General features: G+C 43.3%; 2 protein-coding genes across 2 annotated transcripts; both read right to left on the bottom strand.

Annotated features, from left to right (window-relative positions):
* Positions 1–7,676: 7,676 nt before the first annotated feature.
* On the bottom strand, positions 7,677–8,636 carry LOC115091619 (olfactory receptor 52K1-like). The gene has a single exon (XM_029601788.1). It carries the CDS (start codon positions 8,634–8,636, stop codon positions 7,677–7,679), a length of 960 nt encoding a protein of 319 aa, XP_029457648.1.
* A 35,958-nt stretch (positions 8,637–44,594) lies between these two features.
* LOC115091460 (olfactory receptor 51G2-like) lies at positions 44,595–45,530 on the bottom strand. The gene has a single exon (XM_029601681.1). The coding sequence runs from the start codon at positions 45,528–45,530 to the stop codon at positions 44,595–44,597; it is 936 nt and encodes a 311-aa protein (XP_029457541.1).
* Positions 45,531–72,089: the final 26,559 nt, after the last annotated feature.

Below are 72,089 nucleotides of genomic sequence, written 5' to 3'. Positions count from 1 at the left end.
TATGGCCTTGCATACTGTTTTCCGATCTTCAGATCACTAGACACCATGACCCCAAGCTCCCTCTCTTGCTCCGTACACATCAGCCCTTCCCCCTCCAGCACATACACTTCCTTTGGGTTGCTGCACCCCAGAGGCATGACTCTGCACTTTTTGGCATCGAATCTCAGCTGCCAAGTTTTGGACCACTCCATGAGCATTCTTAAATCTCATCTCATTCTCATAGAAACATAGAAATGACGGCAGAAGAAGACCAAATGGCCCATCCAGTCTGCCCAGCAAGCTACGCACTTTATCCATTTTTATTTCCCTTTTTCTCTCTCCCACCTGTTACTATTGGCTTCCAGTACCCTCCAGCCCTAATTCCCCTCCACCCCACCACCAATTTAGAGAGCAGCGCCGTATCTGCATCCAAGTGAACGTCCAGCTCAATTAGGGGTAGCAACTGCTGTAACAAGCAGGCCACACCCTTGCCCCATACTCTTACCCACCACTGTTATTATTTTTTGTTTGTTTTTTTAATTTTTTTTTGGAGATAGCAGCCCTCCATCCTTCCGCTCCGTGAAGGTGGAACAATAACTACTGGCCACTGGCATCCCGCTCTGTGAATGCCTCTGTGGCTACTGCCGCTCAGTGCAGTGTTTTGCTGCCTCCACTTTATTCACGCCCTCTAGACTTGATGGATCCACAGTGTTTATCCCACGCCCCTTTGAAGTCCTTCACAGTTTTGGACTTCACCACTTCCTCCGGAAGGGCGTTCCAAGCATCCACCACCCTTTCCGTGAAGAAATACTTCCTGACATTGGTTCTTAGTCTTCCTCCCTGGAGCCTCAGCTCGTGACCCCTGGTTCTGCTGATTTTTTTCTGGCGGAAAAGGTTTGTCGTTGTCTTTGGATCGTTAAAGTTTTTCAAGTATCTGAAGGTCTGAATCATATCACCCCTGCTCCTCCTTTCCTCCAGGGTGTACATATTCAGATTCTTCAATCTCTTCTCATATGACATCCGATGAAGACCCTCCACCTTTCTGGTCGCCCTTCTCTGTACCGCTACCATCTTGTCTCTGTCTCTTTGTAGATACAGTCTCCAGAACTGAACACAGTACTCCAGGTGAGGCCTCACCAAGGACCTGTACAAGGGGATAATCACTTCCCTTTTCTTACTCGATATTCCTCTCTCTATGCAGCCCAGCATTCTTCTGGCTTTTGCTATCGCCTTGTCGCATTGTTTCGCAGACTTCATATCATTAGACACTATAACCCCTAGGTCTCTCTCCTGCTCCGTGCACATCAGCTTTCCCCCCCCCCCATCGAATACAGTTCATTCGGATTTCCATTCCCCATATGCATTCTCCATCCCTTCCGGAGTGTCTACCCTGTTGCAGATTTTATTATCATCTGCGAATAGACAGACCTTACCCTCCATCTCTTCCACTATATCGCTCACAAAGTTATTGAACAGCGCCAGTCCCAGCACCAATCCCTGTGGCACACCACTTAACACCTCTCTCTTCAGAGTAGATTCCATTACCATCACACTCTGTCTTCTACCTATCAGCCAGTTTGCAATCCATGTCACCATTTTGTCACTCAGCCCTAATCTTCTCATTTTGTTTACAAGTCTTCTGTGTGGGACCAATACACTATGTCTTTTTTGGATATTTGGATTAAACGAGAAGGACGTAATATTATGACCACATTGTTCAGAAAGGAAACCGATCGGAACCATTCCCCACGCTATTCAAGTTATCATTCTAAGAAGTTGAAAGATGGACTTCCAATCTCTCAATTTTTACGGTTAAGAAGGATATGTTCGAGTAGAGAGGAATTTCAAAAACAAGTGGGGAGTTAAGTGAACGTTCTCCCAAAAGGGGTACCCCAAATCTGTGATCAAAAAATCAAACGTGCCTTATTTGCAAACAGAGACTTATTACTACAATATAAGCAGAAACCTTATACTCAAAATTTGACGTGTGTGTTGAAATACTCTGCATACATTAATGATGTGGTCAATATTGTGAAATATCACTGGCAAGTGCTATCATTGAATAAAATATTTCAGATTGTCCCCAGATTTGCATTTTCAAGGGCACGGAACATCAGAGATTTGGTGGTTAGATCTGCATTCGACTCTAAATGGGGCAATTTAAAGACTGGAGATCATCATAAATGTGAGATGTGCGCACAGGCCTTGATAGGTAATCAATGGCAATCCCCAAATTCAGTTATCGTGGTGGACTTAGTGGCAGTTACTACGTGTGAGTCAGAATGTGTTGTATATGTTATACAATGCCCTTTTGACCTGGTATACGTGGGGAGGACCAAGAGAAAAATTCACACCAGACTGATTGAACACAGAAGCTGCATTAAGACTTCTAAACTCACAGCCCCTCTGGTACAACATTGTTTGCAGGCTAAACATAGCTTTTCTGATCTACAATGGTCAATTCTTGAACAATTACAGAAGGGCACTCGAGGAGGGGATATACAAGCTCGCCTCAATAGACGTGAACATTTTTGGATTTTCAAATTACTTTCAGTCCATCCTCAAGGTCTGAATGAGAGAATAAATTGGTACTCGTTGATTTAGAACATCATATCTTTTGAATTAAACTGTGATGAACTTTTTTTGGTCAAAAGAGGACCTGGTTGAGAACTTCTTTGAGCAACAAGGAAGTAGTATCTTAGGTTAATATGAGGTGAAGTGGACCTGGTTGAAACCTGTTTTGTATTCACAAAGGATTTTGAGGCTATTTAGATAAGGATGTTACTGATTTACTGCTTTCGTATGTTTCAATAAGAAAACATCCATCGTGCAAAATATATGTATTGTTTTTGAGTAGCTATGGAGGAATTCTTCCGCTTTCGAGAGGACGACCTGTTTGAAGACTGTATGTGACATAGGAATTTCCGGTTGAAGGATAAAAGGCTCGAAGGATCCGCCATGTTCTGTTAAGTTGCGGATCTGAATTCAGACTGTGGGAAGAAGATGTATATTTAGCCATGAAAAAGAATTTGTGCTGATGGAACGGCGAGAAAAATTGGAGTCATTTATGAAATGGAGTATAGGTTTTGAAAACTCTTTCCCCTGAAGCAGGATTGGTTGGTCCGAAACGCGATCGTGTCGGGACGTTTTAGAACATATTCAGATGAGTATTGCTCCATTGGATTATGGACTTTTGAGTGTGATGATTTATCGTGACTATTGCAATATGAACTTTAATGGAATGCTCATCCTATAAGAGATATTTGGGACTTTTTAGAACATATTCAGATGAGTATTGCTCCGTTGGATTATGGACTTTTGAGTGTGATGATTTATCGTGACTATTGCAATATGAACTTTAATGGAATGCTCATCCTATGATCGATATTTCAGTTCGTCAGCATTCATGAAGATTTTACATTCCAATATATAAACAAGAAAATACAAAAAGAGTTATAAATAAAATAAAGTGACCCATCACCAAATTACGAGTCTGATTGATATACAAAGTCTGTGAGTGTGGGTCCTACAAAATTACATTATTGTACAATATAGGTGTTTGATTTCACATGTCGCTATATTATTATAAAAAAGAAAAATAGACCAGTGAAACCTATTCAGTTTTGTTAGTGTTGTTCACCCTAAAAATCGCCAGGTTTTAAAATAATAAAATTGCCCAAAACTTTTTATTTTAATATAAAAACAGGCTACAGCCATCAGCAGGCCCTTTACCCCAACGGTGTACTGGAGCATCCTCAGTGCTCCCCACATGCAATTCCACCCCCTATATCGCTGCAATGGCAGCTTCCCTAATGCTGCCGCTTCCTATCTGGGACCAGCCACGCGTTTGCGGCACTTTTATTTATTTTAAGAAACGCCGGCTCCCACGGCCTTGCTAGGGGACTCCCCGAGAACATGGCCTCGCTTTCCAGGGCCAGCGGGAGTTCCCCAGGCTCCCGCTGCACTCAGGGCCATGCAGGTAGTAGCATCGGGGATTTCCCCGGGCGGCCGGGGCTCTCGCACGCCACCCACTCCGGGTCCCCCGCCTCTCTCCCAGCCTTCCCTTCTTCACTGGCACCCGCCGGCAGTGCTCCCGCAAATGCAGCAGCTGCCGCTTTCATTCTCAAAGATGCGACTCGATCCGCTGGAGCCTCTCTCCCCCACTCGGGCAAAGAAGAAAAAAGTAGGCGACCAGACTCCTGGGCCGGCCTATCCTAGCCCTCTCCCTCACTTAGTGGCCACCTCTCTTCTGGGTACAAGTGCCCCAGCACTGTTCCAGGGACCGCCGCAGGCATCAGATAAGCAATTTATTTTTATTATTATTTTTTATCACATTCACATAAACTCATCTAGTCAGCAGGCACTCTCAGGGTTAGGCACGAGACTACTTTGAACCATTGTCCACTCTTCCTTTCAATAATTTCCTAATGCATTCCCTGATCTCTTTAAACCTTACACCGTATATTATGGGATCAACAGTAGCTGGGAGTATTAAGTAGACTGCTGAGAAAAGGTTGTGGATGTCCTGCGAGACAGACTTCCCAGCTCTGTACATGGCTGATGATAACAGGTTAGAAATGTAACCCAGTGCAATGATTATCAGCTGAGTTCCACAGGTTTGCAGAGCCTTGTGACGAATGGACCCTGGGGCGATCCTCATTGCTGCATGGAGAATCTTCACATAGGAAAATAAAATGCCTCCGGGAGGCGTAAATCCCCCGACAAAGGTAAGGGGGGGTTTTAGACAGGGCCGGGCGGGTGGGTTAGGTAGGGGAAGGGAGGGGAAGGTGAGGGGAGGGCAAAGGAAAGTTCCCTCCGAGGCCGCTCCGATTTCGGAGCGGCCTCGGAGGGAACGGGGGTAGGCTGCGCGGCTTGGCGCGCGCCGGCTATACAAAATCCATAGCCTTGTGCGCGCCGATCCAGGTTTTTAGCAGATACGCGCGGCTCCGCGCGTATCTACTAAAATCCAGCGTACTTTTGTTTGCGCCTGGAGCGCAAACAAAAGTAAGCTATTCGCGCGCCTTTTAAAATCCGCCCCTTAATCTCTGCCACAACTCTGCTTCTAATGTTAATGATTCAGCAAACACCTGCTTTTCACCCCTCTCCTTCCTCCAGGAAATGAATCCATACATAATAATAGAGATGTGCAATCATTTTTCCCAAATTAGGCATTTTTGTTGAAATTGCCTAATTTGGAATTATTTATTTATTTATTAATTAATTTTTTATTTAAAATCTTTTCTATACCGTCGTTAAGCTAGTTGCCATCACAACAGTTCACAATAAGGCACATAATTTCAAACTTAGATGTGTTGAGTTATATTAAACAGGTGCCATCAAATACTGTAACATAGTTTCATATTAAATACAGTATTCAGTGGTTGTGATAAGTCATGTCTACTTTAAGTATATCAGCTGTAAGATAAATTAACACTTAAGTCTGGTCCTCTGTTGTTGCAATCTAATAGAGGTAAAGTAAAATAAAATATACACACACACACACACCATTCGAGTAAGCTGATGTGTGTGTGTGGGAGTTCTTCGGACTGCATCATACAATTCCCTGGATTCTACTCTTCATTCCCTTTGTGGTTTGCTTGCTTAAATAGCCAGGTTTTTAAACCTTTTTTGGAATGCTTTGATGTCTCTTTGTGTTCTGATTTCTAAAGGCATTGTGTTCCATATTATAGGTCCTGCCAGGGATAGGGCCCTATCCCTTACTTGCGTTAGTCTGGCTGTTTTTACTGAGGGAATAGTTAGTAGGGCTTTGTTTGCTGATCTCAGGTTTCTATTAGGGACGTGTACGTGAAGGGCTGTGTTCAGCCATTCTGCCTTTTCGTCGTGTATTAATTTATGTATGGTGCATAGAGTCTTGTATTGAATTCTTTGTTCAATGGGTAGCCAGTGTAGTTCAATTAGGGTATCGGTGATATGGTCTCTTTTACTTTTACCAGTTAAAATTCTTGCAGCTGTGTTTTGTAATACCTGTAGAGGTCTTATCGTGGTGTGGGGTAATCCTAGTAGAAGGGCATTACAGTAATCAGTGCTTGAAAAAATTAATGCTTGTAGTACTGACCGGAAGTCATTTGGTGTTAGTAGTGGTTTAAGTCTTCTGAGAGTCATAAGTTTGGCGTAACCTTCTCTTACTTTTAGAGATATATGTTGTTTCATACTTAGTTCCGTATCGATAATCACTCCAAGGTTTCGTACTTTCTCTGCTAGTTGTATTTTTTGGTTGTTATTGATTGTGATTGGGTTTTGAATGATTGTGATGTTTTTTCGTTCAAGATGTAGGAATTCTGTTTTCTCTATGTTAATAACTAATTCCATCTGGTTTAAGAGCTGTTTTATTATATCTAGATACATGTTGGCTAAGGTTAATGTTTCCTCAATTGAGTCATTAATTGGAAGTATTAATTGAATATCGTCAGCATATATGTAGTGTGAGATGCCCAGACCAGCTAGCAGGTGGCATAACGGCAGCATGTATATGTTGAATAGTGTGGCAGATAGGGCTGATCCCTGCGGAACTCCTGTTTGAAGGTTTATTCTTTCTGACATTGCTTTTTTGATTTGCACTTGGAAATATCTGTTATTTAGGTATGATTTAAACCATTTGATTGTTGTGTTGCATAGTCCTATTTCTTCTAATCTATTTAATGGTTCGGGAGAACTGAAAAAGATTGAATTTTTCCCCAAAATTCGGAAAAACTTCATTTCGGGTTAGTGCGTGCTAACTCCCTGTTAGTGCGCACTAACTCTGCCATGTTAGTGCACACTAACGGGAGTTAGAACGCAATAACTCCTGTTAGTGCGTACTAACCCGAGAATAGGGGCCTCCGAAAAAAAAAACCCTGAACTTTGGGAAAAATGAAATTCCTGTGTGTGTGTGGGGGGGGGGGGGGACCCGACACGAAGCCCGACACGAAGCCCGACACAAAATTCCAACCCGAAGCCCATCCCTACATAATAAGCCTCAAGTCTTTCAGTTGAGTAAAGGCCTCAGAGTATATGTCCTGTGACAGATAAGGCCCAGCCTATAACTCCTAAGATAGAAACATCCTGGGACCAACCCAAGCCATGGGGGGGGGGAGACCATTGATTGGAGCTTATTATCATGAAAATGATGAAAAGGGGGGATGGTTGCGCTTATAAGCTCCCATTACAGACATGAAAATGGTGAAGAAGCAGTAAAACACTTTTTGATTTGTCACACATGAAATCATTCTTGTTCTTCAAAGTTTTTGATTTTTGATTATAAGCAGTTTTGTAAGTACTAATAATATTATAATCTCAGCCTTGTACTTGTTTTCCTAGAAAAAAAGACTCTATAAGTTGGATAAAAGAGTTAAACTACAAGGTTATAGAACATTTTTGAACACATCCCAGGCAAGGATAATTAGCATGGAAGCCAAGAGTAAAGTTCTATATGTCCATTCTTATTATTTGTTTATAATAGAAAACCAATCATAGAAATTCTGGCAATTATGCAATTTAGCTTAGGAGCGGATGAAACAAGTATACAAATCCTTTAAATAGCTTTCCTATCATTAAAATCACTCGAGAGAGAGAGTATTATATTGGTTATTGGCGTAGCATGCTGCCTCTCTCTCCAGGATACACCTTATATTATTTTTGTAGCATTTTAATAAAAGAAGTTTGTTTTCTCTACAGCTGTTGGCTTTAAGCATTTATTTTCAGAGAAACACAACATTTACTTTCAATAATTTCCTAATGCATTCCCTGATCTCTTTAACTCTTACACCATATATTATGGGGTCTGCTGTAGCTGGGAGTATTACGTAGGCTACTGAGAAAAGGTTTTGGATGTCCTGCGAGACAGACTTCCCAGCTCTGTACATGGCTGATGATAACAGGTTAGAAATGTAAGTCAGTGCAATGATTATCAGCTGAGTTCCACAGGTTTGCAGAGCCTTGTGACGAATGGACCCTGGGGCGATCTTCAGTGCTGCATGGAGAATCTTCACATAGGAAAATAAAATGAAACTAATGTTGATACACACAAACATGGTTGATAATGTCATTCCTACTAAATTGTTTTTGGATATGCCACTACAAGCCAGGAGCATGAGTGCCATGTTTTCACAGACATAATGATGAATGATATTGGACCCACAGAACTGCGCCTGCGAATTTCTGAGCACTGTATAGGAAGCAATACACACACTGAGTACTACCACAGCTACAGCTAACTGAACCAACAAAGTCTTGTTCATAATATCTGCATAACGTAATGGTTTGCAAATGGCAACGTATCTGTCTATTGCCATTACTACGAGTATACTGGACTCCAGGATAACCCCACAGTAATTAATGAACATCTGGATCAGGCAAGCAGGTAAAGAAATCAGGTTCAGATTGAATATGAGCCCCAGTAGCATTCTGGGAATGATATTAGTCAGGTTGCATATGTGAACGGTAGAGAGCGCAGACATGAGTACAAACATAGGGAAGTGCAGACTCTCTTCTCGCCATATGACATAGATCAGCAGGCTGTTCCCCAGCATGCTCACCAAATAGAGGCTTAGAAAGGGAATTGACAGGAGCTGTCTGTACTCTGAGACCCCAGGAAACCCCAGCAGGATGAACTCTGTGTGGGAGAAGTTGATGGTCTGATTCCATTTCTCTGCTGTCATTCTTCGATTGGTCTGAAAATCCTGTTTAAAAGCTCCCAAGAGTTCTGCGGAACCTGGAAAAGAGGAAAACATGGAGTTTAATTCTCCTCTGACATCAGTGACATAGGGTAAGTTTCAAAATAGAGGATTCATTAAGGGGCCGATTTTAAAATATAAGCATGCGGGGTACATCTGTGCGCTCTACTCTGCGCACACAAATGTACACCCGATTTTATAACATATCCGTGCTGCCGCGTGCATGTTATAAAATCCAGGGCAATGTTCTCTCCACCTAGCTTGATGTTACCCAGGTAGAGAGTCCATCAAGCTAGGTTGAGAGAACCTTGCCCAAATCTCATCTTAGAGTGAGTTTCCTCACTCCGAAGGCCAAGAAATCTTCACGGGAGCACTGTTCTGTTCGTAGGTGAAACGTAGAATGTCAAAGTGGCCCCTAACCCCCTACACTGTTACCTAAACCCCACTTCGAGTTACTAGGTGGGCCTACCATAGGGATACAAATACCTACCTATGGGCTATGACATTATGGCTAGTCTATCTCTCTCTCTCTCTCAATTCAGCTGAAATTGGACTTACAGGAGACATCACAAATGGTGATGAAACCTTACCACACAGTCACGGCAGCTATCACACAGCCTAATGTAATCCAAAGAGGTGTTGTTAAAATCAGTGTTATGGCTGTGCGATAGCTCTTTGCAAACAGGCTAACCCAGCCCACTCTCCACCCCTAACTCCTTCTATTTTTGGAATTTGCATCGCACCATACGATATGGTGCGATCGCATGTGGTAAACACATTTTCGCATGCGGTAAGGGCCTATCGCATGCGTTAACGAAGCTTTTCGCCATGCGATAAGCCCTTAACGTATGCGAAAATGCCTTATCGCATTTTGATAAAGGACTCCCTTAGTTGGAGCATTAGATGAAAAGAACATAAGAAGTTGCCGTACTGGGTCAGACCAAGTGTCCATCAAGCCCAGCATCCTGTTTCCAACAGTGGCCAATCCAGGCCATAAGAACCTGGCAAGTACCCAAACATTAAGTAGATCTCATGCTACTAATGCCAGTAATAGTAGTGGCTATTCCCTAAGTCAATTTTATTAATAGCAGTTAATGGACTTCTCCTCCAAGAACTTGTCCAAACCCTTTTAAAACCCAGCTACACTAACTGCACTAACCACATCCTCTGGCAACAATTCCAGAGTGTAATTGTGCATTGAGTGAAAAAGAATGTTCTCAGATTTGTTTTAAATATGCTACTTGGTAATTTCATGGAGTGCCCGCTAATCCTTATATTCCTCCCTCTTCCCTGTCCCCCACCCTACCTCCCTCTTCCCTGTCCCCCACCCTACTCATAACCAAGTCATATTGTACATATTGTATATAGACTATATGCCATTTCTATATACCCACATCTAATATTTAATTTTTAATTTTATTCATATGTTACAATGTTCCTTATATTTATTGTTTAATCAACTGTTCTCTTGTTACAATGTAAAATAGGGCAGTTCCGGCTCTATTCAACCTGTTTTCTGGAAACCGATGTGATATCTCGATCGAATGTCGGTATACAAAAGAAATAAATAAATAAATAAATAAATATTATCCAAAAGAGTAAATAACCAATTCATATTTGCAAGTTCTAGACCTTTCTTGATTTTATACATCTCTATTATATTCTCCCTCAGCTGTCTCTTCTCCAAGCTGAACAGCCCTAACCTCTTTAGCCTTTCCTCAAAGGGGTGCCATGCCATCCTCTTTATCATTTCGGTCACCCTTCTCTGTACCTTCTCCAGTGCAACTATATCTTTTTTGAGATGCGGCGACCAGAATTGTACACAGTACTCAAGGTGTAGTCTCATCATGGAGCAATACAGAGGCATTATGAGATTTTCCATTTTATTCACCATTCCCTTTCTAATAATTCCTAACATTCAATTTGTTTTTTGATCACCACAGCACACTGAGCTGATGATTTCAATCTACTATGAATCCTAGATTTTTTTTCCTGGGTGGTAATTCCTAATATGGAATCTAATATCATGATGATCGAGGTGTAAAAGAGACACTAAGGGAGGACAAGGCTGTGGTGGAGAGACTAAATGAAGATATAAGGGAGATACCCATGCCAGAAGTGATATTTAAAGGTGATGATTCAGAGGAACTGAAACAAATATCAGTGATTCTGGAAGATGTAATGAGGCAAATTGAGAAACTAAGAAGAAGCAAATTACCTGGACTAGATGATATAAATCTCAGAGTGTTTAAGGAACTGAAAACTGAAAAATTGCAGACATGCTATTATTTATTTATATATTATCTTTAGAATAATCTATGGTACCTAATGATTGGAGGGTTGCCAATATGATGCCAATTTTTAAAAAGGATTCCAAGAGTGAGCCAGGAAATTACAGACCAGTGAGCCCAAGGCTACTGCTGGGCAAAATGGAAGAAACTATAATAAAGAACAAAATTAGTGAACATGTAGATATATAGTCACAATTTATTGGAACTAAGCCAACATGGATTTAGCCAAGGAAAGTCTTGCCTTACCATTCTGCTACAGTTTTTTGAAGGTGTAAATAAACATGAGCCAGCCGATATAGTGTATCTGGATTTTCAGATAGCTTTTGACAAAGTCCCACATGAGAGACTTCTGAGGACATTAAAAGGTCATGGGATAGAAGGCAATGTCCAATTGTGAATTTGGAACTGGTTAAAAGCAGGGGATAAAATAGTTGAGGGGAAATATGATAGAGGTATAAAATACCTCTATCATATTTTTTTTTTCTGCCGCGACCCAGCGATTCTACCAGACCGGCAGAGGATGCCCGCAGCAAGAGCAGGAGCTGGGAGAAGGGGCCGCGTGGTTGGCGCTTGAGCCCGTCGGGGTAAGGCCCATTCATTTCTCGCTCTTACCTCTGAGGGCCCCCTCACCAACTCTGGGTCTTCTGGCAGCTCGTCTGCCCCTCCAAGCTCCGCACTCCGCCGCGATCCAACTCCAGGCACTGCTCACCGCCGTGATCGGACTTCTCCTCCTCACAGGGCACACTGGTGACATCATCCCCCCGCAACCAAAGGGGATTTAAATGTAGGAGCCACCTCCAGGCGCCCTTTCTGCTGCGACCCAGCGATTCTCCAAGACCGGCGGAGGACGCCTGCAGCAAGAGCAGGAGCTGGGAGAAGGGGCCGTGCGGTCGGTGCTTGAGCCCGTCGGGGTAAGGCCCATTAATTTCTCGCTCTTACCTCCGAGGGCCCCCGCACCGACCCCGGGTCTTCTGGCAGCTCGTCTGCCCCTCCAAGCTCCGCACGCCGCCGTGATCCGACTCCAGGCACCGCTCACCGCCGTGATCGGACTCCTCCTCCTCACAGGGCACGCCAGTGACATCATCCCCCCAAGACCAAAGGAGATTTAAACGTAGGAGCCACCTCCAGGTGCCACGCACCAGGCGTCGCACGCCAAAGGTGCGCGACAAAGGGGCAGGCCCCTTTATGCGCCCCTTCGTGCACCCCTGAAGTGCAGCGCCTTATCAAAGAAAGAAAAAACCCTTTCGCCTCCCTCTCAAGTCCCGGTACCAACCTAGCAATCGGCCGGGGCCCTCGCGATTCTTTCGAAGTCAGCTGTGGAAACCTGCACTACCTGGGCTGAAGTTGAATCTTTTCAGGATAAGGCCCAAATCTTCGTCTCTCCATTTAACATCTTACACTCAAGAGCTCCCACTTCACCATAAGCCTTTGCGGTCTTCTCCCCGCCCCCCCTTTTTTTTGTCGTTCGCTATTCTCATCTCCATCCACTCCCTTATTCAGCATGCCCTCACTTGCTATCCAGATCATCTACAACCAGCGGAGAGACTTCTCAAAAATCCACACCACACCCAACATTCTACATAAAAGACTTATCCCAATCATGACCTCACCACTAAACCAACTTTTGGGCCTCACGCTATTCTCTTTAACCCTTCTTAATGCACAATCCCTGTCAAAAAAAACTCACCTCCTCTATGATTATCTAATGGAAGCAAAACCAGACCTCTACGCTATTACCGAAACCTGGCTGAAATCTGAAGACACAGCTTTAATCAACCAACTCCCTACATATTCCTATGACGTCTTCTCTATCCCCAGAATTAAAAAAAGAGGCGGCGGTCTACTACTAGCTGCAAAAAAAGAACTATGTCTATCTCTACAGCTCGCAAACTCTTCAACCTCTCTTGAATTTGCGGTTTTCAAATCCAAACACCTTCAAATCAGCCTTACTTATGCCCCTCCAGGAAGTCTGGAATCTGACCCGTCTCCTTTAATTGAACTCATAGCTAAACACATCAACTCAGACTCCCTGGCTATAATAATGGGAGATTTCAACCTACACGTGGATACAACTCCTCAATCCTCCAGTTGTGAAACATTTCTCACCACGCTTAAATATATGGGATTTAAACAAATCATTAAAGGTCCGACACACAAAGCAGGACACACATTGGATTTAATCTTCATAAATGAAAGCCTCTCCCCCACCTCAGCTACGACATGCGCTCCTGTCCCGTGGTCAGATCACTGGTTGATTTCTACAGCTCTGAAGAACTTCCAACCCATTCTTCAACCGAGGCAAAAAACCACAGTCCAATTCAGGAAATTATGCAACCCTGACATCCTTAGCTCGCACCTATCCGCAGCATTGGACCAACTGGACCTCTCGGATGCAGAGTCAGCTTCATCCTCCTGGATCAAGATCACCAAAGAAGTGGCAGACTTAACCTGCCCTTCACTCTAACACCGACAACAGGAAACCTTGGTACACCCCTCAACTAAAAACCCTCAACAAGAGCTCAGAAGTGTTGAACACCTATGGAGAAAAAATCCATCAACATCAAACCAGGAGGCGTATAAATCTCTCATGCACCGATACAGGATATCCATCCTCCAAACAAAAAGAGATTTCTTCTCACGGAAAATCCACCACTTCATTTTAGACCCGAAAGTGCTATTCTCACTCATCGCGTCCCTCACCAAAGCTGCCCTCATGACCATTCCGGACGATCAAGCAGCCAGCAAAGCTTCAGAGCTTGCCACATTCTTCAAGAAAAAAATCACTGATCTCATCACACCGGTCAAAGCCAAAAACAGTCTTCTTCCTCAGCCCCATTACTCCGCATACAATCAACAGACCACAAGTCTGGCAAACTTCGAGCTGACTTCCTCCTTAGAGATTGAAACAATCCTAAAGAAGCTCAAACTGGCCTCGCACCCCACGGATGCTATCCCTTCTAACCTACTCATATCCATCCCAAAAATTGTCGCCAAACCAATTGCAGAGATCATTTATTGCTCTTTAACGCAAGGCCTAGTTCTGGACCCCTTGAAACTTGCCATTCTAAAACCACTGCTGAAAAAACCCAACCTGTTGCCAGACAACCCGGCCAACTTCCGCCCTATAGCTAACCTCCCCTTCATCTCCAAAATCCTAGAAAAAATTGTCAACAAGCAACTTTCAGATTACCTGGACGAAAACAAAATCCTAGCCCCCTCTCAGTACGGCTTCTGTAAAGCGAGAAACACTGAAGCTCTCTTAATCTCATTAACAGACACCATACTTTTGAATCTTGATAAAAAACGACCCTGCCTGCTCATTCTCCTAGATTTATCAGCCGCCTTCGACACGGTGAACCACTCAATTCTCTTGGATCGGCTAACTGACATCGGTATCAAAGGCTCCGCTCTAAGCTGGTTCAAGCCTTTCCTCCAAAACAGATTTTATAAGGTCAGAACCAACAACAAAGAATCGCTCCCCGTCGGTTCCTCCCTGGGAGTTCCTCAAGGCTCATCCTTATCCCCTACCCTCTTCAACATCTACCTTTTACCCCTATGCCAGCTCCTCTCCAAACTAAAACTAACGCATTACATTTACGCAGACGACGTCTAAATACTCAGCCCGATTACGGAATCACTACAAAAAACTCTAGACTTCTGGAACAACTGCCTGCTAGCTATCAACAACCTTCTCACGAGTCTTAACCTAATCCTTAATACTAATAAAACTGAACTACTCCTCGTTTCACAGGACAGCAACTACTCAGTTTCCAACTCGCTCCCTGCAAGTCAACCAGCCTTCTCCCCTCAAGTTAGAAACCTCGGAGTCATCATGCACGACCAACTTAACCTAAAAAGATTTATCAATAATACCACAAAAGAAGGCTTTTTCAAATTACAAGTTCTAAAACGGCTGAAACCTCTCCTCCACTTTCAAGACTACCGTTCAGTTCTTCAAGCAATCATTTTTTCAAAAATTGACTATTGCAATTCACTCCTTCTTGGCCTTCCAGCGAGCACCATTAAACCCTTACAGATGTTGCAAAACGCCGCAGCCAGGATTTTGATAAGACCAACAAAAGAGATCATATTACTCCCATCCTGAGGAACCTGCACTGGCTCCCAATTCAGTTCAGAATCATCTACAAAGTTCTAACGATCACACACAAAGCTATTCACAAGCTCATACCACTGGAGCTCAATATCCCATTTCAGCCACATGTACCATCCAGATCGGTGAGATACACTTATAGAATCACTCTCGTTGCCCCATCCATAAAAACCTCTTTAAGGAAACGAGCTCTGTCCACTTCAGGCCCTGTACAATGGAACTCTCTTCCACCAGAACTCCAGCTTCAACAATGCCCGATTACTTTTAAAAAGAGACTCAAAACTTGGCTGTTCGACCAAGCTTTTCACCTAAGCAGATGATCTTTCCAGTACCTCACCCTACATACTTATAGACTAGCTCTCAGGTTTAGCATTCCAACCTCTGCAGACGATCAATTGAAATTAACATTTTACCTCAACCCTAAGTGAACTCAATAGGCACTTAGATCTTTAGCCTTTTAATCGCTGACTCCACGAAAGATCCTGTTATTTATTCAGTTCTTTGATCCCAGTTCCATTACTCCTAGTTTTTTATCCCTTGCTTAATGTAAAGGTATTCTTACATGCCTGTTTTTGTTATACTGTAAACCGAAATGATATGTAATTTGTTACATGAATATCGGTATATAAAAAGTGCTAAATAAATAAATAAATAAATAAATAAATAAATGATAGAGGTATAAAATAAGCAAAACATGTAAATGCAAATCAGTTGTTTACTCTTTCAAAAATCACAGACTAGGGACACGCAATGAAGCTCACTGCTTCAATGGCAGGGGGAATAAAGAAAAGAGGATTTATATTCAGACAATAACCAATAAGGACTGAATTGCACAGGCTGGATGGAATAAATGTTAGCTTTACGGAGCAATTGGTTCAGGAACCGATGAGAGAGGGAGCAATTTTAGATCTAATTCTCAGTGGAGCACAGGACTTGGTGAGAGAGGTAATGGTGGTGGGGCCGCTTGGCAATAGTGATCATAATATGATCAAATTTGATTTAATGACTGGAAAAGGAACAGTGTGCAAATACAAGGCTCTCGTGCTAAACTTTCAAAAGGGAAACTTTGATAAAATGAGAAAAATTGTTAGAAAAAAACTGAAAGGAGCAGCTACAAAAGTAAACAATGTCCAAGAGGCATGGTCATTGTTAAAAAATACCATTCTAGAAGCACAGTCCAGATGTATTCCACACATTAAGAAAGGTGGAAAGAAGGCAAAACGATTACCGGCATGGTTAAAAGGGGAGGTGAAAGAAGCTATTTTAGCCAAAAGATCTTCATTCAAAAATTGGAAGAAGGATCCAACAGAAGAAAATAGGATAAAGCATAAACATTGGCAAGTTAAATGTAAGACATTGATAAGACAGGCTAAGAGAGAATTTGAAAAGAAGTTGGCTGTAGAGGCAAATACTCACAGTAAAAACTTTAAAAAATATATCCAAAGCAGAAAGCCTGTGAGGGAGTCAGTTGGACCGTTAGATGATCGAGGGGTTAAAGGGGCACTTAGTTCTCTAAGTGCCCCTTTAACCCCTCAATTTGCCTCATTACATCTTCCAGAATCACTGATATTTGTTTCAGTTCCTCTGAATCATCACCTTTAAATATCACTTCTGGCATGGGTATCTCCCTTATATCTTCATTTAGTCTCTCCACTACAGCCTTGTCCTCCCTTAGTGTCTCTTTTACACCTCGATCATCATGATATTAGATTCCATATTAGGAATTACCACCCAGGAAAAAAGGCCATCGCGGAAAGATTAAATGATTTCTTTGCTTCGGTGTTTACTGAAGAGGATTTTGGGGAGGTACCCATAATGGAGAAGGTTTTCATGGGTAATGATTCAGATGGACTGAATCAAATCACAGTGAACCTAGAAGATGTGGTAGGACTGATTGACAAACTGCAGAGTAGTAAATCACCTGGACCAGATGGTATACACCCCAGAGTTCTGAAGGAACTAAAAAATGAAATTTCAGACCTATTAGTAAAAATTTGTAACTTATCATTAAAATCATCCATTGTACCTGAAGACTGGAGGATAGCAAATGTAACCCCAATATTTAAAAAGGGCTCCAGGGGCGATCCGGGAAACTACAGCCCCGGTTAGCCTGACTTCAGTGCCAGGAAAAATAGTGGAAAGTGTTCTAAACATCAAAATCACAGAACATATAGAAAGACATGGTTTAATGGAACAAAGTCAGCATGGCTTTACCCAGGGCAAGTCTTGCCTCACATATCTGCTTCACTTTTTTGAAGGAGTTAATAAACATGTGGATAAAGGTGAACCGGTAGATATAGTATACTTGGATTTTCAGAAGGCGTTTGACAAAGTTCCTCATGAGAGGCTTCTAGGAAAAGTAAAAAGTCATGGGATAGGTGGCGATGTCCTTTCGTGGATTGCAAACTGGCTAAAAGACAGGAAACAGAGAGTAGGATTAAATGGGCAATTTTTTCAGTGGAAGGGAGTGGACAGTGGAGTGCCTCAGGGATCTGTATTGGGACCCTTACTTTTCAATATATTTATAAATGATCTGGAAAGAAATACGACGAGTAAGATAATCAAATTTGCAGATGACACAAAATTGTTCAGAGTAGTTAAATCACAAGCAGATTGTGATAAATTGCAGGAAGACCTTGTGAGACTGGAAAATTGTGCATCCAAATGGCAGATGAAATTTAATGTGGATAAGTGCAAGGTGATGCATATAGGGAAAAATAACCCATGCTATAATTACACAATGTTGGGTTCCATATTAGGTGCTACTACCCAAGAAAGAGATCTAGGCCTCATAGTGGATAACACATTGAAATCGTCGGTTCAGTGTGCTGCGGCAGTCAAAAAAGCAAACAGAATGTTGGGAATTATTAGAAAAGGAATGATGAATAAAACGGAAAATGTCATAATGCCTCTGTATCGCTCCATGGTGAGACCGCACCTTGAATACTGTGTACAATTCTGGTCACCGCATCTCAAAAAAGATATAATTGCGATGGAGAAGGTACAGAGAAGGGCTACCAAAATGATAAGGGGAATGGAAAAACACCCCTATGAGGAAAGACTAAAGAGGTTAGGACTTTTCAGCTTGGAGAAGAGACGACTGAGGAGGGATATGATAGAGGTGTTTAAAATCATGAGAGGTCTAGAATGGGTAGATGTGAATCGGTTATTTACTCTTTCGGATAGTAGAAAGACTAGGGGGCACTCCATGAAGTTAGCATGGGGCACATTTAAAACTAATCGGAGAAAGTTCTTTTTTACTCAACGCACAATTATTTGTTGCCAGAGGATGTGGTTAGTGCAGTTAGTGTAGCTGGGTTCAAAAAAGGTTTGGATAAGTTCTTGGAGGAGAAGTCCATTAACGGCTATTAATCAAGTTTACTTAGGAAATAGACACTGCTATTAATTGCATCAGTGGGTCACACTAAAATCTGCAACCCGCAGGCTATAAAGAGAATAGAGACTGTCCATGGAAGGGCTACCAAAAAGGTGAGAAAGACATTCAAATAGCTCAAATGTATAAACAATGTACAAGACCAAGAAGGGAGGGGATGGGGGCAGAGTCAAGGGTCACACGACACAGAAAGGGTTGTGGGTGCATGGAATGGCGTCCATGAGAAGTGGTGGTGGTGACGAAAACGTAGCAGAACAAGAACCAAAGGGAAAGCCAGAGATAACTGGGGTCGATGCCATTCGAAGAGGAAGTACCATTTCCAGACTAGCTGAACCATAGGGACTGTCACTTTTCTGTATTCAATGGAGAAGAGACGGCTGAGGGGGGATATGATAGAGGTCTTTAAAATCATGAGAGGTCTAGAACGAGTAGATGTGAATCAGTTATTTACACTTTCGGATAATAGAAAGACTAGGGGGCACTCCATGAAGTTAGCATGGGGCACATTTAAAACTAATCGGAGAAAGTTCTTTTTCACTCAATGCACAATTAAACTCTGGAATTTGTTGCCAGAGGATGTGGTTAGTGCAGTTAGTATAGCTGTGTTTAAAAAAGGATTGGATAAGTTCTTGGAGGAGAAGTCCATTACCTGCTATTAATTAAGTTGACTTAGAGAATAGCCACTGCCATTAGCAATGGTAACATGGAATGGACTTAGTGTTTGGGTACTTGCCAGGTTCTTATGGCCTGGATTGGCCACTGTTGGAAACAGGATGCTGGGCTTGATGGACCCTTGGTCTGACCCAGTATGGCATTTTCTTATGTTCTTATGACAAGCTTGGGAGTAGCTTGCTTATTACGGCAGTACTACCCCTAAATAGTTAGCAAGATACTTCACTTAGATGCAGCACCAGCACTGCTATCTATATTGATGGCGGGGATAGAAGGGAAATAGAACCAAAAAGTAACAGCTAAGTATGAAAAAAATAAGTGTGAAAGCTTGCTGGGCAGACTGGCTGGGCCGTTTGGTCTTCTTCTGCAGTCATTTCTATGTTTTTGTTTAAAACAAATAGGAGAAAATATTTCTTTACTCAAGGCATAATTAAACTCTGTAATTTGTTGCCAGAGGACATGGTGAAAGCTGTTAGTGTAGCTGGCTTTTTTTTTTTAATCCTTTATTTATCAATTTTTCAAATAAATCACAAATAAAATGATTTACAGAAACACCAAAAATATGGTTGGTAGAAACAGAAATTATAACATACCAAAAATAATAATAAACTCAATAATTCCCACTCTAAACCATTCTCTTTTCAAATCAATCTTGAGAGAAATGTGGGATATTGGAAATTTAGGGAGATTATTACATTTAGCTTTCTTAAGAACAAATAGGGCTAATACAGAAACTGGATACTCTTACTTATTTTTAGACACTGGGGATGAAGTTGTTAAATTCCGTTGTTCTAAAAATTTTTTCAAGTGCTCAGGTATAAAGAAAATTAAAACTTCATCATGTTTTGAAATTATGCATTTACAGGGGAATCTCAAAACAAAAGAAAACCCCAAAGCAATAACCTCATGGCGAAAGCCCAAAAAGGATTTCCGCCTCTGCTGTGTTGATGCAGCTAAGTCTGGAAAGACTTTCATATCTTTCCCCAGGTAATTAATGGGGAACTTGGCAAAATATTTTTTCATAACCAGATTTATATCATTAATTGATGAAAACGTTGCCAGCAAAGTGCCCCTATCAATGACCTGTGCTAAAGAATCCTCTAGGAAATTAGTTAAATCTCCTTGAAACATTTGATCAGCTACTTGTGGTAACTCATTCCTAGATTTAGGTAAAAAATAGCAGTTAATTACTACAGGAGAGTCCTCTATTGCAAAACCAAGACATTCAATAAGGAACTTTTTAAAGGAAATTAAAGGAACTTCCCGAATTATCCTGGGGAAGTTTAGAAACCTTAGATTTAGATGCTTGGAATTGTTTTCAAGGTTTTCAATTCTCTTTACGATATTTTCTCTGTCTTTCACAACTTGAAAATCTAGATTTCTCTTCTCATTCAATTCTAATGATTTAATCTTTTCAGTTGAATCTTTGATTTGTTTTTGAATTTGAAAAAAGTCTCTTTGGTGCCCAGTACTCAATGCATCAACTTTATTCTCCAACCCTTTAATATTATTAAGCATTCCAGCCATCATATCCCATAGAGTGTCTAAAGTAACCACCGCAGGGCGGTTTAATGGGATAGGGGGTGTCCCGTTGGTCAGCTAAGTCTCCAGCCCATTATGGGGGGACAACAATTCCAATCCTCCTACTGCTCCTTCAACACCCAGAGCTTCTTGAGAGTCCAGATCTTTCAGTCGGATATCATGAGTTTCAGCTACAGAGCTAGAAACACTGATCTCTACAGAAGCTTCTCCAAACATCCCATTTCCATTCCTCTGTGCAGGTGGCAGCCGGTCTTAGGACTAAGGGAGGCCTCCTCTGCAGGCACTGCCAGTCCTTCCTGACTGGCAGGCACACCAGGCTCTTCGGTTCCTGCCTTGTTTAATCCAGGTGAGATCATGAAGCGGCTTATGTCTGGTTGAATAGGGGAAGGTAAAGGGAGAGAAGGAAATACCCTCACCTTTCCCTTCCTCTTCGGAGGCATTACTAAAGGAAAACTTTCACCAGAAATATTAGCAGCTTCCTCAACTGTATTGCCAAAAATGTCCCACAAGTTGATCCAGAGATAGAATCAAAAAAGAGAGAGGAAAACTTTTACCTTGGTAATCCATCAGAGTTGATCCCAGGCGGCTCTACGCAGAATCCAGGTGAAGCCAGGCAAAGCCTGACATGCCGCGAGCCCCTTAGGCGTGCCGGCGTTGACTGTGCGCCGCACACAGCCTGATTTTATAGGGCTTCCTGCTTCCTCTCGCCGGGTCCGCCCCCCTGACATCAGCAATTCAGCTGTTGGTTCGCCGTCGGGTTGCAGGAAGCTGCCGCACGCCTCGGGTCCCTTCAGCTGTAGACGGTAAGATGGACTCTCTTTCGCCTCTTTCTGCTCTCTCTGTAGCTAGCTTTAATAAAGATTTGGAAACATTTTTGGAGGAAAGGTCCATAAATCATTATTAAGGTTGGCTTGGGGGATGTCACTGTTTATCCCTGGGATAAGCAACATAGAATGTATTGACCTTTTGGTATCTTGCAGGTACTTGTGACCTGATTGGCTACTGTTGGAAACAGGATAATAGGCTTGATAAACCTTTGGACTGACCTAGCATGGCAAATGTTATGGTCTTATGTGCTAACAGAAAGCCTTTATAAAGTCAATGATAAAAGGAATACATTTGTTTTTTTTAGACCCTTTATTTTATTTATTAATTTTAACATCTTATATTCTGTGAATCCAGTCTGTTCAGTGCAGATCACAAATGAGCATCCATATAATAAAAGTTACCACATACAAAAACAATAAAAATAAAATATATAAACAAATTCAAAAAACAATAAAAACATAGTAAAAATTGCTTTGACTGCTGCCTCCCCACCCATATATGCCTATAAAAATAGTTCTGCCTTGATCATTTTTCTAAACCTTAAATAGTCCTGCTCAGGTGAAGAATAGATGGTAAATGCATTCCATATTGTAGGTACAATATTCGAAAATGCCTTTGATCTTTTTCTATGGAGCTAAAGCTCCTGAACTGGTGGAATCTCTAACAATCTTTGAGAAGGCCAATGTAAAGTTTGAGTACGCACTTAACCCCTAATTTTATCGGCTAAACTATTTGATTCAGTACAAATAGCCTTATGAATGATAGTACATATCTTAAATCGGATTATGTATGTGACTGGCAACCAACGCAGGTTTTGCATATGCGGTCGGAGAGAAACTATCAAGGTAAATGAAAAATTACCTTTTCTGCAGCTTTTTGAACAAGCTGGAGTACTTTTAGCAATTTGGCTGACAATTCCAAATAGAATTACTGTAATCCAAATGACTAAGTACAAGGGCCTGCACTACCACTCTGAAATCTTCTATGGATAAGACTTTCTTCAAAGGTCTCAGAAGCTGATATCCTGGGATTGTAACGACAGAGAAGAATCTAATAATACTTCCAAGTTGTGAACTTCAACTTTCAATGGTAAAACACAATTCTCAAATTGAATATCTGCAAGAGGTTCCAAATCCACAAAATAGTTTTTTTCGCAATTTAAAAACAACTCATTTTCTGCCATCCAGTTTTTAATCACAGTAATATAGATACATAGAAATGACGGCAGAAGAAGACCAAATGGCCCATCAAGTCTGCCCAGCAAGCTACGCACTTTATCCATATTTTTTCCCTTTTTCTCTCCCACCTGTTACTATTGGCTTCCAGTACCCTCCAGCCCTAATTCCCCTCCACCCAATTTAGAGAGCAGCTTTGAATCTGCATCCAAGTGACATCGAGCTCAATTGGGGGTAGCAACCGCTGTAACAAGCAGGCCACCCCCTTGCCCCATACTCTTACCCACCCCTGTTTTTATTTTTTGTTTTATTTGTTTGTTTTTTTTTGAAAATAGCAGCCTTCCATCCTTCCGCTCCGTGAAGGTGGAACACCAACTACTGGCCACTGGCATCCCGCTCCGTGAATGCCTCTGTGGCTACTGCTGCTCCGTGCAGTGTTTGAATGCCGCTGTGGCTACTGCCGCTCCGTGCAGTGTTTGAATGCCTCCACTTTATTCATGCCCTCTAGACTTGATGGATCCACAGTGTTTATCCCACGCCCCTTTGAAGTCGTTCACAGTTTTAGACTTCACCACTTCCTCCGGAAGGGCATTACAGGCATCCACCACCCTTTCCGTGAAGAAATACTTCCTGACATTGGTTCTTAGTCTTCCTCCCTGGAGCCTCAGCTCGTGACCTCTGGTTCTGCTGATTTTTTTCCGACGGAAAAGGTTTGTCGATGTCTTTGGATCATTAAAGTTTTTCAAGTATCTGAAAGTCTGAATCATATCACCCCTGCTCCTCCTTTCCTCCAGGGAGTACATATTTAGATTCTTCCATCTCTCCTCGTATGTCATCCTATGAAGACCCTCCACCTTCCTGGTCGCCCTTCTCTGTACCACTTCCATCTTGTCCTTGTCTCTTTGTAGATACGGTCTCCAGAACTGAACACAGTACTCCAAGTGTGGCCTCCCCAAGGATCTGTACAAGGGGATAATCACTTCCCTTTTCTTACTCGATATTCCTCTCTCTATGCATCCCAGCATTCTTCTGGCTTTTGCTATCGCCTTGTCGCATTGTTTCGCAGACTTCATATCATTAGACACTATCACCCCAAGGTCTCTCTCTTGCTCCGTGCACATCAGCCTTTCCCCCCCATCGAATATAGTTCATTCGGATTTCCACTCCCCATGTGCATGACTTTGCACTTCTTGGCATTGAATCTCAGCTGCCATATCTTCGACCACTCTTCCAGTTTCCTTAAATCCCGTCTCATTCTCTCCACTCCTTCCGGCATGTCCACTCTGTTGCAGATCTTAGTGTCGTCAGCAAAAAGACAAATCTTACCTTCTATCCTGTCTGCAATGTCGCTCACAAAGATATTGAACAGGACCGGTCCCAACACCGATCCTTGTGGTACACCACTTAAAACCTCTCTCTCTTCAGAGAAAGTTCCATTTACCATCACGCATTGTTTTCTGTCCGTCAACCAGTTTTCAATCCAGGTCACCACCTCAGCACTCACTCCTAAGCTTCTCGTTTTATTCACCAGTCTCCTGTGCAGAACCGTATCAAAAGCTTTGCTGAAATCCAAGTAGATGACATCGAGCACTCTTCCTCGATCCAATTCCTTGGTTACCCAGTCAAAAAAGTCAATCAGATTTGTCTGACAGGATCTTCCTCTGGTGAATCCATGCTGCCTCTGGTCCATCAATTCTCCGGACTGTAGATAGTTCACTATTCTCTCTTTCAACAGTGACTCCATTACTTTTCCCACCACCGAAGTGAGGCTAACCGGTCTGTAGTTACCAGCCTCCTCTCTGTTCCCACTCTTGTGAAGCGGGACCACCACCGCTCTTCTCCAATCACTCGGCACCACTCCCGTTTCTAGGGATCTATTGAACAGGTCGCACAGCGGTCCCGCCAGCACATCTCTGAGCTCCCTCAGTATCCTTGGATGAATCCCATCAGGCCCCATGGCTTTGTCCACTTTCAGATTCTTTAGCTCTTCCCATACATTTTCTACTGTAAATGGATTTTCATCTGTTCCACTTCCCTCCAGTTTCTTGTTGTGTATAGATGGTCCTTCTCCAGGGTCTTCTTTAGTGAACACAGAGCTGAAGTATTCGTTTAATATTTCTGCCATTTCTTCGTCTCTCTCCACACATTGATCCTTTCCACCTTTCAATTTCACTATACCACTTTGGACTTTTCTCTTTTCGCTGATGTATCTGAAAAATGTTTTGTCACCATATTTTATCTCCTTGGCAACCCTCTCTTCCGCTTGACTTTTTGCCAACTTGATTAATTTCTTCGTCTCCCTCAGTTGAATCAGATATTCTTCCCTGTGCTCCTCCCTTTGGGATCTTTTATATTTCTTGTATGCTGTTCTTTTAGCTTTAATTTTGTCAGCCACCTCCTTTGAGAACCAGATAGGTTTCATTTTTCTTTTGCTTTTCTTTACATTTCTAACATATAGAGCAGTTGCCTTGGTGATTGCTCCTTTTAGATTGGTCCACTGCTGATCCACATCTCTCTCATTTTCCCATCCTTTTAGTTCTTCCTCCAGGTACTTCCCCATTTCCTCAAAGTCTGTGTTTTTGAACTGTAAAACTCTGGTCTTTGTGCTTCTTTTCCATATTCTTTTAGTGATATTAAACCATACCGTTTGATGATCACTGGTGCTGAGGTGGGCGCCCACCTTGACATCAGAGACGTTATCTCCATTATTGAGCACTAAGTCGAGTATAGTTCCTTCTCTTGTGGGTTCCAATACCATTTGTTTGAACAAAGATACTTGCATGGCATCCACTATTGCTCTACTGTTTTTAGATTCTGCAGATGGGATTTTCCAGTCTACATCTGGCATATTAAAGTCACCAACGATCACCACTTCCCCCTTCTTACCTATATTATGGATGTCTTCAACCAGATCTCTGTCCAGCTCTTCCTTTTGGTTTGGAGGCCTGTAAACCACTCCAATACAAATGGACGCTCCGTCATCTTTTTTTAGGTCGACCCATAGTGCTTCTTCCTTGCCCCAACTTCCTTGCAATGTTTAAATTGTTTTACAAGATTCTCACCCAGCACATCATCTGTGCAACACTTGTAAATGAGACCTAGCCCATTAAACAGCTCATCCAATGGACTTAAATAAAGGTTAAATAATGCCGGTGATAACATTGAACCCTGCGGTACACCTACATGGGAAGGATACCATTCTGAGGAGTCTCCTGAACACCAAAGTCTCTACACCCTATCAGCCAAAAATGAAGGGAACCATGTCAATACATTGACTAATTTTGGAATTTCCGGCAATCTCGTTAACAATCTTCTGTGACATATTGGGGTAGATTTTAAAAGGTTGCGCATGGGCGTACACAAGTTATAAAGTCGGGGGTTGGCGCACGCAAGGTGCACAACCCTGGGGCTGAAGTAAGTTGCGCGCGCCGGCCAACTGCCGGCGCGCAATCCCAAGCATAGCAGCAAATGTCCGCTGTACCTGGAGCCTCTGGCCCCGCCCTGGACCGCCTCCACCCCACCCCTTCAGTAAAGCCTCAGGACTTACACGCGTCCCAGGGCTTTACGTGCATCGCCTTTTGAAAATAGGCCCGGCGCGCGTAAACTTTTTAAAAATCTGGCCCATTGTGTTGAATGCTGATGCAATATCCAATTGTACTAAAGTTCTTATCTTTTTCTTCTCGGCAGCATAGTTTATATAAACTAACAGAGATAACAGAAAAGTTTCTGTACTGGGATTTATTAGAAATCCATAAAGTTCTCTATCAAACTCGTTCAATTGTTTCAATTCCCATTTTCAAGAAGTTTACTAAAAGCGTATAAATTAGATATTGAACGACAATTATTAACCCGTTCAGAAGATACCGAGAAGTCCACCTGAATCGGTCTAACAAAATGAAACACAAAAGAACAACCCCATCAGTTAAAGAAAATTAAGCATCTGGACAATCTTCAGATGCTGAAAACATTTTTTTTATAAGCAAAAATGGGCAAAGATGCAGCAGACTAATAGTTGTTTTAAGCTCAGCTGTAGTTTCCTTTAATCCCACAAAAGAAATTAAAGAAAAATGAACCCAAAAAATTCCACAATTGAAGAAAATAAATCATCTCTATCAGCATAATTTAAAAATCCCACCCCGGTCTGATTTCTTAACGTGATAACTTTATCCTGATGTACTGTCAGGTTTTGGTTTTTGGAGATTTCAAAGGTCTTTTAACTAAAGAAAATGATTCAAAAAGTCCATTTAATGATTTCTTCAATGTCTGAGAAAAATATTCTCTTTTTACAGATTGGAAAGCTGCATCCTAATCTCTTTTTATCTAATTCCACGTTAGCCCTGCACCATTTTTCTCTCATCTCCTCATCGTCCTCCTTCGTATTCCCAGCTCTTTTGAATACCAAGGAGCAACCTGCGTACCCTTCTTTCTTTTCAGCATTTTTTGTTCATCATAAATCTGTGTAAATGTTGCCTTGCACCAGTAACTTGCTGCTTCTGAAGACCTTAACTCTACACTGTCCTTGACCTTCTCCCACACAGAAAGCATTGCCTCCACATCTGGCTGAGCTCTGATCTTTTTAAAAACAACTGTAGCGCCAGTACAAAATAATTTAACTGTTATCGGATGATGATCTGTGCAAGATGTACATGAATTCTCTGAAGCACTAACAGACCCCGATCTCTGATCAGAAACAAGAAGCCAGGCTAAAATATCACGCTGACAATGCATAGGGGAAGCCAACAGCTGCTGCAAACCAGTGCAGATTCAATTCACCTAGCGCTATAAATTGTTTATTTCTCAAGTAAAGCATAGATAACATTATCACGATAGAATTTACCTGTGAGCAGGTACTGCAGGTGAAATATACAGAGGACAAAATATCATGAATGGACCCTTACAAGTAAACCAGTGCAGATTCAATTCACCTAGCGTTATAAATTGTTTATTTCTCAAGTAAAGCAAAGATATCATCATCACGATAGAATTTACCTGTGAACAGGTACTACAGGTGAAAGATACAGAGGACAAAATATCATGAATGGACCCTTACAAGTAAACCAGTGCAGATTCAATTCACCTAGCGCTATAAATTGTTTATTTCTCAAGTAAAGCATAGATACCATCATCACGATAGAATTTACCTGTGAGCAGGTACTGCAGGTGAAAGATAAAGAGGACAAAATATCATGAATGGACCCTTGCAAGCATTCTGTCGTTCTGCCTGGGACCGTCTTCATAGGACGGGGTTTAATGTAGGCTGATTTGGCCACTTCTTTGCTGATAATTGGAGAGATTTAGCTTTCTTTTGCTTTACTGTTAATTTCTTCATTTATTTATTTAAAATATAAGCACTAGCATTTGCAGCATAGTACAGAACATATTGTGGGCTTGCCTCTATGTGTGACATTTGCCTACGTGTTTAATTAGGCAATTCTTTTACGTTTTCTCGGAGGTCCATATTTAGTCACTGTCTGGATAGCAAAGTTAGCTGAATAAACTTAACTAGCTAACTTTAGGGCAGCACTTTGGCATGAGCAGACTTAGCTGGCTAAGTTATTCGGTTATCTCTTAATATCAGAGTAAGGTGGATAACTTGGCCAGCTAATGTATCTCCTTTCTGGAATGTCCCTAAGTTATCCGGCTAAATTTTAGACAGTTAATAAGATAGCCACTAAAATATAACCAGCTAAGTGTCCAGATATTTATGTAGTTGACTCACAACTGAGTTATCAGTCCCAATGCTTCTGAATATGCAGCTCTTTGTCTTTTTGTTCTGTGAAGAAGCTTTCTTGATTTGAATAATTTGAAAACTTGTAGAGAAAATAAATAATTCCTGTATACAGGATGCCATAATAAGGTGGCGCGGCTCATGCACAGGACACTGTGTAGAACACTATAACATCGCGGCACCAGAAGAGCACTGAGGTCAGGACCCTGGAACAATGGTAAAGAATGAAGCTGGGGCCTTTCTATTCCATCTGATATAAAACTCACTGCAGAAAAACTGAACATTGTAGTAAAGGAGAAAAACGATAGAACAGCGCTGCCGATAGAAGCCTCAGTACCAGGTTACACTTCTGTACAACTTAGTGAGAAAGATAAGATCCTGAAGAATGAAGAAATGCAATCAGGGATGAAGAACATGTGGCAGGAAGATGCAGAGAGAGTCCCAGGGTACGGGGCACCAGGGGCCTGACTGAAAGGCTCTTCCAGGCGCACCCTGACGTGTTGCGTGCACATATTACATCCTGCAAACCCCAGAAGGAAGCTCTTTTTGGCACAGTGCAAGAGCTGAGACGAGCACTAGCAGTTACTTTGACAGACTGAGATGGTGCTCAGCATCCCTGGCTTACAAGTGAGATTCATGCCTGTCAAGCTGAGCGCAAACATAACCCATTTACAGGCTCAGCCCCGGGTATAACCGTGAGTGCATAGTTTTGCCAGCATTGCTTCACAGTGGACTTGGGTGTGTAAGTCGGCTTTGAATATTGGGGTAACTTATGTATAGATTTGCCAGCTAACTTATGCATCAGGTTACAAAATTGGAAGTTTAAGGCAATAACTGAGTGGTGGCAATCAAATCAGATAAATATTACATGTTATAATCCACCTAGCAACTTACCAAATCACAGAAAAACTAAAGACAGGATGACTTCGTATCCCTCCATCTAACTCAGATCACACAGACGCAGACAGTCGGGATTATCTCCCCGGCCAGGAAAGCAGAATGAGAGGGCACTGAGCAGGGATACCCGGGGTCTCTGCCAGGCTCAGAGTGTGCGAGTATTTATAATGAATCTTCAGTAAATCCCACCGGGCTCTCAGTGCATAATGATGCAGACAGGGAAAATAATCCCAGCTACAGGTACTCAGTGCTGGGTTCTGTACTGGGAGTCATCACTCAGGAAATGGACCTTGGAGACCTTGTGGACCACGTGTTGAAATCCTCAGTTCAGTGTGTGGCGGCAGTCAAACATTAAACAAAATACTAGGAATGATCCGAAAAGGAGTGGAGATAAAATGGAAAGCATCATACTGCCTCTGTATTGAGCATCACTGTGACCGCACTACGGGGCCGGTGTAATAAACTGCACTGAGCCTCCCGTGGGTTTTAATTCTGGTTATAGTGGGAATTTTTTTGGTGCTAACATAACACCAACATTTTATATAGGTTTTAGCACAGAGAAAACTTGCACTACGACACCCGTGGTATGCTTAGCACAGGTTCATGCAAATCATAGAGGTCAAAGTAGAGAGCCGCGTTATCAGGAAGGCATCTTAACGCTTGTTTTTAATGTGGGAAATTTAACGTCTGGGTGAGAGCAGGAGTAAAACGTAACTCGTGTTTCCGGTACTCATGTTGTACTATTGCTGTGCCCAGAATGGTTGTGTCCAGCGGCTTCTATCAGACTGGGTACAGCACTAGAATAAGTTTGGACACCATAAATTTGAGTTTATTCTCCCTTAGATCCAGGAGTTTAAGCTCCTGACGCGAGCACCTACAGGATAAGAGTAGACGGGCACCGTGCGTCATGTTTAACTGTAGATGCCCTCCCCAGGAAGCTTATAGTCTGTGCAGCTAGCTGTAAGTGCCCATGCCAGAGGATAAAGTCTTGGGCTGAGGGGGGATATGATAGAGGTCTTTAAAATCATGAGAGGTCTAGAACGGGTAGATGTGAATCGGTTATTTACTCTTTGAGATAATAGAAAGACTCGGGGGCACTCCAAGAAGTTAGCATGGGGCACATTTAAAACTAATCGGAGAAAGTTCTTTTTTACTCAACGCACAATTAAACTCTGGAGTTTGTTGCCAGAGGATGTGGTTAGTGCAGTTAGTGTAGCTGGGTTTAAAAAAGGATTGGATACGTTCTTGGAGGAGACGTCCATTACCTGCTATTATTCAAGTTTACTTAGGTAATAGCCACTGCTTTAATTGCATCAGTAGCATGGGATCTTCTTAGTGTTTGGGTACTTGCCAGGTTCTTATGGCCTGGATTGGCCACTGTTGGAAACAGGATGCTGGGCTTGATGGACCCTTGGTCTGACCAAGTATGGCAGGTTCTTATGTTCTTATGTTTTTAGGTGCTGTTTGCTTTCTTTCACTGTATGCTTTAAGGCAGAGCTTCCCAAACCTGTCCTGGCAACCCCACAGCCAGTTGGATTTCAGGATAGCTACAATGAATATGCAAGAGTTGCATTTGATTATCATGGAGAGTCAGTATATGCAAATTTATGCATGCATATTTGTTGAGGATATCCTGAAAACCTGATTGGTTGTCTGGCCATAGGACAAGATTGGGAAGCCCTGCCTTAGGGGTTTGGATGGCGCCCTGTTGTTTGCCGTACCAGCCCGCTACACCTTGGGGATTCTGATGTTACTGTGCTGCTTGCCAATACCCGCATGGAATGCCTTAAGGGTTTTTCTACCACTTTGCTGTTTGCCATGCCCCATACTGTAAGCCTTGGGAGATCTGATGCCACTGTGCACTGTGATGCCACTCTGTTATTTCCAAGCCTTGGCGTGTTCATGCCTCTTTTTGTGCTTGGGATCTTCATTTCAATGTTTGTGCCCTTTACCTCTCTTTTGGAGTCTTGGGGTAGGTGCTTTGCTCCTCTCATGGTGCCTCTGTTTGGGCTACTTGCCCTTATCATAGTCACATAGTAAATGAGTACAGAAAAAGACCCAAGTGGTCTATCCAGTCTACCCAGCAAGAATTTTGTATTGGATAGTAACTGCCGCTCTATGCAGAGTACTCCAATTAACACAGGTCACCCCTTTTCTTCATTTCCATCGTTAAGCCACAAAGGATCCTCTGTGTTGGAGTTTCACATCATGACCACTAGCTCTACAACTTTCTTTCCATGGTAAAGGTTTGATTCTTGTGCATCATTAATGCATTTCAGGAACTTAAAGGTCTGTCTCAGTTCTTCTCTGCTTCCTCCAGGGTATTCAGGTCCTTCAGTCACTTCTCGTAGATCTTCCTGTGCAGATCTCTCACCATTCTGGTTGCCTTTCTCTGGCCCGCCTCCATCCTGTCTCTATCCTTATTCAGATACAGTCTCCAGTCTCCAGACCTGTACAGGGATATTATCCTATCCTCTCATTCCTCTCTCTCTGCAGCCCTGCAGGCCTTGTCAGTTTGCTTTGCTGCCTTCAGATTGTCGGATGCTATCACCCCAAAGTCTCTTTCCTGGTCCATGCACGTCAGTCTTTTGCCACCTCTGTCCTTCCTTTTCTGTCTCCCCGGTGCATGACTGCACTTCTTGGCATTGACTCCTAGCTGTCAAAACTTCAACCACTCCTCCGGCTTTCTTAAATCACTTTTCATTCTCTCAGCTCCTTCAGGTGTGTCCACCCTGTTACAGATCTTATTGTGTCATCAGCTAAAAGTTAGACTTAACCTTCCAACCCTTCCACTGTATTGCTCACAAAGTTATTGAACAGAAATGGCCCCAGAACCGATTCTTGATGATGCCTTGGGCTATTCAAGCTTCTTTGACACAGTCTTGGTATCTTGGATTGCTCTTCCCTTTTCTGATGATGGGTACCCACAAATTGCTTACAACTAATTAGAAAACCCCAATTTTGGAGCCCAAAATAGGATGCATTTCTTCCCCCATTGACTTTAATGGGAAACGAAAGATCGAAAGACAAGAAATACATAATTATTATTTTTTTACTTGAAACAAATGAAACAAATTTTGGAGGCCTATGAAATAATTTTACTAAGCAAAATCATTTTTTGTGTGCATAATCCTAGGATGTATGTTTCTGAAATGCAATAAGGGAAATGACAGAGATTCTCTAGTTAGCATCCAGAGTTGGATGAATTAAGGTGTAAAAAGATTGACTCCACTCAGGTATATTGTGAGCATATGTAATCAGCGTTATTCTGCTGTGGTTTCTCTGGAAAGAATTCTTCATTGCTGTCTTCAAAAAGGTTCCCATACTCGTGTAGGAAACCCTTGGTTTTCTTACCAGAAGGGTGTACTAACTAGCTAGGAGGTACAGAGAGATTTAGTAATCAGTAGGAGTGGGAGACTGAGATGGTATAGCCTTAGCCTTTTTAATCACCCGGCACTTTCTTAGGGTGTGGGATTTTTAATTAAATTTCCTAAGTGCAGAAGCTCTCTGTCTTCTGTCTGTTAAATTTGTTAACTTTTTTTTGCAGAGGGATTTTGTTCTTTTGTTGTTGGAAGTCATCCTTCCAAGCTGACTGAATTTTTGCATGTGTTTTGCTCTTATTGATTCAGTTTTGGAGACTTTTTATGTGAGAACCTCAGTACCCCTTCACAGAGGATTGAGGCATTCCTGTGAAAGGTTAGCTCAGGGGGAAGGGAAGATTATAGCTGAGTTCTACCACTCCTCCAGGGGATAGACCTGTCTGTGTCCTGATGCAGAGGAGTTTCAACCTTGAGTTGTCTTTCTTCAGTAACTATCTCCACATTTTGAGGCATGGGCGTTTTCCACCCTTCCTCTCTTGTTGTTGTTGCCTGGTTTTGAGTCAAAGTGTACTTTTGTTCAACCTGGAACTGAGTGCCTTTGGTACCAGAGAATCAGTTTCCAATTTATTGGGGAAAAGGTATCTTTCAGCTAGGAAGAGCCTGAGGATTGAAGGTTCCTGTCCATTGACAGAGGGAAGAAGCTGAAGGTATTGAAGTACTATGTTTGCTGCTGACTCAAGTGAGCTGCACTTGAGAGGAGACTGCCCACTGGTACTGGCCTAAGGAGATCTAAAATATTTAAGAAGATTTCAGGAAAAGTATGAGAATTGGTTTAGTGTAATAAAGTAGTAATTGATTCTTGTGTTTGTTGCATTGATACACAAATATTGAAAATGACTGCTTAATAACAAAAAGGGCTGAAGACTTTTATTGAAGTTTCTGTATTTATTTAAATGCACAACAATGGACAGAGAGGTGCTGGAAGATTGACAAGAACTGCTGAGGCTCTGACACAGCATGCAATATCCTCTTTCAGATGTGGTGATTGACTTGTTTAAAAATACTGCAGATGGACATCTGTTGCTATGTGGTACAAGATAGCCATGACTGTACCTGGCTAGCATGGCTATTCATATATAGGCCTTGTACATGAAGTCCTTCTATGAGAAAAAGGACTGGAACATACATTCAATCAGAAAGAGACACTTGTTCTCAATTACATTTACAATGTGCAGGGGTGATACTGGACTTCACTCTTCTTGTACCCATTAGGTTCTCTCGGTTATTTTAAACCAGACCTACAGAATCAAAAGGTTTCATTCATTGCCATGTGAAAATGAAAAAGTACACAGAATAACAGCTCCACTCCATCAGAAGAGAGGCTTGAGGACAATAACATCCCTAAGTACAAGGCACCAACTGTGGTAGCAGTGTTACCTTAGGACAGGGCAACATCGATCCTGGAGTGCCACAAACAGTTCTGGTTTTCAGGATATCCACAACGAAAATGCATGAGGTAGATATTTCATGCGCTGTATGCAAATATATTTTTGACTGCTTCCACTGCTCTCCTAGCCTGCACGTCCGGCGCAGACCTACCGGGGATCAGGGCCTGGTCTGAGCTCCCCTGCGCTCAGCCCTCCGATCAGGCCCGCTCCTCCCCTCCACCACGAGGCAGCTAACTCCTCCCCCTCTGGAACACGTCAGACAAGCAACAGGATCTCTGCATTTAAATCTCTCACTCTCACGCAGGTGTCGCGTGCCTAAGGAGCGCAACCAAGGAGCTTGCCCTTTCTTGTGCCCCTTAGGGTCGCTCATTAGTGTTCCCGCTACTTCATTTCATCTTTCTTCCCTCCCTTTTCTTCCCTTTGTAGCGTCCCCTTGAACATGCTCACCATCCCCCGCATATATCGCCCCTCCCACAGACACCCCACACCCTTTTCCCTCCGCCCCCTTGCTCAGCGCAAATCACTGCTACCAACTATGATTTCACCACTTACACAGTTTCTGGGCCTCACCACACTAGCTATATCTCTTTTCAATGCCCAATCTCTCCTAAAAAAAAGCTCCCATACTCCATGATCTACTTACTGATTCCAGCCCTGATATCTGCGCCATCACAGAGTCTTGGCTTAAAAGCACTGACCATGTTTTCATAAACTGGCTGCCCACGCATGCCTACGACATTTTTTCCATCTCAGGACCTAAAAAATGAGGTGGTGGCCTCCTCCTTGCCACTAAAAAACACCTCAAACTACTAAACATCAATGCCCCCCACAAATTTGAAATCGGCCTTCTTAAATCCAAAGAATTACAAATCTGCCTCATATATGCCCCCCCCCCCCCAGCCTACTGGAACAGGACCCATCCCCACTCATTGAATATATTACTGACAATCTCAATATTGACACCCCTGCTGTAATACTAGGAGACTTCAACCTCCATGTGGATGCCATCCCCACCACCTCGTCCTGTGAGATTTTCCTTAACTCCCTACTTGCCCTTGATTTCAGACAACTCATCACCTCCCCCACACATAAAGCAGGTCATACCTGTTGTTTTCTGTAAATAGTGATACCACTCTAGGATCCGTCCAATTTGTACCTGTGAGAGCTTGTGTGCAGAACCCACACTTCTCACATTGTACCTGCCCACATGTATTAGAGCTGGGTTGAAAAGAGGGGGCAGCTCTGACTACATGTTGTTTGATATTGACCCCTCTGGAGTACAAGAAAATCGGTGGCAGTAGAAACATTTGATGAGGACTGAGAACATGCCAATTTTGTAAAATTGCTCATTTGACAAGCTGTGTAGAACTGGTGTGCGGCAAAACACAAATTACTTTCTTGTGGTCTGTTCCTATATTGTAGTAGTTGGTCACAATCTGAAAATATGGCCCGTTTGTATGCTTTTTTGATACTATAATTTGCAGACCCCCTCAAACTTGCTGATGTCAAGCCTCTTCTCAAAAAATCTATCCTTGACCCCACCAACCCTTCAAACTACCGGCCTATCTCTAACCTTCCCTTCATATCTCTACCCATCTCAATTCGACTTCCGTAAGTCTCGTAACACGGAAAGCCTCTTACTTTCACTAACTGACACTCTCCTCAAGGGCATGGACCACGGACAATCCTTTATCCTTGCCCTTCTTGACACATCTGCCGTCGTTATCAGTCACAAAATCATCCTTACCCGCCTGAGATTGGCATCGCAGGCACAGCCATCCACTGGTTCTCCTCCTACCTCAATAATAGAGGTTACGCTGTAAGAATCGCAAATTCTGAATCATCACACATCCCCCTTACCCAAGGCATCCCACGAGGCTCTTCACTATCCTCCATGCTCTTTAATATATATCTGTTATCGCTCTGCCACCTCCTCTCCGATCTTGGTATTAAGTGTTTCTTATATGCAGAAACACTATTCAAGAATCCCTCTCTAAATCTCTTAAGTTTTGGGAAACATGCCTTGTTTCCATTAACACCCTACTCTCTATTTATTATTTATTTATTTATGAACTTTTCTGTACCGACATTCGTGAAACACATCATGCCGGTTTACACTGAACTGGAAAGGAGGGAAATTATAATAAATAAATAAACAGGAAAGAAGGGGGGTGGGCAAGAAGGGAGGGGCGAAAGGGAGGAGGCAAAAAGGGAGGAGGGTGGCACAGAAGGGGATAGAGAGGTAACAAAGATTGAAGAAGAGAGGAACTGCGAACAAGAGGAAAAAAGTATATATACAAGGAATTACGGTATATACATTTATGTACATTTTGTGTGGCACAATATGTCTGAGAAAAAATCTTGTCAGTTATGGTTATTGTCCTCAATATAACAATTTCGGCAGTGGAAAAGGCTGATGGGAGAGGTAGGGTAGGGGTTGAGCTAGAAAATGGAGGGGCATGAAGGAAGGAAAAGGAAGCTGAGCAAAGGTGGAGCTGATCAAGGGAGATAGGCTATGTTTGGTTCTCATCAGGGTAGGCCTGCTTGAAGAGCTATGTTTTGACTCCTTTCTTAAATATGTGTATGGAAGGCTCTAGACGGAGGAAGGTGGGGAGGGAATTCCATAGGGCGGTACCACGATAGAGATGGCCCTTTCACTGGTGGAAGCTAGATGCGCAGATTTGAGGGATGGGGTATGGAGGGTGCCTGCATGGGCGGTTCTTGTGGGGCGGTTGTTAGATCGGAAACGTAGCATTTCATCTAGCCAATTGTGATTGTGATTGTATAATGAGCTGTGAAGGACGGTAAGGGTTTTGAATTGTGAGCGGAAGGAAATAGGCAACCAGTGCAGGTCCTTCAAAATGGGGGTGATGTGGTCTCTTTTACGTGATTTGGTTATGACCCTGGCCATGGAGTTTTGCAGAATCTGGAGAGGATTGATGGTGGCAGCAGGAAGGCCTAGTAGTAGGGAGTTGCAGTAGTCTAGTTTCGTGTGCATGGTGGTCTGTATAACAGTGCGGAAGTCTTCAGTGTGGAGGAGGGGTTTGAGTTTCTTAAGGATGTTCAGTTTATGGAAACCCCCCTTAAGGAGAGATCTAATGTGGGGTTTAAAATTTAGGTGTTGGTCTATTATGACACCTAGGTCTCTTCGGATTTTAGCTGGGAGTGGGCTGTGGTAGAGTTCTGGGGGGTATTTTGGAGTGTGGGGAGTGAGAAACGTTCAGGATGATTGGAGATGATAAGTAATTCATTTTTCGATGTATTTAGAGCTAGTTGGAGGTTAGACAGCAAGGAGTTTATAGAGGCAAGGCATGATTCCCAGAAGTGTAAGGATTTGTTTATGGATTTCTGAATCGGGATGAGAATCTGCACATCATCTGCGTATAAGAAGAAATTCAGGCCTAGGTTGGAGAGAAGGTGGCATAGGGGCAGGAGATAGATATTGAAAAGGGTGGAGGATAGGGAGGATCCTTGGGGGACACCTTGTGTAATGGGGATGTGTGAGGATTCGTATTTGTCAATTTTCACCAGGTACTCTCTGTGTGTGAGATAGGAGGAAAACCAGGAAAGGGCTGTGTCAGCAATACCTATTTCTGCCAATCGTGTCATTAGGATTTGGTGGTTGACGGTGTCAAAGGCTGCCGAAATGTCTAGAAGGGCAAGTAAATACGAGTTTCCATGGTCCATACCTTTGAGTATGGTATCTGACAATGCCAGTAATAGGGTTTCAGTACTACTAGCTTTCCGGAAACCAAATTGTGAGGGGTGGAGTATGTTGTGGTCTTCTAGGAACTGAGTAAGCTGCTTGTTTACCACCCTTTCGAGGATTTTAGATAGGAAGGGCAGGTTGGAGATAGGTCGGAAATTAGCAGGGTCTGAGGGGTCAAGCGTAGTTTTTTTAAGGAGTGGCCTTACTACCGCTAATTTAAGTGGGTCTGGGATGCTGCCAGAGGTGATTGAGCAGTTGATTAGGTCGGTTTTTGATGGAATGGGTTCTGAAACGTGAGTGGAAGGTTTCATCTTTTTTAGAATAGCCTCAACTTCCATGTTGGTGGTGGGGTCAAAGGTTTTCAGGTTGTTCCTGTTCTCGTTAGGTAGTGGGGCAATAGGGGAGGGGTTGGTGGGAAAGTGAAGGAGAATGTTATCAATTTTATTTTTGAAGTAAGATGCTAGCTCTTCACATCTATCACTGGTGTTTGTCTCGTTGGGTGTGGAAGTGGTGGAGGTTGTTAGTTTTGTTACGTATGCGAATAAGGCATTCACATTAAACTGATAGTCATGGATTTTTGCAGCGTGAAAGTCTCGTTTGGCTTGGAGAATAGCTTGACGGTATGTGTGTAAAGTATTGTTGTAGGTAGCTTTATGTAGAGTGGATGGTTGTTTTCGCCATGAGTGTTCTTTGGATCTTAGGTCCTGTTTAATCTTTTTTAGTTCAGCGGAGTACCAAGGTTTTCTTTTCTCAAAAAGTGTTAGTGGTATTTCTTTGTGGATAATGGGACACAGCTCGTTGGCTATGGACGTGGTAAGATTGGTCTAGGAGAGAAGAGTGGTGTCTGGGTTGGTGAGGTTGAGATTGTTGCTTACTTTATCGAAGGCTAGGGTAAGATCTTCGGTGGTGCAGGGTTTACGGAAGGAGATGATTTTACTGAGTTTTTGTGAGGTAGGTAGAAGGGAGCTGGTCGTGAGGAGGGCATTAATGAGGCAGTGGTCGGACCAAGGAACTGGGGTGATTACAGGGGGGGTAGAGGTTGTGAATTTAGAATTAACAAAGATGAGGTCAAGGGTATGACTTGCTTTGTGTGTGGGTTCAGTGATAATTTGACTGAAGCCCTGGGCTTTGAGGGTGTCCAAAAAGATCTCGCAGGCGGGGGTGGCAGGGTGGACATCCACATGGAGATTGAAATCTCCTAGTATAATAGTAGGGAGGTCTGCTTTGATGTTGTCAGTAAAGTATTCGATGATGGGTGAGGGATCATGTTCAATTTGGCCTGGGGGGGGGGGGGGCATAGACGAGGAAGACCTGCAAGGATTTGGATTTCAATAGCACAATTTCCAATTTGGGTGGGGGATGGGAGGTTTGGAGTTTGAGGCCGATGCTTTTTTTGGCTGCCAGGAGTAACCCTCCACCTCTCCTTTTTGGCCTTGGGACAGAGAGGACGTCGTAGGTTTTTGTTGGGAGCTCATTTAGGAAAACCTGATCTGTGTTTTTTAACCAGGATTCCGTGATAGCACATATGTCGGGGTTGGAGTCAGTGAGCAGGTCGTATATTATGGGTCCTTTTTTCTGTATGGACTGCGCATTAAAGAGGGAAATGGCTAGAGTGGTTAGGACCAGAAATTGTGTGAGAGGGGAGATCATGATGGGTACTAGGGATTTGCGATGGTTAGAAGGGTGAAGGTGTATTGGGGGGGTTTACGATGTAAGGGGCAGTGCCGCCTAGGTATAGTGAGGAGGCACGTGGCTGTGTGAGAAGGAGGGGTGCGGTGGAGGGGGAGGGACAATGAAGCACTTAAACGTAGCTAGTACAATTAAGAATGACAAATGATGAGAAACAACAAATGGGCTAATTAGGCAGGTAATGTCTTAGCCTGGTCACAGAAATAACACTGTTACAAAGTGGGCGCACGAAGGGGTGCACTAAGGGGCAGGCCCCTTAGGTCACGCTCCTTCATGCGCGCGACGCCTGGTGTGCGGCGCCGTAGAGGTGAGCCCAAATTTAAAGGGCAGTAAGGGCCAGCCTCCTGGGCGTCAGCAGGGCGCGGCTCCAAAGCCTGATTGGTTGCTCAGGTCTCAGGGGGGGTGTGTAGGCGTCTCGGAGTTTCGGCGCAGTTTCTTCACTCGAAGTGTCTCCCTCTCATTCGCGCTTCCGATGCAGGCTCCTTCTCTTCCGGTGGGACCGGCTCGGCTCCGAGTCGGGTCCGCAGCGTGTGGCAGGGGGTAGGCCTCAGGTGGGAGGCAGAGCCAGCGGGCCTCGGCAGGACTCGGGTCGGTGGTGGAAGTAACAGGCCTCGACAGGCCTCAGGTCGGCGGCAGAGGCAGCCTCCACCTTGCTTTAAACTCCTCCAAAACTGAACTCCTCATCATTTCAAATCACCCTGACCAGACGCCACCATCTGCTTGTGACCTCACCCTCCCCTCAAATGCTCTTCCCTACTTCGTGCGAGATCTCGGTGTCTCCCTAGACCACCAACTAAACTTCAAAAACCACATTAACACAATCATAAAGGGAGGATTTTTCAAGCTCCACATCCTCAAAAAACTTAAACCCCTACTCCATTCGCATGACTGCCGCACAGTCCTGCAAGCGACAATGCTATCAAAAATGGATTACTGCAATTCCTTACTTCTAGGCCTCCCCTACTCTACTATTAGACCCCTGCAAATGTTGCAGAATGCTATGGCAAGAATCCTTACAAATACACGTAAAGCCGACCACATCACCCCTATTCTTAAGGAACTCCATTGGCTTTCCATCTCCTCCCGCATCAGATACAAAACCCTCACCATTATTCACAACTCCCTGCACAACCACAATCACTCCTGGCTTAAGGATGCTCTTCGATTCCGCTCCTCCAATCGTCCTATTAGAACCGCACTCTCAGGAACCCTCTCTAAACCCCTTCCCTTAAATGTGCTCACCACACCTCCACCAGAGAAAGGGCCCAATCCATTGCAGGCCCCTCCCTCTGGAACACTGCGCCACTTGAGCTCCGACTAGAACCTTGCATTCGGAAATTCAAAACAGGGGTTAAAACTTGGCTCTTTAAAATGGGCTACCCTGACTCGGATCCTACATAGTCCCCCCTGCTCCCTCTACTCCTTCAGAGAAAGAACCCTTGTCATTAATGTACTCATAGCCTTCTCCTTTATTCCTTTAATTGTACTCTGATTTGTCTCCCATATCTCTGCACCTCCTTATATACCCCCTTCCCCTTTCCTTAAACCCTACCTTTCCCTTTAGCAACCCTGCTAGACTATATATAGTTGCCTTTCTGAACGTATAATTTGTAATGTCATATATAGTGTCTTCTGTATGTACTAGTTAAAGATAATGTATATTGTTGTATATAATACTTTTTTGAGTGTATAATTTATATGGTTATCCACAGTGTATAAGGTTATACACATACACAGTCTCTTACTGAGTGTATAATTTGAAATGTTACATATTATGTTCTTCTGTTGTTTTCCATCAGGTACTGTTCCTTTTCTCCTCTTCCTGTTTTTCCCTCTCTTCTCTCGCCCCTTCTCTCTTCCTATCTGCTCTCCTCCCCCCACCATGGTTTTTGTATTTTCCTCCTTCAGTTATATTGTAAACCGGCATGATGTACCCACGAATGTCGATATGTAAAAGCTAATAAATAGAGATAGGGGGAAGGAGGGGATAGAGAAATACCTACAGTACCTGAATGTCTCAGATCGAATGTCGGTATATAAAAGTAATAAAGAAAGAAGAAAATAAATAAATAAATCTCATGCATATTCATTGTGGATGTCATGAAAACCAGATTTGGTTGTAGCTCTCTAGGACTGCTGCTGCCTAACCCTGTAGTACACCCAATATCTCAATTGATCATCTGCAAAGGTTCCCAACTATAATATCAATTCAAAATCACTGAAGCTCGTATATAATTCTCATAAATTTCACAGCATTTTAACCGCTATTTAACAAGTCAGTGAGGAGGCTTTGGTGCACGAAAATTTGTAAGAACAAAAGAACAAGTTTGGTTAGTCAAACTAGAACAACGAAATGACAAAGATGTATCTACTCCTGAAGAAGGATGATGTTCGAAACTTGCGCAAGTCGGGTTCAGTGAAGGACTGGAGAAAGACGCCATTTAATTGCAGCTAAGCAGTGGTTTGGTCGCTCTTATGTACACACAAGAAGCCGCTTAGGGCACATTTTAAAGTGTAGGAATAACACGTCACGTTACAAGCGCACTTTCATAATTTATAAATTTCACAGCACTCGATAAATCTAAAAAAAAGAGGTGGAAGGATGGTGTGTTAATGATTAGATTAAAACGGAGGGGATAACCTGGATGGTTCCTGCCGTAAGAACATATGAAACCAACACCTTTTACTTTAAATAATTTAAGAGCATTTTGCTGTGAAATTTATGGGAATTATACACGAGGTTCAGTGATTTTGAATTAACCCTGTGGTACAGCATACACCCACTCACATTATGCCAAGAGTGACCAACTCTGGTCCTTGAGAGCACTGCCTCCATTGTATGCAAATTAATCTAATGCATATTCATTGTGGATATCCTGAGAACATGGCCCGTTTGTGGTTCTTGAGGACTGGAGTTGGCCACCCCGCTACATGCAATATTCATATTCATTTTAACTATTTGTGAAAACCTGACCATTTTATGACATTCGAAGACAGGAGTTAATTAGCTCTCATATACTTATAATTGAAATGCCTTGAGGTAGATAATGCCTTGTTGTTAGTGTGTCTCACTTATTTAAAATTATTTAATTCACTTAATTACTTGATATTATATCCATTTGGCAGTATAAAAACCCAGAAAGTGTTCTCACTTATGTTAACTGTACTGTGGGCTCAATTTTTGACAAGCTGAATATTTCATCTGTTTTCTTATTTCCATAACACAGCTGTTGAAGATTTCATGAGAATTATCCTTTAGATGGAGGAGAATGTACAGCAGATCCTCCCTAACCATCTCTGCAGTCAGTAGGAAGACAGAGCTAAGATGCTGCTGCCACACTGGACTGCATTTCAGCCTTTAAGAACATAAGAACATGCCATACTGGGTCAGACCAAGGGTCCATCAAGCCCAGCATCCCGTCTCCAACAGTGGCCAATCACCCAATCACCCTGGCAAGTACCCAAACACCAAGAAAATCCCATGCTACTGATGCTAGCAGTGCCTATTTTCTAAGTCAACTTAATTCATAGCAGGCAATGGACTTCTCCTCCAAGAACTTATCCCCTGGCAACAAATTCCAGAGTTTAATTAAGAATATAAGAACATGCCATACTGGGTCAGACCAAGGGTCCATCAAACCCAGCATCCTGTTTCCAACAATGCCACATGCTAACTTCATGGAATGCCCCCTAGTCCTTCTATTATCCGAAAGAGTAAATAATTGATTCACATTTACTCGTTCTAGACCTCTCATGATTTTAAAGACCTCTATCATATCCCCCCTCAGCCATCTCTTCTCCAAGCTGAACAGCCCTAAACTCTTCAGCCTTTCCTCATAGGGGAGCTGTTCCATTCCCCTTATCATTTTGGTTGCCCTTCTCTGTACTTTCTCCATCACAATTGTATCTTTTTTGAGATGCGGCGACCAGAACTGTACACAGTATTCAAGGTGCGGTCTCACCATGGAGTGATATAGAGGCATTATGACATTTTCCATTTTATTCACCATTCCCTTTCTAATAATTCCCAACATTCTGTTTGCTTTTTTGACTGCCGCAGCACACTGAACCGATGATTTCAATGTGTTATCCACTATGATACCTAGATCTCTTTCTTGGGTTGTAGCTCCTAATATGGAACCTAACATCGTGTAACTACAGCAAGGGTTATTTTTCCCTATATGCATCACCTTGCACTTGCCCACATTAAATTTTATCTGCCATTTGGATGCCCAATTTTCCAGTCTCACAAGTTCTTCCTGCAAGTTATCACAATCTGCTTGTGATTTAACTACTCTGAACAATTTTGTATCATCTGCAAATTTGATTTTCTCACTTGTCGTATTTCTTTCCAGATCATTTATAAATATATTGAAAAGTATGCGTCCCAAAATAGATCCCTGAGGCACTCCACTGCCTACTCCCCTCCACTGAGAAAATTGTCCATTTAATCCTACTCTCTGTTTCCTGTCTTTTAGCCAGTTTGCAATCCATGAAAGGACATCGCCACTTGTCCCATGACTTTTTATTTTCCTAGTAGCCTCTCATGAGGAACTTTGTCAAATGCCTTCTGAAAATCCAAATACACTACATCTACCGCTTCACCTTTATCTACATGTTTAGTAACTCCTTCCATGCTGACTTTGTTCCATTAAACCATGTCTTTCTATATGTTCTGTGATTTTGATATTTTGAACAATTTCCACTATTTTTCCTGGCACTGAAGACAGGCTAACTGGTCTGTAGTTTCCTGGATTGCCCCTGAAGCCCTTTTTAAATATTGAGGTTACATTAGCCACCCTCCAGAATTCAGGTACAATGGATGATTTTAATGATATGTTACAAATTTTTACTAATAGATATGAAATTTCATTTTTTAGTTCTTTCAAAACCCTGGGGTGTATACCTTCCGGTCCAGGTGATTTACTGCTCTTCAGTTTGTCAATCAGGCCTACCACATCTTCTAGGTTCACCGTGATTTGGTTCAGTCCATCTGAATCATTATCTTTCCTACTCACATCCCTCCTCTAATGTGGAGTCTGTCACACAAATTATTAGAAGTTTGGCTGTGAGGAAGGCCCTCTCTTGACTTTGACCTTGTAGATGCCACCATGCAGCATTCAACAGTTAGATTTGATCCTATTTTGTCCTGAATATTCTGAACACTGCTCTCTGGATCTGTTTTGTTTTTATGCTGTAGATGATTGGGTTTAGCACAGGTGGAAGCAGAAGGTAGACATTGCCCATGAGAAAGTAGACAACAGGGGGCGCATTTCTCCCAAACCTATGCACCGCAGCCAATCCAATCATTGGGATGTAGAAGATTAGGACAGTGCAGATATGGGACCCGCAGGTGTTCAATGCCTTAAGAGGTTCTCGTGATGAAATACGCAGGACAGTCTTGATAATTGCCATGTAAGATAAGAGAATGCACATAGAGTCTATTCCTGCTGTGAAAACAACCACAAATAAGCCATAGAGGTTACTGATTCTTGTATCTCCGCACGCAAGTTTTAGCATATCAGAATGGAAACAGAATGGATGAGAAAGTAGACGGGTCCTACAGAATGGCAGTCTTTTCAGGAGAATGAGTAAAGGAATTTCTAGTGCAGTTACCCTCACTACAATGGCCATCCCGATCACAACTATAACCTGATTGGTTAAGATGGAGGCATATCTCAGAGGGTTATGGATTGCAATAAACCGATCAAAAGCCATGGCTAAGAGCACCGAGGACCCCATGAGAGAAAAGGTATGAAGGAGGAACATCTGAGCCAGGCATCTATCAAAATTAATTACATTAGAATTAAACCAAAAAATACTTAGCATTGTGGGTAATGTAGTCAGTGTCAATCCTATGTCATTGATGGCTAACATGGAGAGGAAGAAGTACATTGGTGAATGGAGACTCCGTTCCATTTTTATAATAAATAGAAGAGTGCAGTTTCCCAGAAGTGCAGTAACATATAACACACAGAAAGGGATGGAGATCCAGATGTGCGAAGCTTCCAGCCCGGGGATACCAGCTAGAATGAAGCTCATAGGACTGTAGTCTGTGTTGTTAGAAGAATCCATACTTAGACTGTGAAGCGTTTGTGTTGAATCCCCTGCAATTGGAAAGAAATAATCCATCACTTCATGAGATAAAGCATGTAGGTAGAACCAACCCTCCCCTTTCAGAGCACATAAAATGATAGAGGATCTGATTCCTGCTTGTGAGCTGAGCACCAGTCTCCAAGTGGTGGAGCAGATGATGTAGTGGACCTGGCCCAGAGGCTTGGGCTGTATTTACCATTCTGGGTAGGGAAGGCTTCACTAACTTCCTCGTTCCCCTCTGACTGCTCCCCAACCTCTTACACAACTGAGAGCAGCATCCATCGAAGCCACATCATGGGATAAAGGAAGGTCTCACTGCAAGGGGTATCTTCAAACAAAACTTTTTATTTTACAAACTCTGAGGATGCCAGCATTCAGAGCAAAAAAATCACTGATTTCTCAGGGTATGCAGGGGTCTTACAGCATTAGTAGCAGCAACAGAAAAACACACCTCCCCTAATTATCTATTTCAGAATAATATCAGCTCCTTTCTTTTCTTAGGGACTAGCCCTTTGTCCATTGTTTTCAAGAGGGGCAGCATTCAGTGCTCATAAATCTGCCTGTTGCCGAAGGTCCTGAAAATCCATGATTCCTCCCAGCTGGCTCTGAAGCACTGCCCAGTGCGGGTCTTCCAGAGCCGTGGACCTGCCGGACAGTGGCAGTGCCTGCAAAGAAGAAGAAAGAGGCCCCCCCCCACATCGGCTTCATTCCAGCTCGAATCAGCTCCAAGGGAAAAACCTCACTGCCCTGCTCTAAGCTCTCCCTTATATTGCACCCATACACACTGCCCCCTAGAACCTCTCCCACACAACACCACTTACATTAGAACATGAGAAATTGCCATGCTGGGTCAGACCAAGGGTCCATCAAGCCCAGCATCCTGTTTCCAACAGAGGCCAATCCAGGCCACAAGAACCTGGCAATTACCCAAACACTAAGAAGATCCCATGCTACTGATGCAATTAATAGCAGTGGCTATTCCCTAAGTAAACTTGATTAATAACAGTTAATGGACTTCTCCTCCAAGAACTTATCCAAACCTTTTTTGAACCCAGCTACACTAACTGCACTAACCACATCCTCTGGCAACAAATTCCAGAGCTTTATTGTGCGTTGAGTGAAAAAGAACTTTCTCCGATTAGTCTTAAATGCGCTACTTGCTAACTTCATAGAATGCCCCCTAGTCCTCTTATTATCCGAAAGTGTAAATAACCAATTCACGTCTACTCGTTCAAGACCTCTCATGATTTTAAAGACTTCTATCATATCATTTCTACAAGCTGAACAGCCCCCAGAATTGTACACAGTATTCAAGGTGTGGTCTCACCATGGAACGATATAGAAGCATTATGACATTTTCCGTTTTATTAACCATTCCCTTCCTAATAATTCCTAACATTCTATTTGCTTTTTTGACTGCTGCAGCACACTGAGCCGATGATTTTAAAGTATTATTCACTATGATGCCTAGATCTCTTTCCTTGGTGGTAGCTCCTAATATGGAACCTAACATCATGTAACTATAGCAAGGGTCATTTTTCACTATAATGCAACACCTTGCACTTGTCCGCATTAAATTTCATCTGCCATTTGGATGCCCAATCTTCCAGTCTCAGAAGGTCTTCCTGCAATTTATCATAATCCGCTTGTGATTTAACTACTCTGAACAATTTTGTGTCATCCGCAAATCTGATCACCTCACTCATTGTACCTCTTTCCAGATTATTTATAAATATATTAAAAAGCACCAATCCAAGTACAGATCCCTGAGGCACTCCACTGTTTACTTGTTTCCACTATGAAAACTGACCATTTAATCCTACTCTCTATTTCCTGTCTTTTAATCAGTTTGAAATCCTCAAAAGGACATCGCCTCCTATCCCATGACTTTTTAGTTTTCTTAGAAGCTTCCCTCCTATTCTAGTCCTGCTTCCTAACAAGCTGTGTGAGTATAGATTACCTGCATCTTACCTTAGATCACTCATTGTAGTCATGCACCTCCCATGGAAGTAAAAGAGCTGGCCTTTCAGATTTTATACCTTTTAAATTGTAGAAGGTGTAAGATTTAATGTGAATCTTTAATGCAATCTAACTGATAAGTTTACTATTTCATGTATACTGTTGTGATTCCACTGAGAGAGGGCCCTGCAAGTGGCCTCACTCACCTGACGCCGCCTCAGACGTGTTGCTGTGCTCTGCGTGGGAGAATTGCCACCCACGCTGCCTCTGATTTCCTGCTTGGCCTAACTCACCTGTTTGCCTCCAACTCCTGATGCCGACAGGTGCCGCCTGCTTCCTGTGCAGCCTCTCACCTACCCAATTTTGCTTCTGCTTCCTGTGCAGCCTGAAACCACCACCTACATTCTCCGACATGGTGCTCTGACTCCCTAGGCATGCGCACGCGCCCTTGCTCAAGTTTTAAGTGGACTGTGGCAGGAAAAGCCCCGTGGCCTCTCCTGATGATGTCACTGCTTTGGGCCTTGAAAAGGCCACTTCTCCCATTGCTCTAGACCTTCGCAAGGGTTTCCTGTGGTCGCCAAGTCCTATTTCTTGTGGAACTCCTTGTTCCTGGTCTGGTTCCTGTGTCCAAGTTTCAGTCTAAGTCAGGGTTGTCCAACTCCGATCCTCAAGGGCCACAAACCAGTCTGTTTTTTAGGATATCTCTAACGAACATAATTGAGACAGATCTGCATACAATTGAGGCAGTGCATGCAAATTTATCTCATGCATATTCATTAGAGTTATTCAGAAAATCAGATCAGTTTGCAGCTCTTGAGGACTGGAGTTGGACACCCATGATCTAAGTCTTTGTTCTTGCATCAGTGCAAGTCTTCAGAGTCCTGTCCAAGTCTTTGCTGTTGATTCAAGCCTTTGGAGTCTCTTCCTTAGTTCCTGAGTCTGATTTTTGTGTTTCTGAGTCTGAGTTGAGGTCCTGAGTCTAAGTTCTTGGTCTCCAGAGTTCTTGTTCCAGCCATCTGTCTGTTGCAAGTCCTGAGCTTTCATCTTGTTCCAAGTCTTCATAGTCTTTAGCCTTGTCTTGTCATGAGTGTCCACAGCCCTCAGTTTTCATCAGTCTTACACTCAAGCTGTTCCAAAGGGGTTAATCTGAAAGGGCTTATGGAGTGGCCAGAAGGCTACCCCTGAGACCAGCATGGTTTGCTGTTTCTCAGTTCCTTGTGCATGTTGGACATCCAAGTGTTCTTGTTCTTAGTCAAGTGTTCCTGTTTCAGCCTAGCCCATGCATCGATGTGCTCACCTGCCAGTGGCTTGGAACACGGCCAGGTCCGGGGTTGTGTTGGTCAGCCCATGCATAGATGCACTCACCTGCCAGTGGCTTGGAACACGGCCAGGTCCGGGGTTGTGTTGGTCAGCCCATGCATCTATGCGCTCACCTGCCAGTGGCTTGGAACACGGCTAGGTCCGGGGTTGTGTTGGTCAGCCCATGCATCGATGCACTCACCTGCCAGTGGCTTGGAACACGGCCACTTCTGAGGTTGTGTTGGTCAGCCCATGCATCGATGCGCTCACCTGCCAGTGGCTTGGAATACGGCCAGGTCCGTTTTCCAAGCCACTGCCACACAACACAGTGGGAGAGTAGCCACTGAAGCTGCCTTTGCTTTCTTGCTCGGCCTGACTCACCCGATTGCCACCAACTCTTGATGCCAGTGGGCACCGCCTGCTTTCTGTGTGGCCTCTCATTTGCCTGATACCACTCCCGCTTCCTGTGCAGCCTGAAACGCTGCTGACATTGTCTGACTTGGCGCACTGTGTCCCTAGGCGTGCTCGCCCTTGCTCAAGTTCTAAAGGGACTGTAGTGGGAAAGGTCCTGTGGCCCCTCCTGATGATGTCACTGCTTTGGACCTTTAAAAGGCCATTTCTCCCATTGCTCCAGATCTTCACAAGGGTTTCCTGTGGTCTCCAGGTCCTTCAGGGTCACCTCTTTCTTGTGGTTCTCCATGTTCCCTGTTCCTGCATCCAAGTCTTCAGTCCAAGTCTTTAGAGTCCTGTCCAAGTATCCGCTGCTGGTTCAAGCCTTCAGAGTCTCTTCCTTAGTTCCTGAGTGGGAGTTTTGAGTTCTGAGTTCCTGAGTCTGAGTTCTTGGTCTCCGGAGTTCATGTTCCAGCCATCTGCTTGTTCCAAGTCCTGAGCCTTCTTCTTGTTTCAAGTCTTCTTGTCTTGACATGAGGGTCCAGAGCCCACAACCTTCATCATACACTCAAGATGTTCCAAAGCGGTTAGTCGAAAAGGGCTTGCAGAGTGGCCGAGGGATACCCTTGAGACCAGCAAGGGTTGCTGGTTCTCAGGTCCTGGTGTTGGACATCCAAGTGTTCCTGTTCAAATTCAAGTGTTTCTCTTTTAGCCTAGCCCGTGCCTAGATGTGCTCATCTGCCAGCAGCGTGGACCAGGGCCAGTCCCAGGGTTGTGTGGGTTGTGTTGTGGCATAGGGACTCACCTTATACAATGTAGAAGGCAAAAGATTTAATGTGAATCTTTAATGCAATATAACTGACAAGTTTGCTAATCCAGTTATATATTTTATGCAATGTGGAAGGTGAAATATTTAATGTGAATCTTTAATGCAATCTTACTGACCTGCTTACTATTTGTTGCGTTCGTGCCTGTTCTCGCCCTCGCTCCACCCTCTCTACCTTTGTGGAGACTCCCTTTGGGTCTGATGGACAAATGCTGCCGTGGCTTCTCACCTCTTTGCCCTGGAATCCCTGGGCTGGCTTGACGCTGAGGATCCGCCATGTTCCTGATGATGTAAGGGTGTGTGCGCTCCAGACTTTGTACCAGCAAGGGCGCGAACATCGGGGGCGTCCCCCGTAGTGACGTCATCCGCTTCCAACTTAAAAGGTCTTTGCTTGCAACTATGAATCAAGTTAGCAAGGGGAATTCTTTCCCCGCTGCTCTGCCTCTACAAACTTACCTAGGGGTACCCGCTCCTTGGGGGCCCCGCTCTCCCTTCTTGATTTCAGATTGCTAAGACGGGATCCGGTACTCGGTCCTTGAGGGCCTACGTCCCTGAATGCTCAGAAGACTCCTTACTGCCTGGAAGCGATCGCAGACGTGAACACTGTGAGTTCTATTACAGATAGGAACTGGTACTCGCTCCACGAGGGCCCATGTTCCTAATCTCTGAAGACTCTCTTCTGTCTAAGATGTTATCGCAGCTACGGAGATCGTGAGTTATTATTGCAGATTGCAGATAGGAACCGGTACTCGCTCCACGAGGGCCCATGTTTCTAAAACCCTTTACAGACTCTCTTCTTTCTCAGAAGCTATCGCATACCTGTATCTTATGAATTACTATTACAGATTGCAGATAGGAACTGGTATTCGCTTCACGAGGGCCTATGTTCCTAAATCCCTCCAAGACTCTCTTCTATTCCAGAAGCCATCTCATACATAGATATTGTGAGTTCTTATTTCAGACTGCATATAGGAACCAGTACTCGCCTACGGCTCCTGTTCCTGAATATACTGAAGACTCACTGTTGCATAAGAGGCTATTACAGATATCTACAATTGTGAGTGTGTCATCTACTACTGGTTATGTATCCAGCATACCCTGTCTAACTACCTATAATCTCTCTCTACAGCTCAGCAACCCAGAGATTGTAATTCCAGTATCTGAGGGACTTCAGCCCTGCCGAGGACATCAGCTCACTACTGCCACCTCTGGTGGTTCTACTTCCAGTCTAATAAAGAACTGTCTGTGTTTGTCTCATACTCCAGCCTAGCCGGTGGTCCCTCTCAGGATCTCCTCCTGGGGGCGCTGTCATCTGCCATCAGCCCAAGGATTTGCCATTTCTACTAAGTGTTTATTCCCTACACTACTAGCGCGGTATCATACAGACTGCCACTCTGTGGTAGCCAACCCACAACAGATCGCTAACTCCGCCTATGGAGTATTACATATTGCTAGCTCCTCTCCTTGGGGAAACCGCATTCAACAGAAGACTAATTCTGCCTCCCTGGCGGTCACGTCACTAACAGATTGCTACCCCTCTCTTCTCGAGGAGTGATCTACAACAGATTGCTACGCCTTCCCTCTAAAGGAGCTAAGCCATAAGTATTGCTAACTTTGCCCTCCTGGCGGGGTGAGCGCTAACAGATTACTAACTCCGCCCTCCTGGCGGGGTTATCCATAACAGATGCTAGCTCCTCCTTCTACAGGAGTATTCAGCAGCCAGACCGATACCAGATTGTTAACTCCTCCCCTCTGTGGGAGCAGATCAATAACAGATTGCTAACTCCTCCCTTCTGGGGGAACAGATCAATAACACTATTCTAGTTATACACCTCATACAATGAGGAAGGCGGAAGATTTTATGTGAATCTTTAATGCAATCTAACTGACAAGTTTACTATTCCAGTTATACACCTCATACATTGTGGAAGGAGGAAGATTTAATGTGAATCTTTAATGCAATCTGACTGACACATTTACAATTCCAGTTATACACCTCATACATTGTGGAAGGAGGAAGATTTAATGTGAATCTTTAATGCAATCTAACTGACACGTTTACTATTCCAGTTATACACCTCATACATTGTGGAAGGCAAAATATTTAATGTGAATCTTTAATGCAATCCAACTGACACATTTACTATTCCAGTTATACACCTCATACATTGTGGAAGGCGAAAGATTTAATTAATTAATTAATTAATTTAACATTTTTATATACCGAAATTCATGTAGCAAAGTTACATATCATTTCGGTTTACATTATAACAGAATATTAATTAATGTGAATCTTTAATGCAATCTTACTGACAAGGTTACTATTCCAGTTATACACCTCATACATTGTGGAAGGTGAAAGATTTAATGTGAATCTTTAATGCAATCTAATTGACATGCAAAAACCCTTTTTAAAAAAATCCCCTATTTTTATATAGAATTTAAATGTTAGAGAAAAGATGCCATTAACAATGAGTAAATAATGATAGTAAGGGAAAAAATATTTTTGTATTTAAACTTAAATATATCAAGTCCTCTATTTCAAAGCAGGATACAAAGAAACAATAAAAATATAGTAACAGCACTAACTCAAAGAAACCCAAAGGTGACTAAAGAAGCGTGATGTGAAAACAACAAAAATTCAGCTTATTGAAACATAGACAAATATCTGATATATTCAAGATCTATTCAACCATCGCATGAAGATCTGAGAGTGTTCGTTCACATCCACACTTTATGTGGTTGTCAACCTACGTCAAGAATTGAAGTTAAGTTCAAGCTTTTTTATGTGCATTTAGATAATTCTTTGAAAAATACTTTTTGGATGACTTATGGTTATAACATGGAAGTAGTCTGTTATAATCATCGGTGTTCAAAAATGTATTTTTCAAGAATTATCTAAATGCACATAAAAAAGCTTGAACTTAACTTCAATTCTTGACGTAGGTTGACATCCACATAAAGTGTGGATGTGAACGAACACTCTCAGATCTTCATGCGATGGTTGAATAGATCTTGAATATATCAGATATTTGTCTATGTTTCAATAAGCTGGATTTTTCTCATTTTCACATCACAGTAAAAGTATATACAAAGATATTATAACTTAAACTGGCACCCAGAATGATCTTACAAAACATAGGAAACTATTTTCTTCAGTCCTCCAAAAAAGACATGGTACCGCTGATTTTATCGTAACTCTGGGTCTTTGCTGGTTTAAAAAAAATATATTTTTGCTATCTTGGTAATTGACTTTACATTTATAAATGTAATTAAGAAAGAATATAGCCCCCAAAGCGATCATCTGAGATCATAAGTGCAAGAAAAACCGCCTAGGAATTTGGGCCTCCCTTTTCAATTCTGGAAATATTTCAATCGGTTGAGCTAGGAATTGCTTTTATCTTGCTTAAGAAAATGACCTCATCAGGCTATAGGTACAAGAAGAACTCTATCATGTGATTACGGGGAGAATTTTCGGAAGCTGTTTACTCAAGGAAACTGGCAGCGGGCAAATTACCCAGACTGTCCCTGGGTAAAAGTAAGCCCGAGGATCTGCCACGCAGTGCTTTCACCCAGGGAAACAAATAGGAGGCGCTGCTGCAATGCTGCTTCTTTTTTCTCTGGTGTGCCAGCCATAGGCGCACACAATTGTATGCGTTTTCAAGGCCCGCGGCGGAAGAGCCCAGCCGGCGCACCACGACCATGTCACGCGGCTGGGTGTTTAAATCCAAGCGAGACTCCAGCAGCTTGCCTTCGCAACGGGCCCGCGGTGGAAGAGCCCAGCCGGTGCACCACGACCATGTCACGCGGCTGGGTGTTTAAATCCAAGCGAGACTCCAGCAGCTTGCCTTCGCAACGGGTCTCCTGCCTTCACAGTCTGTGTTGCATCGTTCCTTTTCTTGCCTTGTCCCTGTCTGGTCCAGCCTTATCTCATCCAGCTTTCCCGTTTGTCCTTGTCTTCTCCCTCAGCCTGACTTCCTGTTATCCACCTCTCACTTCCAACTTGGATCTGATCACGCTTGCCTGCTTCCTGGACCTGACCCTAGCATTGGACCTGACCACACCTGCCTGCCGCCTGTCCTGACCTCGGCCTGTTCTTGGACTCCCGCTCGTTCATCCACCCTAGGGACCCGCCTAAGCCTTGCTGGCCCCCAGAATCCCAAGCGCTCAACCTGGGGAGGAGGCGGCCGCTATAGGTGAAGCTCCAGTCTGTCCCGCTGGAAGGCGCGTCTGCCAGCTGTCGGCGTAGGCCTCGACGGTTCACCTATGAGGCTGTGTCAACTACACCACAGCACCACGGGCTCACAGGCGCCAAGCCCATCACAGGTCCAAATCCCAGGGCAGCTTTCAAAGGGAAAGTTTGCTTGTAAGTTTCTCCTTTAAAATGTGGCACCAAGCCTGCAGATAAAAGCAGTCGAGGACCTGTTTCTTTATTTGGAGAGATTTATATTCAGCCTGGACGGCTCATATTGTTTACATACAGAAAAAATGTAAGAACATAAAGAGAGAAAACAGAGCAGGCTTAATACAGCCGCATCTGTAGGAGAAATGCTATACCAGCACCTAACAGTCATGCGAGCAGGTTTAAGAAATTCCCCTCCCCCACACTCTATGAAGGAAGCAGCAGAAGCAGGAATGAGCACTGAGCGTGCATAGTGCAGAGCATCAGAAGGGACAGAAGTCATCTGGAAAAGGCAGGGTAATTTTCAAAGGGACCTCTGCAGATAAAGTCGTGCTTCACCCGCAGGAATAGCCCTTCAGAACACTGCTTGGTCGAGGTGTGTGTAAAATTACACACAGTTCATCTGGGGAGTGGCAATCCAGGGTCGGAGTCTGGGTGGGGCTGCGACTCGTGCATTTACTTTCTGATTGTAAAAGTATGCATGCAGATTATCTCAGTAAAGCTATGTGCACCAAATAGCAGTGTAAATGTGGCAATGGATGTGTATGCTGGGGTCCAGGAGAGGACAAGCTCCCTACGATAAACCAAAAAAGCATGATCAATGATGCCAAACTCTACATAAAGAGATCAGGGACCATCTATTGAGACGACAATAAATACATCAGATGCAGTGTTGGCAGTGAAACACATTACTGAGAGGATTCTACCAACAAGGACACAAGACCAGAAGAAAAGGAGGAAGACTATGGGGCAGATTTTAAAAGGGTTATGCACATAAGTTACGCGCATAGGCTCGGCTGCGTGCGCAAGCCCTGGGACGGGCGTAAGTCCCGGGGCTTTCCTGGGGGGCGTGTTGGGGGGGCGTGTCACACTAACGTGAAATTCGGGGGTGGGGCCGCGGGTGTGGTTCTGGCCCGGGGGTGTTTCGGGGGTGTGGCCGAGGCCTCCAAAACTGCTCCCAGGCTGGGGAATTGCATGCCGGCGGCTGGCCCAGCGTGCACAACTTATGCCTGCCTCGGGCAGGTGCAACTTGTGCAACAAAGGTAGGGGGGTTTAGATAGGGCTGGGGGGGTGGGTTAGGTAGGGGAAGGGAGGGGAAGGTGTGGGGGGTGGAAGGAAAGTTCCCTCCGAGGGTGCTCTGATTTCGGAGCGGCCTCGGAGGGAACGGAGGCAGGCGTGTGCAGGCTGCCGATTTTGGGCAGCCTAGTGTACGCCGACCCAGGATTTAAAAAGATACGCGCAGCTACGCACGTATCTATTGAAATCTGGTATACTTTTGTTTGCGCCTGGTGTGCAAACAAAAGTACGCACTCGTGCTTTTTTAAAAAAATGTATCACTATGGATTTAGCATGAATTCTAGAAATACCAGTGGTCCACAGATAATATTGCATCTACTAATTGTAAATGATTTGAAGCATTACAACTCCTACGATCATCATTTAGCAGAACAATTCTGAGTACTAAAATGCTTTTCAGATGATATTAGAATGACATTTGGCCTAGAGAAATGCACTAAACAACCTTCCTTAAAGGAAAATTAGATAAAAATGAAAACACCTCTGACTGAAGATTGTAACGTAAAGAACTTGAACAAGAAGGCACACGTAAATATCTTGGAGTAGAAAAGGTGCAACATTGCAGACTAAGTTACTGGCAGAAAAGATCAGTGAAAAATAGTATAGAAGACTGAAATTGATATTGAAAAGGGCTTTAACAGCATGGAATAAGAGACAAAATATTGATCAATTTACAATCCCTGCATTCTCCTAAGTTTTGGAATAATAGACTAGGATGATAAAAATCTCAAACAGATATATAACAAGAAAACTCCATACCTAACAAATAATCTACCAGAATCCGTGTATGCCGAGATTGTACATTCCAAGCACTATAGGTGGTATGGGACTTACAGAAATAGTTTATGCATATAGGGCTGTTATTATAGGCCCCCAAGCACTTCTAAGAGCATCAACAGATCCACATACTCAAAAAGTGCTGAAGTAGGAGAGCAAACAGCCAAAATCGGTCTCCATTCTTAAGCTCGGATAATCATTTCAATGAGGAGAAGGAATGAGTGAGAATGTAACAGCCCACGGGAGGGGGGGGGGGGGGGGGGGGGAAGAGGTGACAGAATTTGCAAAGCAAGAAAAAAAGTATTTAAAGAGATCAGCAAACAACAATCACAGCAGGAAATGCTGAGAGTTACTGCTGAGACTAAAAGCAAATCAAGACCCGACTCAGAAAAGGTGAAGGAGAGGTGAACTTAAACCTAACATTGAGAGATTGATTAAAGCAGCACTGGGCAGGACCACAGATAAAATGGTTCACCAGCAGCAGAGTTAAAAACAGTAAAACAGATCCGTGCAGATCCTGCAAAACAGAACTAGGGAATGGTTGCCCATCTCCTCGCTGTGTGCCAGGGGATGAAATGGGAAAGACATAATAAGGTGACAGGGCTCATCCACTGCAAACTGCGTAAACACTATAACATGGCTGTGCCAGGAAAGCACTGGGATCACAACCCTAGAATAACTGTAGAGCATGAAGCGGTCACCTGGGACATTCCTGTTCCAACTGATTAAAGAGCTCGGGGCAGGAAAACCAGACTTTGTGGAAAAGGAGAAAAGCAGAAGAGCGAAGTGATTATTCTGTACAATGAATATGGAAAGAGAGAAGATCCATAAGTATCAAAAGATGCAATCAGAGACCCAAAAACTTGTCAGAAAGATAGAGAAATAGTCCCAGCTGTGCCGGGCACCACCGGCCTGATTAAAAGGCACTTTCAGGTGCACCCTGACACGTTCCCTGTACGTATTACGTCCTATGCACTCCAGAAGGAACAGTGCAAGTCTTGAGATTTGAGAGACTGAGATTGTACTAAATATTCCCTGGTTAAGAATGAGGTTCACTTCTTTCAGACTGAGTACAAAACAAACCCATTTGGAAACGTTGCCCCAGGTGTAACTGAGAGTGCATAGTTTTGCCAGCATTGATTGGTGGACTTATGTGGCTCTGTTTTGAAAATTGGGGTAACTCATCCATCTATTTGGTGGTCAACATGTATCAAGTTACAGAATTTCTCCCATAATAATCATGTAAGAAGTTTAAGGCAATAACTAAGTAATGGCAATCAAATAATAATTATATCACATGTTATTATTCGCCTAATATGGGGAGAGAGTCCACTCATATTCAACTTACCCAAATCACAGAAAAATTAAACATTGGATCTTCCGTATCCCTCCATCTAACCCAGATCACAGAAGCCCTGATGGTTGGGATTATCTTCCCCATCCAGGAAATCAGGATGCGAGTGCACTGAGCAGGGATACCCAGGGTCTCTGCCAGGCTCACAGTGTGGGAGTATTTATAATGAATCTTCAGTAAATCCCTCAGGGCCCTCACAGTCTGGGGATCTCTGCTGTTCCTGGGATTTTTACAGTAAGTGCAAGGAAATTAGAGTCCAGACAGATGATGTCTAATATTCATACAACTCTCACATACTCTCTTCTGAGAGCCACTTTCTCTGTGTGTAACTATAGAATGGAATTTCCTCCTGGAGCGATCTGGACTCGATGCAGTTAGCAGGATACTGAACTTGAGCCAGGAATATGCAGCCCTCACTGCAAACTGTTTCTGCTCTCTTGTGTTCCTTGTGCCATCTTGTACCATCCTTTGCATGGGTAAACGCGCCTTCACTGGTATAAAAAGGTCCTCAGTGTGAGTAAAATGCATGCGTTGTTTCACAGCGCACATAGTTTATACCTGGGAGAAGAAAGGAGCGGGTTAGGTCTAGGGAGGATTTAATTTTTGTGATCCCTGTGGGGCCTTTAGTGTGCCTGCCAGCTCACATTTTGAAAAAGAAGCTACGCAGGGAGTTTCCCTTTGAAAATGGGCTTGCAGGCTCACAGGCAGGAAGTTTCACAAGGTGTTTAGATGATGTAGCTACTGGAAAAGGAGAAGGTGCCAGGGGAAGTGAAGTTTCAGCATATTTGCCCCCTTAGACTCAGCCTGGGAGTAAAGCAGTTAAGTTTCCTTTTTGAAAAGAAGCCTTAAAGTCAGTGGACACAAAAGTGAAGGAAAGCATAGGGGTGGTGAGGGGTGGACTGAGAATTTTCACCCTGGGAATATACCCTGTCACATTACACAGTAAATCTTTAGTCAGACTCAGCAGCCTATTTATTTATTTATATGAAATCTTATATTCTGCTAACTTCCAGCTAATTGACAAAATAAGTGCAAGATTTTCAGGCCGAAAAAGAGAACTTGATTTTCAAACACAAAGTAGCCTGCCCTTTGTCTGCCCTCTCTCTGTGCCCATGTCAGAACATTCTCTCTGAAACAGGCTATAGTTACAGCAGTTGGCAGCAGACGACAATACCCTCCCCATCAAAGGAGACAGCAGAAGAAATATCAGTGTCATGCTAGAAGACAAAGCCACAGATCCATCGGGTATATCAGGCACATGAAGCTACAATGTGGCCCAGCATTTCCTGTGCTGCCCACCAACTAGTGTGCCTGGAAAAAGGGTATTCTCAATGGCAGGGGACATCATGAGCTAACATCATTCATGAATGTGCAAGAGATGGTGGAAAAGTTGGTCTTTCTTAAAATAAACTTCCCTCTGTTGGATTTCTGAGAATTATCATGCAATTATAAGGATGACCGAGTGTACACCTACAGAGAATCAATGCCCATAATTTTGGCCCTCTGCACCTAGCTGGTTTGTCTTTAGTTACTTCTCTTATCTTTGCTGATGTGTTGGCCTGCCCACTCCTAATGTCCTGACTCATTCCTGGTTTTGTATCTTGCTATTTCCTTGTATCACTCTTGGGTGGTGGCCTGATTTTCCTACTTTGCTTCTCTATTGGGTATACTGTGGTGTTTTGTATCCAAAAGAAAACAATTACAAGTTTATCCTCCCACCCCACATGTTTCTTGTTTCTGCACCTTGCTGTAATGTTGTACCCCTCTAGGATCTCAGCCTAGTTCTCCTACCTTGCTTCTCTGTTGTTTATATTGAAGTGTTTTGTCCCACAAAAAGAAAAGCCTTACAGGTTTCTCCTCTCCTCTCAATTGTTTTCTGGTTTGTGCCTTGCCTTGTTAGTCTGCTACTGTTACTGCTCAGCCTACTCATCGTGCTTTGGAGAACTTCTACCGCTGTTGGTAGTGAAAACACTTTATGGTGCCTTGGTGTATTCATGCCACTGTTGGTGCTGCTTTTTGGCACTTTTGGTGTCTTGGGCTCTTCACGCCACATTTATTTATTTAGAACCAGGGATGGATTGCAGGAAAATATCAGCCTGGGGGATATTTTTCAAAACCAGCCCACAGGATATCTGTGATTCACTTTTGTGCTTTCTGTGCAGTGCATATTTCAACAGCTCCAAAAACCACAGCCCTTGAAAGGTACTTCATGTGACCTGGAGCCTGGCAGAATTGAGACAGAAATCTCCACCAGATTTCATATTTTCCCTAAACAACAAACTACATCACAGCTTAGACCAGGGGTGAGCAAACTGGACTGCAGTCCCCTTCCAGCCATGCAATCTGTTGGGTGCCCTACAAGTTTGGTTACATCTCTTGTAAATATCCTGGTCTGGTGTTAAAGTTGCTTTCCAACCAGTGAAATGTTGAATCGGTTGCCAAGTAATGAGACAATCACACTGCCAACCAGTGGCTCACACACACACACACACACACACACACACACAAAGACATTTTGGGGTAGATTTTATAAAGTTGTGCGCTGGTGTCCATGTGCGTGCGCTACCCGGCACATGTACATGGATGCCCAATTTTATAATATGCGTGCGCACTAACTACCAGCACTCAAACAGTAACAATCTTATCTATGAAAAGGCAATACTGCAAAACCCAAAATACCAATACCAACAGGAAAACAGAACAAGCCAGGTTGCTATAGATCCCTACAAAGAAACTACACACTAAGAAAATACCTCACCTCGGTCACACATGCAGAACACAGGCAGACCCTCATCAAATGCAGAATAAAGAAACTGTAAAGAATAAGAAGAAATGTGCAGACAAAAACTAAACTGGAAAATGCAACAAGCCGGACTCTGTATGCAGTGTAACAATAGAAAAACAAACATTACTATTGCTCATAAAACATTAAACAAAAAAAAACAACTGAGAAATATAAAATATAATAGTAAAACCAAATCAATAAATATAGTAAATACTAATAAAAAGAACAAATATTTCAAAACATAATTTTTTTAAATTTCCCAAATACCAATCAAATATTGAAAAAGTGTAGATACATCAAATAACACCCAATAATTAAAACTAATAAGGATAAAAAAGATACTTTGTTTTCCATACCTGGGAATTTTTGACTTCCAGTCATCATTAGATTGTCATTGATTAATGAGGTGCAAAAACACTTACACAAGCTTCCTCTTTCACACAAGCAAGCTGCCTCTCTCTCTCTTTCTCACACACACACACACACACACACACACACACATAAGCTGCCACTCACACACACACACACACACACAAGTTGCCTCTCACACGCACACACACAGAAGCTACCTCTCAAACTCACGCATGCACATACAAGCTGTCTCTCAAACACATACACACACAAGCTGCCCCTCAAACTCACACATACACACAAGCTGCCTCTCTCTCAAACACACATACAAGTTGCTTCTCACACAAGCCCACACACACAAGCAAGCTGCCTCTCTCTCATGTGAAGCCTCTTCTCATTCTTCAACCCAGCAGGCCTGGGCTCCAGAAGTGGCCTGTAGCCTCTCTCCGCACTTCAGCTGCTGCCAGTCTGAGCTCCGGTGGCAGCCGGCACTTACCGGACCTGTCTCCATATTCAGTTTCAGCATGTCAGCAACTGAGACTGAAATCGAGTCTGATTTATAGGTTGATTTACTGATCTCATCTGATGTGAAGAATTGGCCATGATTTTACCAGGAAATCACACAAAATGGTGCCATTCAATTTCTTTATTGAGTCCACCCGGGGTGACTGATTGCAGTAGGAAAATCCACTTTTGTTCACATTGCCTGAGCTGCGTTATTCTGTCTCCTCCTCCCCACTGAGTGAGATGTGCTTGTTGTAGAATGCTTGGCGATTGAATTTTTAGAGGCTATACAATTTAAAGTGCTTCATTTTCAGAAACAACTGATGGTTCCCCTGCGAAATTGCAAAGTGGAGTTTTTACCTGCAGCAGCACCGTGGTGAAGTGCGCCGGGCGATATGAGTCAGCTGTAAATATCTCTGAAGCAGCGGACCGCGAAAAGCACGCGTTGGACCTCTGACTCCGGCTAAGCAAAAAACAGGGAAGTAATCCTCTGTGTTTTACAGAAAAATATAAAAACGTTGAAAAAAAAGTTTAAAATTCTTCTGAATGAGTAATGGACTATTGGACCAATGATTAAAAATGATCCACACAGGTGCAAACACAAGTATCAACTTGCAGCACCTTGGATGTTATGAAGGTCCCTAATCTATAAAAGTGATATCGATGCACGAATATTACAGTTTAAACATTGATTACATTTAAATACAAATACTGTGATACAACTTTTCTTTTTGAGGTTATACAATTTGTTGTATAGTGGATAAAGAGTAATGTCTGTTTTGGTTTTCACTTATTTAATTGATCTCTTCACAATGGCACATCCACAGTGGGATAAAATCTATAGCTTTTCATCTGACCAATTAAATGATGCTTTACAAAGCGAATCGCTGTTCTCAAAAGAAACACCAGAGTCCTCTCCCACAAGTTGGACTGAACCTGTCATCCTTCAAAAACGCTTGATCTGCACAGAGCTTCAAAGCGCGACCATGGTAGAATATTTAAAACATCAGTACACTCCACGTGGTCTCCGAATGGTCAAAGAACCAAACTTTTATACAGAATATCCAGAATTTTTAGAAAAATGGTCATTCATCCTTAGTAAGTGTTCCATGGATCTCATGTTATTAATAGTCAGTCAAGCTTGCATAGTAGCCTTTGAGCTTCGTGAACAAACACAAATGATAGATTCTCTGAAGCAAGATGTAGCCTTGGATGCATTTGATACCAGCCTACAGGAGTTCAAACAAAGCATGGAGAAATTCAAAGCTGAGATAAAAATCACCAAGGTCAACAAATTTTGTCGAGATGAAGGGAACTACAAAAAGGCCCCATTTACCATTGGCTGAATCAGGAACAGAAACCAAAACAGGTTACGTTTAATTTCTCTGACAGCTCATCAGGCAGTGATGATGAACGTCAGTCGGGGGACTACACGCGACCAGCACAATACAGAGGACAGAACACGAGAGGCAGAAGAAGAAGCAACAGGAATTACCAGAACACAGAATGGAACCGTCCCAGAACAAGATCTCAATATGCGACCAAGAATTATTCCACACAGGGAGGACAGAAAGATTGGACTTAAGTTCAGCAGTTATCAACATATCAGGGTGCCCCTTAACAGACCTAGAACATAGGGTTCTGAACAAAGGGCTCAACTATGTTCCATCTCAAAAGCAAGATCCATTTCAATTCAGGTGCGATTTCATTAAATTCATCAGGCAGCTACAACGGAAAATATACCTATCTCAGAGTCCATTTGAATTCACCCCTGTTAATGAATCATTGGTTAAATTAAAATCCAAATGGAATCCTCCCCCACCGGGGGATTCTGCCATTAATTCATTTCAGGAGCTAGTTCTGCATGATGTTGAACATTTGGAGGCAACCAAAACACACATGTATTATAATATGATGAAAGAGGAATCACAAGCCTTACATCAATTACAGCACAGAGAAGACATTGTCATCAAGCCTGCCGACAAGGGGGGAGCAGTTGTGGTCATGAGTAAGACCTCATACTTACATGAGATTTACCATCAACTGGCCAATGACATTTTTTACCAACTGTTAGGAAAGTGTTGTGTTCCGCGGTTGTGGACGGCCATGACCGCGGTCCCCTACCTTGTCCGCAGCGGCGACCGGCAACGTCAGCATCGGGGGAAACCCCTGACCCCGTGCCCGTTGCTACGGCACGGGTCCCCGGGATGGCCGCTGGGTGGGGAGCCGTCCCTGCTCCTCCCTCGCGGCGTCCAGCAGGCTTTCCTCCATGGAGGAAATCCAAGATGTCCGCCGCCACCTCTAGGCACGAGGCCACGCCTCCTCATTAGACTTAAAGGGCCTTGATCCCTTTAAGTCTCCACAGCTGTTTCCTTTGAGCCAGAGCAGAGGAAGTATAAAAGGAGGCTTCCTCTGCTCATTCCTTGACTTGGCAATGATTCCCGTTGGTCAGGTCTGCTTGTTTCGGTGTGTGTTGGATCCTTGTTCCTGTCTCGTCTTGGTGTTCCTGGTTCCTGACTTCGGATTGGCAAGCGGTGATTCCTGGTATGTGACTTCGGACTGGCAAACGGTGATTCCTGGTGTGTGACTTCAGACTGGCAAGTGGTGATTCCTGGTGTGTGACCTCAGACTGGTAAGTGATGATCCTCTGGCACTTGACCTTGGACCTCTTCTGGACCACTGTCTCCAAGGGCCCACCTAAGTCCCAGCGGCCCGGGTCCCTATGGGCTCCTCCAGGGGGGACCGTGGCTTCCAGGGGTGAAGCTCCAGTTAGGCCTTGCGCCGAACTCTCGTCTCTTTGACCTCTCAAAAGTCCACCTAAGTCCCAAAGGTACAGGTCCCTATGGGCTCCTCCTGGGGGGACCACGGACTTCCAGTGGCGAAGACACAGTTCCGCTCCTCGTCATCACGACTCTTCATCTGCCTCCACAGTCGCCTCTTCTCCAGTGCCAAGGGTCAGCTGGTCGCATCTTCTGCTCTGCCTCGCCACCCGACGGGAGAACCTATGGATCCACCTCCTCCGGTATACCATCCTCCCGTCGGCCCAAGGGTTCACAACCTGAGCATAACAGAAAGGATCCCACTAAGGAGATTTTAGTGGAAGTCAAAGAAGTGGTTGAAAGAGGCTTTGATTTGGGGTACCTTACTAGCTCTGAACAAAAGGTTTTGATTAATGAGAATCCGCGGATACCCATTTTGTATATTGTACTCAAAATACATACAACATTAATAAATCCCCCCGGGAGACCCATTGTGTCAGCCAACAAATCCGTTTTAGAGCCCATCTCCATTTTTTTTAGATAAAATCCTTCAGCCATATATTCCGAAAGCGGCTTCCTAAATTAAGGACAGCTCGAGCATGCTAACATTCCTTGACACAGTTTAACTGACTCATTGTCTTTTAGTCACCTTAAACATCAAATCTCTTTACACTGTCATCCCACAGGACCAGGCATTATTGGCAGTCTCTAAAATATTGGAAACTCGCTTGCACCCAAAAAGGATCCTGATCAGCTACATAATTGAATTGCTTGAACTTGCACTAAGCAAACGTTACTTCATGTTTGAAGATAAAGTTTATCTCCAAACTCGGGGTACAGCGATGGGCGCAACAATGGCCCCGGACGTGGCCAACATTGTTGTGGCCAGGTTCGAAGCACAACACATTCAAGGATGTAAGTGGACAGCATACTTAAAATGCTGGAAAAGATATATTGATAATATCTTTGTCATCTGGGAAGGTTCCATATCAAGTCTACAAGAATTCCACGTCTGGTTAAACGATTTAGATTCCTGTTTAAAATTTACCATGAATTTTCACCATCATCAAATTTCATATTTGGACATACTGATCTCCAGGAATGGTCGGGGTATCAATACAAGTATCTTTTGGAAACCCAATGACCGTAACAATCTATTACGATTTGACAGCTTTCACCCAGCCAACTTTAAAACCAACTTACCAGTCTGCCAATTTCTCAGTCTGAGGAGGCTTTGTACCGATCATAATGAGTACAAAAATCAAGCCAAACATATGGCCAATCGTTTTCTACAACGAGGGTACCCGATACAATGTGTAAAATCAGCATATTGAAGAGCCTTTGTACTCTAATAGAGACTATTTATTTTTACCACAAATATCATCAGGACAAGATTCAAACCCACAGACCATGGTGCTGAGACATACATTGAGGTCAGCCCCAATCAGTAGAGCCATCAGGAAACATTGGGAAACCTGTCAATGAATTCGTTCCTTATTTAACCAACCATTAAGGATTGCATATTCAAGAGGCAGGAACATCAGGGACTATGTAGTCCGCACCAGCTGCTATAATCCCAGTGACAAGCCTGAGCCAGTGAAAGCATGCACCAAGTGCATGTGTTGTCCCCTCAAAGCTACCCAGAATACCATCACCACAGCCACGGGCAAAGTGCTGACCTTGCCTAAGTTTACATGCCATTCCACCTTTGTGGTGTATGCTATCTTTTGCCCATGCCCGCTAACATATGTGGGCATGACCAAATGCCAAATTAGAATCCGTTTAACCGAGCACAAGTGCTGTCTAAATACAGGCAGGCTCGAGGAACCCTTGGTTGCCCACTTTAAAGAACACAATCACGAATTCAAGGACATCAAGTGGACAATCTTGGAGATAGTTAAACAACATTGGAGAGGAGGAGACAGAATAACGCAGCTCAGGCAATGTGAACAAAAGTGGATTTTCCTACTGCAATCAGTCACCCCGGGTGGACTCAATAAAGACATTTCGTGGCACCATTTTGTGTGATTTCCCAGTAAAATCATGGCCAATTCTTCACCTCAGGTAAGATCAGTAAATCAACCTATAAATCAGACTCGATTTCAGTCTCAGTTGCTGACATGCCAAAACTGAATATGGAGACAGGTACAGTAAGTGCCGGCGTTTTTCCCCACTGAGTGAGATGTGCTTGTTGTAGAATGCTTGGCGATTGAATTTTTAGAGGCTATACAATTTAAAGTGCTTCATTTTCAGAAACAACTGATGGGATCCCTGCGAAATTGCAAAGTGGAGCTTTTACCCGCAGCAGCACCGTGGTGAAGTGCGCCGGGCGATATGAGTCAGCTTTAAATATCCCTGAAGCAGCGGACCGTGAAACGCGCGCATTGGACCTCTGACTCTGGCTAAGCAAAAAACAGGGAAGTAATCCTCTGTGTTTTACAGAAAAATATAAAAACGTTGAAAAAAAAGTTTAAAATTCTTCTGAAATAGTAATGGACTATTGGACCAACGATTAAAAATGATCCACACAGGTGAAAAACACAAGTATCAACTTGCAGCACCGTGGATGTTATGAAGGTCCTTAATCTACAAAAATGATATTGATGCACGAATATTACAGTTTAAACATTGATGACATTTAAATACAAATACTGTGATACAACATTTTTTTTTTGAGATTTCAATTACCCCAATATTGACTGGGTAAATGTAACATCAGGACTTGCTAGAGACATACACTGGTAGATTTTCAAAGGGGTACGCGCGTATCCTACGCACGTACCCCCCGAAAACCTAACCGAAACCCCCCCCTGCGCGTGCCGAGCCTATTTTGCATAGGCTCGGTGGTGCGCGCAAGCCCCGGGACGCGCGTAATTCCCGGGGCTTGCATGGAGGGGCGTGTCAGGGGCATGTCAGGGGGCGTGCCTGGAGTGATGCGGCATTTTGGGGGCGTGTCGCGTGTGATGCAACGTTTAGGGGCGGTGCCGCGGGCGTGGTTTTGGCCCGGGGGTGTTCCGGGGGCGTGGCCGCGGCCTCCGGACCAGCCCCCGGGACTGGAACATGGAGCAGGGCCAATTTCTCAGTCTGAGGAGGCTTTGTACCAATCATAATGAGTACAAAAATCAAGCCAAACATATGGCCAATCGTTTTCTACAACGAGTGTACCCAATACCCAATACAATGCAGGGCAAAGTTACGCCTGCTTCCAGCAGGCGTAACTTTGCCGACAAAGGTAGGGGGGGGGTTTAGATAGGGCCGGGGGGGTGGTTAGGTAGGGGAAGGGAAGGGAAGGTGAGGGGGGGGGGTGGTGGTGGAAGGAAAGTTCACTCTGAGGCCGCTCCGATTTTGGAGGCTGCGCGGCTCGGCGCATGCAGGCTGCCGATTTTGGGCAGCCTTGCGCGCGACGACCCTGGATTTTAATGGATACGCGTGGCTATGCACGAATCTATTAAAATCCCGCGTACTCTTGTTCGCGCCTGGTGCGTGAACAAGAGTACGCGCTCGCACTAATTTATAAAATCCGGCCCACAGTTCCTGGATGTAATACATGACTGCTTCATGGAGCAATTGGTTCAGGAACCGACAAGAGAGGGAGCTATTTTAGATTTAATTCTTAGTGGAATGCAGGATTTGGTGAGAGAGATAACGGTGGTGGAGCCACATGGCAACAGTGATCATAACATGATCAGATTTAAACTGATAACTGGAAGGGGGACAATAAGTAAATCTGCAGCTCTAACACTAAACTTTCAAAAGGGAAACTTAGATAAAATGAGGAAAATAGAAAAAAAACTGAAAGGTGCAGCTGCAAAGGTTAAAAGTGTTCAACAGGCATGGACATAGTTTAAAAATACAATCCTAGAGGCGCAGTCCATATGTATTCCACACATTAAGAAAGGTGGAAGAAAGGCAAAACAATTACAGTCATGGTTAAAAGGTGAGGTGAAAGAGGCTATTTTAGCCAAAAAAACATCCTTCAAAAATTGGAAGAAGGATCCATCTGAAGAAAATAGGATAAAACATAAGCATTGTCAAGTTAAGTGTAAAACATCGATAAGACAGGCGAAGAGAGAATTTGAAATGAAGTTGGCCATAGAGGCAAAAACTCATAACAAAAACGTTTTAAAATATATCCGAAGCAAGAAACCTGTGAGGGAGTCAGTTGGACCATTAGATGACTGAGGGGTTAAAGGGGCTCTTAAGGAAGATAAGGCCATTGCAGAAAGACTAAATGAATTCTTTGCTTCCGTGTTTACTAATGAGGATGTTGGGGAGATACCAGTTCGGGAGATGGTTTTCAGGGGTGATGAGTCAGACGAACTGAACGAAATCACTGTGAACCTGGAAGATGTAGTAGGCCAGATTGACAAACTAAAGAGTGGCAAATCACCTGGACCAGATGGTATCCATCCTAGGGTACTGAAGGAACTAAAAAAAATGAAATTTCTGATCTATTAGTTAAAATTTGTAACCTATCATTAAAATCATCCATTGTACCTGAAGACTGGAGGGTGGTCAATGTAACCCCAATATTTAAAAAAGGCTCCAGGGGCGATCAGGGTAACTATAGACCAGTGAGCCTGACTTCAGTGCTGGGAAAAATAGTGGAAACTATTCTCAAGATCAAAGTCGTAGAGCATGTAGAAAGACATGGTTTAATGGAACACAGTCAACATGGATTTACCCAAGGGAAGTCTTGCCTAACAAATCTGCTTCATTTTTTGAAGGGTTTAATAAACATGTGAATAAAGGTGAACAGGTAAATGTAGTGTATTTGGATTTTCAGAAGGCATTTGACAAAGTCCCTCATGAGAGGCTTCTAAGAAAACTAAAAAGTCATCGGATAGGAGGCGATGTCCTTTCGTGGAATACGAACTGGTTAAAAGACAGGAAACAGAGAGTAGGATTAAATGGTCAATTTTCTCAGTGGAAAAGGGTAATCAGTGGAGTGCCTCAGGGATCTGTACTTGAGACTTGTACCTGTGCTTTTCAATATAGTTATAAATGATCTGGAAAAGAATACGATGAGTGAAGTTATCAAATTTGTGGATGATACAAAATTATTCAGAGTAGTTAAATCACAAGCGGATTGTGATACATTACAGGAGGACCTTGTGAGACTGGAAGATTGGGCATCCAAATGACAGATGAAATTTAATGTGGACAAGTGCAAGGTGTTGCATATAGGGAAAAATAACCCTTGCTGTAGTTATACAATGTTAGGTTCCATATTAGGAGCTACCACCCAGGAAAAAGACCTAGGCATCATAGTGGATAATACTTTAAAATCATCGGCTCAGTGTGCTGCAGCAGTCAAAAAAGCAAATAGAATGTTAGGAATTATTAGGAAGGGAATGGTTAATAGAACGGAAAATGTCATAATGCCTCTGTATCGCTCCATGGTGAGACCGCACCTTGAATACTGTGTACAATTCTGGTCGCCGCATCTCAAAAAAGATATAGTTGTGATGGAGAAGGTACAGAGAAGGGCGACCAAAATGATAAAGGGAATGGAACAGCTCCCCTATGAGGAAAGGCTGAAGAGGTTAGGGCTGTTCAGCTTGGAGAAGAGACGGCTGAGGGGGGATATGATAGAGGTCTTTAAGACCATGAGAGGTCTTGAACGAGTAGGTGAGAATCGGTTATTTACATTTTCGAATAATAGAGGGACGAGGGGGCATTCCATGAAGTTAGCAAGTAGCACATTTAAGACTAATCGGAGAAAATTCTTTTTCACTCAACGCACAATAAAGCTCTGGAATTTGTTGCCAGAGGATGTGGTTAGTGCAGTTAGTGTAGCTGGGTTCAAAAAAGCTTTGGATAAGTTCTTGGAGGAGAAGTCCATTAATGGCTATTAATCAATTTTACTTAGGGAATAGCCACTGCTATTAATTGCATCAGTAGCATGGGATCTTCTTAGTGTTTGGGTAATTGCCAGGTTCTTGTGGCCTGGTTTGGCCTCTGTTGGAAACAGGTTGCTGGGCTTGATGGACCCTTGGTCTGACCCAGCATGGCAATTTCTTATGTTCTTATGTTCTGATATCAGTTCAACCAAAACAAAATATACATATTAACATACAATAAAAAAAAAACGCATACAGTTGCCTTAAAAACAAAGTCTTCTGGTTGCTTTCTGTGCATTACATCTGCAAGCCGAAGATGGAGTGTCCTGGTTGAGAGAAGCTTTGACCCACAGGTGTGCTGGTCTCAGGTCTTTGTTTGCTGGGACATTTCTTGCACTGGAGAAGGTATACTACAATGCTGGATCTGCAGGTGAATGAGCCATGTGCATGTATAAGTTTGTGTATTTGTATTTCTATTTATTAAAATGTCCTAATTGCTCACGTACAAACCCTGGGCAATGTACAAAATAAACACACATAATAAAATATCATTAAATAAAACACGACATAACTTAACAGACAGAATACAAACACAATGATTGCCCAAGGTCTGACTTGTGGAATGGAATGAGGATGGATTTTGTTTGCATTAATGTTTCCAGGGATTTTATTTCTTTTTCACGCATGGTAGAGGTCCCCTAGTTCGGGAGCATGGTTAGATGGTATTTTGTGTCTAAATGGATGGGCTGGAGGTTGGAATGATGGGTAGTTTGGGAGGTTAGTTGCCTGCCATCATAGGTGGTTCAGTGACTATATTTCTCAGTTTTTATGTCATACAACTACCCAGAACATCTGCTTCAGCACAAGGAGACCCAATACCTCTTCTTACTACTGATGATCCTATAATATGATTAAAGACAATACCAAGAATCTTCAACCCAGGTTTATCATGGATGAAACACTAAGAAACATTCACGTAGCCACCTGTCAGAGCCTACAACAATCTCAAAATCTTTCTACCTTCTAATCAGGCCACAGGTCCTCTATCAAAATCTATTTACCCGAGTAAACTGGTTGTCTGCAACTTACCCAGCCTTTCCCTGGGTAAACGTATGCACGAGAATCCACAACACAGCTGGGGTCATCTTTAGAGCAGGAGAAAATGGCGTATTTATTATACAGTATTGCAGTATTACAGTTTCACATGTAGGCGTGTTATTTTCAAAGGAAAAAGCACCCACAGATAAAAGGAGGTGCAAATCTCTGCAGGATCTTCAGTTCTCAAAGGGAAAGCTTGCTCGTATTTTGCCCTTTGAGAGTTGGAGCAAACCTGCAGCTAAAAGAATCCATGGACTTTTCAGTAACACGGGCAGTTCTCAAAATTGCCCCCTCACCCTTTAACGCAAGCAGCAGAAGCAAGAATGACCATTGAGCGAGCATAGTGCAGAGCTCCAGCAGCTGTGTGTTAAGAACATAAGAACAAAGGATTTGTCATACTGGGTCATATCAAAGGTCCAACAAGACCAGTATCCTGTTTCCAAGCCAGGTCACAAGTGCCCGGCAGGATCCCAAGGGGTAGAGAGATTCCAAGCTGCTTATCCCAAGAATAAGCTGTGGATTTCTGCAGCTCTACCTTAATAATGGTTAATGGACTTTTCCCTCTAGGAACTTGTTCAACATTTTTTAGTGTAAGCTATACTAATAGCTTTCACCACATCCTCTGGCAATGAATTCCAGAGCTTAATTATGCATTGAGTAAAAAAATATTTTATCTTATTAATTTTAAGTGTATCACCTAGTATCTGCATAGTGTGTGCCCTGGTCTTTGTACTTTTAAAAAGAACAAACAACTAATTAACAGTTTACTCATTCCTTGCCACTCATTAGGGCAGATTTTAAAAGGGTTACGCGCGTAATATACGTACGTAACCTTTTTAAACTCCTCCTGCGCGCGCCAAACCTATTTTGCATAGGCCCGGCGATGCGCGCAAGCCCCGAGATGCGCGTGTGTCCCGGGGCTAGAAAAAAGGGCGGGGTAGGGGCGTTGCCAGAGGCCTCTCAAGGCGCGCGCAAGCTACGCCTGCCCAAAGGCAGGCATAACTTAAATAATAATGGTGGTGGTGGGGGGGGGGGGGGGGGGGATTTAGGTAGGGCAGGGGGGCGGGGAAGGGAGGGGAAGTGTGTGTGTGTGGGAGGGGGGGACGAAAGGAAA

Source organism: Rhinatrema bivittatum, chromosome 5 (genome assembly GCF_901001135.1).
Source record: "Rhinatrema bivittatum chromosome 5, aRhiBiv1.1, whole genome shotgun sequence".
NCBI classification, from domain to species: Eukaryota; Metazoa; Chordata; class Amphibia; order Gymnophiona; family Rhinatrematidae; genus Rhinatrema; species Rhinatrema bivittatum.
This window is presented reverse-complemented; position numbering and strand designations above follow the sequence as displayed.

Bases quoted from the DNA above. Each gene is read 5' to 3' on its own strand.
- LOC115091460 (XM_029601681.1), bottom strand. From the start codon at position 45,530: ATGGATTCTTCTAACAACACAGACTACAGTCCTATGAGCTTCATTCTA.
- LOC115091619 (XM_029601788.1), bottom strand. From the start codon at position 8,636: ATGACAGCAGAGAAATGGAATCAGACCATCAACTTCTCCCACACAGAG.